The sequence below is a fragment of the Haemaphysalis longicornis genome, unplaced genomic scaffold (genome assembly GCF_048455015.1).
Source record: "Haemaphysalis longicornis isolate Haplotype H1 unplaced genomic scaffold, Haemaphysalis longicornis Haplotype H1 scaffold_2, whole genome shotgun sequence".
Lineage (NCBI taxonomy): Eukaryota > Metazoa > Arthropoda > Arachnida > Ixodida > Ixodidae > Haemaphysalis > Haemaphysalis longicornis.
Window position 1 is genome coordinate 52,604,838 of NW_027526295.1, and position 60,948 is coordinate 52,665,785.

Genomic DNA, 60,948 nt, shown 5'->3' on the forward strand with positions numbered 1-60,948 from the left:
GTGCAGTGGTCTATTGTGCGGTGGTGAATGAGGGCATCATTTACGAAGGCTTGACGTTGGGATACATGGATGCACATTACTGGCACTAAAAAAAGAGCGCAAAGACGAGGACGGAAGTGACAAGCTAGCAGAGGTCGTGTAGATTGAATGCCTATTGTCTCTTATTAGGTTTTGAAGAATTTGAAGGGGACACCTTCCGCTATAATTTCGCTTCTTCGAGCAAGAACTGCAGGCTGTGAATAAACGCAGCCTGATAGTGTTAAATTCTCATAGGCATGCACATATTTTGTTTTTATGTCTGTCACAGATGTTTTTCATAAAGTTGTGGGCGACAACCCCAGTGATGTGCCACCATCAAAGCGGGTGGCCCTGGGCGAAAGGCCATCCAGGACCTGTTTGCTGATACTGCCCGCACCAGCCGTGCAAAGGCTCCAGCAATGCATCCAGCGATGTAGATGCACATCATGTTAGTTGCCGTAGATCTGGTCAGCGTGCAGTAAACATTTCATGCTGAACTTCTTTCTAGACGTGCATGTGAAATTTTTCCCTAGTGGCTGGCCCTGCTGCCACTGCTTAGAGGGGCACACTGGCCTAGCTGGGCCGATCGGCCTGGCGAGGCCAGTGCCTTGGGGCTAGTGTCCCTAGTGAGGCCACTTTCTCTAGTCTCTCTAGTGAGCCTAGTGTCAATAGTGATTCAATATTCAATAGTGTCAATAGTCAATAGTGTCAATAGTGATAGCGACGTAGCTTTAAATATTAACATCCCGATATCAAAGCGGTTTTTAACCATGCGTGGAAACAGTACAAGGCGACAGGCCCCGTAACTAGCAAACGTGTTCTGACAACTTGAGGGGAGTTTGTGAGTCTCGTAGTGCATTTTATCAATTTAAGAGCACTCTACACGTTGTACAGGTCGCCCAGCATACGCAATGACTGAGGAAGACCCAGACTAGGCGCTGTCGCTGCATATGGGGCACGGGCCAGCGGCAAATGCCGAGCACTCTCTGTCCAGGTATGTCAGTGTTTCTGTTATGGCATATGCTAAGATGGTGTCAGTGATGAACTTAGTTTGATTCATAGGCTTGGTTTCATTTCGTTGGTTTCAAGCTCTTTGTTGGATTCTTCTTACCCATGAAACTTGCGATAACACAGCTCACTGTGTCTGCGTGATGGAAAACAAATACGGGAGGACACAGTGGGGTTTCTCATCACCGTTTCGCGCAAGTAATACAATGCGAGTACCCTCGCCAGTTTCCTCCTGCGTCATTTTTTGCTACGCTTTATGGCTGGTTCGTATTTCCCCTCTTGAAAATTTTTTTTCTTTGTCTCCCTAGAGCCAATGACCAATCTGACACCTTGATTTAGGGGTCATCGAAGAGGTTTCTCATTCTTTTTTCAGGCTTCTTGGTAGAAATTCGCTAGTAATTAGGTATGGCAGTATGCAGCCAAAATGTGTGTTTATAGGTGCAACAGGCCGCTGCAAAGGTCGAAAAAAAGCAAGGCCCCCAACAGCCTGTAAGTGACAAGCACACATGCCTGCAGATGCTGTTATGAGCCACCACAACCATGCCAGGGAGAGTGCTACCCCTACTGACGAAGACATGCCAGTGCTGCACCAAGAGGGATGTGTGTTGCTGAGGGCCAGGGAGCACAAAGGCAGCAAGAGTGCAGTGCTGTCGGTATGTTTTCCGTGGCCCCACTTGTTAGGTCTACTATGAGTTAGCTTAATGTAAATCATTGCTACCAGGTCTATACACCAGTGAACATTACGTCATGAATTCAAAATTTAGGGCTTTTTCAGAGAAAGCCCGCTTCGGACAAACAACCGACCTCACAATGCTGGATATCAAACTATTTGAAGAAGAGAACTGCCGCCTCCTTGTGGACACAAAAAACAAGCTGAGCACGCATATGCTGATCGAGGACTCTTTGAAAGAGAGAACAGGCACAGTCCAATTTTATACAGGACTGCCCAGATTTACTATCTTGACTGCACTCTACACTCTTTTGGAAGTAAGCATGTCTCACACTAAATGCCCTCACAAAGTTTCACGAGATGATCATCTTCCTGATTTGCCTCCGGCTCAACAACGTGCCCCTCCAAGACTTAGCCTACAGGTGCTTGATCTGTAAACTTGTTTGTTATGGTGTGCTAAAACTGTTACTTGCAGGTTTCACATCTCCGAGGCCATGGTATCAAGAGCGGTCAACAAGTGGCTGGTTGTTGCCTTTGTGCAGCTGCGATGAGCCAAGTGGCCAGAGCGACACACCTCCAGTCGATCATGCCAATGGCCTTCCACAGAGCTTTTGGGATCCAGGTGGCTGTTATACTAAACTGTTTTCTTTATAAAGCGCCCTTCTTCTATGCTACCATGTTCGCAGACTTGGTCCAAATACAAAAATCATAACACCGTTAAGTTCCACATTGCCATTGCACCCCAGGGGGTTACGATGTTTATTCCTGTGGGTGGTGTGGCCACACAAGTGATAAAGTCAGAACTTCAACCACGCAACGCCCAACCTATCAAAATTATTGATGCGGTGAATTCGAAACTTGCTGCACTGGAAGAAATCGAAACTGATACCTTGAAAGCCACTGTGCGGCACTCTTGACGTGGTGAATATTGTTTTTGCGTGTGGCTGCTTCCAAATCTTGACACCAGGGGCCTCCGAGGTACCTCTTGAAAGATGGCAGCCGCCAGCAATGTGCACGGTGGAATACCGTGCCAATCTTTCTACTCCAGAAAAGGTAAGCTATTGTTTATGGACTGCAGTGGGTGTATCCATGTTTTTCTCTGTACGTTTGCGGATCTCCCGACACAATTTTCTGTGATGCAGAGCAGTTTCCTCCAGCATGACGCCATGTGGAATTTATGGGTATCATATGTGACACAGTGCGCGTTCCTTTAGCCTTGTTTTTACTTTGGGATTCACGCCATTGTGATGTGTGTGCTTTGAGTGCACAAACTTTCTCGTGCTGTGTTTCCATTGAGAAGGCGTCTTGTTTATGTGACGCATTCTACCCATTCAAGACAATCTTTTTTTCTTTTTAGATGGCCCTATCAGAGGCGCCCTCAAGCGTGTCGCACCTGGGGACGATGTGAGTGACTTCAGCGACCTCTCTAGCAACGATGACAAGGAGTGGACCGCAACTAATCACTATGCCCCTGGTCACTCAAGTGACGCCGATGAGGCGGAGAACTTCAATGGCTCTGTTGCCGCGTCATCTTCCCCTCCTGGATGAAACTGGTGAAAAGGCCTTGTTCGAGTTTGCTCATCCGGACTTTTCGGGGACGTTTACCGATCCAGATGACCTTGAAACTCCAATGATGCTTCCCAAACGTCTTCTTACACATGATATTGTCACGAAGCCAAAGACGATGCAGTTGTCTTCAAGGAAAACACGTGTACTGGAGCTAACTTGTGCTCCCCTAACAACTCAAAGAATACACAGGCAGCGAAGCAGCAGTCAACGAAGTGACGTGCGTAGGCAAGTGTCAGCGACTCGAGTGCCACTGCATCTGCTCTGCGGTTATTTATCTCTCTGCGCTAGGGCTTCTCAAACAGTCGAATTGCATCCAGAACACTGTAAATCATACAAGATCATTTTAGGCTGGTGACATTAGTTCGCGACACACTCTCTATCAAAGGAGATAACGCGTGCAGCATAAGGAATAGAACATGCGGTTCACTTTGCGCACGGATAACAGATATAGCATAGCCCAGTGCAGCTGGTCAGCATTAACAACACATAAACAAACAAACCCAAAACATAGTTTGTGGCAATATAGTCATAAGGGTTCAAAACTTGTGAACCGCTGGCGCTTGTCATACATCTCCCCGTTGTTAAGCGTAAAGAAAACTGTAGGTACATTTGCGGCAAAATATACGTAATACACCTGTTGCAAAAAGGCGTCGACCCTGTGCGCCGCTGACAACACTGCGCACCGCAGCCATAGTGGAAGAAAGTCCTTCCTCTCTCTCACGGTCGCTCTGCGTTGCTCTGCATGAGTTAGCAGCATGGCAAGTGCGAGCAAAGCGATTGTTTTTGCCATCACCGGCTGGGAAAACAATTTATCTTGCGTATCTCCACTGAGGGCGGACAAGCTCAGAGAGTTTTACGCAAGCAGATCGATGACAGAATGCTGCCTCGAAAGGAGCTATAACTTCAGCGTCGAGCCGTACGTGCTCCCCTCAACGTTGAAGACGAACAACTCCCAACGAAGGTACGACTTTTTTTCTTTGCCTTTGCGACTTTCTTTTGGCCGCTGGTGCATAAGTGCACATGAAAGTTTGTACAACATCATTGTTTAACACATCCCGGGCAAGTGTGGTAGAACGAAGGGTCCCCGTCCAGCCACCTTTTTGCTCGTCCCGTGTTTGTAGCACGACTACTTCAGCTTTCCTAGGCGCGCCGTAGAAAACTTTGTAAACCATGAGCAGCTGGTCGACAGAAGGAAAAGACGCGAGACTTACTCGCGCTTCTACACCAGCGGCGAGGTCAATTCTCGAGGGTGCTTGCACTGTGCAAAGCTGAGTACGTACATACCTACGTGAGCAGGACAGTCATGCAGTACCGAAACAGTTGCTTCCCGCATTTAGCAAGGATGTTTTACCAAAACCACTTGCTGAGTCTCCCGTTTCGTGTGCGCCAGCCTTGATACGAGGTGAAAGCACTCGGCTCGCTCATTCCAGTGCGAAAGCATCAGCTGTAGAGCCAACAGAACTACTGTCTTTGATCAGCTCCGCGGAAATGGTTATTGGTGGGGGATCGTAGCAGTTGGGCAGGAGAATAAGAATGCGAAGGCAGAGAGGTGGGGGAGGGGGCAAATCAGAGGTAGAAAATTGGCGGGTGCAGCATTAAAAACACACCTCCATTAATAAATGATGTATGGGTGGTGGTGGTGAGTGTTGCAGCGTCTGTGTTTGTACTGGTTGTATTATTTGCAGCATATAAAAGTTGCTACAAGTCACCACATTCTGAACACTTCTTTTCAGCAATGAACTTGTGTTCGTTCGAGCACAGTGCCATCGGAGCAAGAAGAAGAACACTTCGCCATATACTATTCTAGCGGCAATTGGCCAGCACGGCGAAGTTGTTGATGGCAACTGTGAATGCCCTGATGGGAAGGTTGCCTGCCACCATTTAATAGGCATGCTGTGGACGGTCGCCCTTTTGCTATCGACGGGCTTCAGAGAAGCGCCCCTGCACATGGCTTGCACCAATTTGCTACAGCAGTGGAGAGAGCCACGTGGCAGTGCCGTAACGGGGAGCTCCATCCAAGGGATTGACTGGCGGAGCCTGAGGGAAGGCGGCCTGAGTGTTCCCAAGCTCGAGGCCTGAGTGTTCCCCATTTTGGTTAAGTGGCCTAAGGAGAAGGCATGGGACGTTTACCCTGTCAGGGCACGCGTCGACGCAAGCGTGGGCCTGCAACTTTTGTCAGATAAAACGGCCATTAAGACTTGGCGGGGAAGGAAAGTGATGGTCATTTGGAAAGAAGGTTAACCGGCGGCAGAAGCGCAGCTCCTGGGCTTTGGTAAGTGTCAAACATAATGTCAATGTGTTCGTTTTGTCGGTCATGTTTTGGAGCCCTGTTTTCTAATTATCTTTTAATGTGTAGGCTCAGTGCGCCAAATGGAGCGTCTTCGGACGAAAACTGGAACGCATACCGACATGTCGGAGACAGCGACGGTGAATCAGACGACGAGCCGGACGGCAACGGGGCCGACATGCTGGAGGAAAAGCGCAAGGTATAGATCGTGGGATTCCAACAGTAAAGCGTCGGGTTGAAAAATGGCCTACACGGGCTTGATTAAACTTACACTCGTACCAGGAAGTCGGAAGATTCCTACCCGTTATGACATTATTCATAATATTTTATATCGGTTAGTACTAGAATTAGTAACCTGTACACTAAATGCCGGTTTTCCTGTTCCACGACTGAAACAGTACTGTCTGCGAAAGAAATGCACGGTCCAGGCGTAAGTTTTCTCGGCTAACACTTGCAGGCACAGGGCTAAAAAATACCGCACTATGCGGGCATTTGTATCCGTAAACATTGCACTTGTCATTACCAATACCAGTGCTCGAAATTTTATTGCACGTGCACTAAAATATTCTTATAGGTTTTAACTTTACTGGTCTCCTGTGCCTAGATAATAACTATTTTGTGTGACTTGGAAGAATATGCGGAAGCCTGTTGCATCTGATTGTGAAGTCATTGCCATTCAACTGTTTTTTTTTCTCTGATGTACAGTGTGCGCCAGGATTGCCGAGGGCAAGCAAGTGCACGGGTTCGGAGCGTGCTGGTGGCATCTGGTGATAGCTGCTGGGTTGGAATAGCTTGCCATTGCACATGCGTAGATCTCAGACAGCGTCAGGCTGGTCGTCGCTTCGCATGTGCTGCTCTAATTTGCTGATGCCACCACCCTCGAGGGGTTTTTGTCTTCTACAGAGATAGAGCCGTGAGCATTGACAAGCCAGACAGATGCGTTGTTTCTTCTAAGTCTCACATTTAGCAAATGAAAAGCACGCAACAAGAATTGACTGCACCAGTTTCCGCTGAACCTTTGGTGCGATTACGTCACGGCTGCGCTGATAATGAATCACTTCAAATTACGCACTTACACACGTGTCACCGCCTACAGAACAGAAGCGCCCCTTGCAGGGGTGGCATTTGTAAGTTCGAGTGGCCCATGCTAAGAGACGACCGGCGCAGGACTGTCTGAGATTCACGCACACACCATGACAAGCTATCTACATCCCAGCTGCTATCTGCAGATGTCGCCACCATGCTCCGAAGCCGCGCGCTTGCTTTCCCTAGACAAGCCTGGCGCGACTGTACTGAACCCTAGGCAATCAGCACAGTTTTGTTAAACCAGAATCAAGCGATCTAGCAAAAATCTGCAGGCCTTAGTGACAACCTTTTTTTGTCGCAGTTACCGTATGTTGCTAGCAAAACCCAACTGGCACGTTTGCACCTTAACGCTGTGAATCGTTAAAAAAATAAAAAATGTATCAATGCAGGGTGTTTGCAGCTGTGGAACAGCACAAAAACTTGCCATGCTCGAAGAAAAGATCCAGAGCCTAGAAAGGGACCTAGAAGAGGCACAACACAACAGCACTAAGGAGCTTTGTTTCAGCTCGTTGCATCATTGTCTTTGCAACATCCATAGTAATGTGGTGTTGCATGGGCAAATATGTTTTGCTGCTGCACATAGTGGTTTGGTGGCTCAGAAGACTGCTAAGCACAAAAACATCGCGCCCATATTGTGCCAGTTCGAACTCGGAAAGCATGTTGAGATTCACACAGACGCTTGCGACTACGGCATTGGCGCCATCCTCATCCAGAAGGAGGACAAACAAGAGCGTGTCATCACATACGCAAGTCGCCAACTCAACAAGGCCGACCTTAACTACAGCACCACTGAGAAAGAATGCCTGGCTGTCGTGTATGCCTGCGCACAATTCCGACTGTATGTGTTTGGGAGCCCATTCACGGTTGTCATGGATCAGGCAACCTTGGCGTGGCTGATGGGGGGTGTAAAATGCAAATGGGCCATGAGGTGGTCACTGCTACTTCAGGAATTCGACATTGCGCTTTGCACCGACCCGGCCTGAAAAATGGGAATGCCGACAACTTTCCCGCTGCCTTATGAGCCGGCACGTGCCAGTGAAGAACCTTTTTACCGCTGCTCGTGCTGGATCGTGTAAACGTCGGGAAAATGCAGAGAGGACGCTTAGATGAATGAAATGATAGAGCACCTTGAACAGCCGAGTCCATCAGCTGCCAGGAAACTAAAGAGGTCTGCACGCTGTTTTCGGCTAAACAACGGGATGCTCTTTAGGAGGGCCAAGGGATTCGAAGAGGAGCGGGCAGCAGTCGTCATTTCCAGGTGTTTTAGGCGCGAGGTTCTAAGGCACTGTCACGACGTAACGGCGGGCCACCTCGGTGTCAGGCGCACATGGAAAAAAGTACACAACCACTACTTTTGGCCAAAAACGTTTTCGCGAGTGTCGAAGTACGCCCTCTCGTGCCCTGACTATCAAACCTGAAAGTCAATGCCTGGAAAGCCAGCGGGATTTCTGCAGCCCATTCCACCGGCTGGACAACCGTTCCAACGGATTGGCATGGACTACTTGGGCCCATTCACCAAGAGTAGAAGCAGAAACCGCTATGTGCCGGTGATGACCGACTACCATACCAAATGGGTCGAAGCGGTAGCTTGCCCAGCTGCTTCCACCGCGAAAGCCGCCAAGGGGTTTGTCGAACAGGTTGTATTACATTACGGGATGCCGGAAACCATCATCAGTGATCGAGGACAGCACTGCGTCGGCAAGCTCGCTGAGGAAACCTTCCGTCTCATGGGCATGAATGATGTCACCACCACAGCTTACCACCCACAAGCGAACGGGCTGTGCGAACGTTTCAACCATACGTTGGCCGACACACTCAGCATGTACGTGTCATTGCACCATCGTGACTGGGACGAATTTCTCTTCTACGCACTCTTCGCCTACAATTCCTCGCAGCATGAGATGACGGGGTTCACACCTTTTTTCCTCCTCAATGGACACGAGCCCATGCTGCTGATCAACGCGACCTTGCGAGCACAAGACGGAGACCGCAACACGCTGGTCACCTACAAAATCGCTTGCCATCTCCGACAGGCGTGCTGGCTTGTGTCCAAACGAGAAAGAAATCAGCAACAGCGGAACAAGGAAAGGTACAACGCAACTCGACGAAGTGCAGACTTCCACCCCCCCGGGACTTGGTGTATGTTTAGACGCCCTCGAGGTCGAGGGGATAGACTCCAACACTGCTGCTTCGCTACCATGGCCCTACCAACTCGTCCGGCAGACCGGAGATAACTGGGAAATCGTCAACCGCACCGGCCACAAGCATGGCATCGTTAACGTTGTGCGTTTGAAAATGTGCCACAACCTCTTACTCTCAGAATATAACGCGGACGACGAGGCAGCAGTGAGTGATTGCGAGCGTCATACGCGTGCTCCCCAGTGTGTTTCCCCTGCAGCCCCAGAGTGCCCCAGTGTTCCTGCAGCGAGAATTGCCGGAACTGATATTCAAGCCACAAGGCAGAACTTTGATATGTCAGACACTGAAGACGTGCAGTGATCAACAACTCGTGACCTATGACAGTGACACTGAAGTGTATTACAGTGAGTGCAAAGGAGACGATACAGTGAACTAGCAGTGCGGCAGGGGTTGTGCGATTCTGTGTTGTGACATGTCTGGTTAACAGTTTGCCCTTTTAATCCCCTAATTTGTTCCTCATTGCCTCATTTTATTTTGCATACCGGGTTGTCCTCATTCAATGCGTTTCTGACCCAAGACATGTTTACCTTTTTATTTTGTGGGGCTTTCACGCGGACTATTGGGGTTGTACGTATGTGTATTGGTCAGTGTATTGGGGTTGTACTACTGCATATTCTTACCAGGCATTTACTCAAGGGCGGTCTCATGAAGCTATTTTGTATTCCATTTTACTTTACTTTCCAGGTATGCAAGTGGTTTTACTATTCTGCGATTTGTTTTGCAATTACTTTGCGTGCGTGATTAGGTCCCTCTGTGTGGGTCTCGTTCACAGGTGTTTGTGTTTAGTTACTTTTATCTGTTATTTCAAAGCCTCTGGAGTTTGTGGTTCGTAAGAGTTGGGGCACTCTTTTTTCTGGAGAAGAAGGTGTCGCGAAGCCCCGTTCAGTTTGCTTTTTCTATTTTGTAGCCTCCGTCGCCAAGCCCTGTTTTTTTCTAAGAAAGGCATGCGGCATGCGGGCGGACCGACTGGAAGACGCGGCTGTTAAAGGGGACCATCGGCCCAACTTGGGTTTCGGTACGGCCACAGCGTTCCATTCCCCCACGGCGTGTGCGCTGATCACTTTCGGGCTACGGGTCCTCAGTGTAGTTCAGAGGAACTTTCTGTCTTTTACACTGTTTACGTTAGTGTGTTTTGTCTGAATTACTTTCTCTATGTCAATATTTCTCCACGCACCTGTTTTCGGGTTCAAAACTTGCGTCTATGTTTGATTGGTTCTTTTCCCTTTGGCGGGAACATGGCTGATTGGTGTTTACAAGCGTCTCCCCGATTGGCTGCAGAAAGTGGGGCCAGAATGTGCTGTTTTTCCCACAAGTCCGCATGAACCAAATATAAACCCCCTCCGCCGGGTTCACGGCGCAAGGCCTGTGCCAGGACTCACTTCAGAAACTCTGCTGCCTGTAGTCGTGCCCTTTTGTTGCGAGACCGCTAACCAGTCAGCCATGTCCCGTTAAGTACTCCTGTTCTCCTGACTGTTTTTCTCATTCGATGTAATAAGTGTATTCGTTCAAATTTGTAAGTGTTAAAGATCAGTAAATGTCACCAGTAACGTAAATCAGTTAACCTTAAACTTTTTTTGACGTTTCGACTTCTTCACTGTGATCACCATGCTACCGTAGTGGCAGTTACATTGGGCGAATTTCGCAGTTACAGTATTGTGCCCGGCGATACTTTAGCATTTCAATCCATTCTAATCCGGGATGCCCACACTGTGATCATCCATTTGCGGATACTTTCCACATGGTGTGGGCATGCCCATCTGACCTGGCAGTCCCCCCCCCAATCACGTCCCCTCCCCCCCTATCCGTGAGAGCTGGAAGGCTGCCGTGCTCGGCTGCTCAGCCTTGGCGGTCCAAAGAGCGTTCGTGGCCAGGGCGTGCACCGCCGCGGAAGCCGCAGGTGTCCCGGACTAGGGACTCGTCCTAGAGTTTGTACAGGGTCGGCCCTTAAGGGAGCCATGAAGACAAAACACAAGTTTGGTTCATTCAAAAGATGGCCTCGGAATCATACTGACACCAGTTTCAACGTTCATCATCATCATCATCATCATCAGCCTATCTACGCCCACTGCAGGGCAAAGGCCTCTCCCATTATTCTCCAATTACCTCGGTCCTGTGCCAACTGTGAACAATTTATCCCCGCAAACTTCTTAATCTCATCTGCCCATCTAACTTTCTGCCGCCCCCTGCAATGCTTGCCTTCTCTAGGGATCCACTCTGTTACCCTTAATGACCAGCGGTTATCTTGCCTTCGCATGACATGCCCTGCCCACGTCCATTTCTTCTTCTTAATCTCTACTAATATGTCCTTAACACGTGTTTGTTCCCTGACCCACTCCACTCTCTTCTTGTCCCTTAATGTTACACTTATCATTTTACGCTCCATTGCCCGCTGAGTCGTTCTCAATTTAAGTTGAACCCTCTTAGTGAGCCTCCAAGTTTCTGCCCCATAGGTGAGTATCGGTAAGATGCAGCTGTCATACACTTTCTTCTTCAGCGACAATGGTAGGCTGCTATTCATTATCTGAGAATGCCTGCCATATGCACCCCACCCCATTCTGATCTTTTTAATTATCTCTGCCTCATGGTTGGGATCTGCGGTCACAACTTGGCCTAAGTGGATATATTCACTTACCACTTCCACGGCCTTGCCACCTATCTCAAACTGCTGTGCTGTCTCGGGGTTATTGATCATTACTGTAGTTTTCTGCATATTAATTTTCAGGCCCACGGTTCTACTCTATTCGTCCAGTGCGGAAAGCATGCTTTGCAATTCGTCCCCCGAGTTACTTAGCAAGGCAATGTCATCAGCAAATCTGAGGTTACTGAGGTATTCTCCATTAACCCTTACTGCCACCTGTTCCCAATCTAACGTTCTGAATACTTCTTGTAAACATGCTGTGAATAACATTGGAGAGATTGTGTCTCCTTGTCTGACACCCTTCCCGATAGGTATTTTACTGCTCTCCTTATGGAGGATGATGGTAGCTGTGGACCCATTGTAGATATCCTCTAGTATTCTTACATAATGCTCATCTACCCCCTGGTTCCTTAATGCCTGAATGACTGCTAGGGTTTCGATCGAGTCAAATGCTTTTTCATAATCTATGAATGCTATATATAGGGGTTCAGTATACTCCGCGCACTTCTCTATCACCTGATTGATCGTGTGAATATGGTCCATTGTTGAATAGCCTTTACGGAACCCTGCATGTTCTTTAGGTTGACTGAAATTTAAGGTTACAGAAATTCTGTTAGCGATTACCTTGGTAAGTACCTTGTAGACGACTGACAGTAAGCTGATCGGCCTGTAATTTTTCAAGTGCTTCATGTCACCTTTCTTATGGATTAGGATGATGTTAATTGGTGTATTCATGGGAGGTTGTGGCCGTTACTACACCAGGGTGGCCAATCCTGCTCTGGTGAGGGAGTGCATTACTGGCAATGGTCGCCGGGGTCAGGCCGCACCCCAAGCCCCTTTGTGCAATTCCATCAATACGCGGATTTTTTTTTTAATCCGGTGGGAATTGTCCGGCTCCGGGATTCGAACCACGGTCCTTCTGCACGCGAGGCAGATGCTCTACCTCTACGCCATTGCTGCACCAGTCTTCCTCAGTCTTCGCCAAATGCCTACTTTTCTTCCAGGACAACTCGGGCAGCACCCGGTCAACGGTATGCTGTCGGTGCGGGTTGGCGAGTGAGTACGGCAATTTAACGAAGCCTGATTTCCTTGTCGAGCTTTCCGAGTACAGCACACATACGGCGACGCCCGTCTTCGGGTCGCGAGACGGGCGGTAGCGACAGTGACAGCCGGTGTCATGAGCAGAGTAGCTGCGAGGCGCACTGCACGGAATTAACGGAGTCTCGGTAGGGGGGCCGATTTCTCGACGCCTGCGTGGCGCCAGCCGAATATGATAATACGGACATTGAGCTGCGCTTAAGCTCAATCTATTTGTTCACGTTTTGCTACAGCGCGACACGAAACGTACACTTGAAAGCAACAAAACAAGTAGAACCGACCACAGAGATAAATTTGCAATTACCTGCCAGCAGCAGCACCTGCGCCGGGTATAGCCCCGTGTTTTCTGGCACTTCTTCGTCTTTCCAGAAAGTAGAATATACTTTGCCTCCGTCAAAATCGTTTTCGTCGGCAGGGTGGAAGTCCTTGATATCATCGACCGGAACTACATACGGCTATTTTGCGTATTCGTTAAGAAAACGAACGAGCGCAAACATCATTGTCGTCGTGAAGCACGTCTTCAAATGAGTCACCATGCTCTGCGCAATGGCTGCAGCGCCAACTTGGATTGGATTGAACATGCCAGTTGGAATTAAAAATTACCAAAAAACAGTGGTACTAAATAAATTATTTTAATTTGCCATAATTTCAGTCGAGCGCTGAAACGTTAAAGTTACATTTATAAAGTTTAGGCACGATTGCGTACTATCAAAATTTATTATCATCAACGTTTGCGACGTCAGCATTGTCATAATGGCGCGTGCAAGTGTACTATTGTGTGGTCGCAGTTGACAACAGGGATATTGGTAGACTTCAGTCTGCTTCAGTGTTCAATTGCTGTAAGTTGGAAATGAAAAGATTGTTTTTACTTTTGTCGTGGTAGCTACCGTTGTCTTTGCAAGTGAAACAAGCCATTGGTTACAAGCGCGGCGCACAATGAACACAGACAGACACAAAACGCGTAAGCGCTATCTGGAACCCGACGCTTGTGATGAGCCCCTGCCAAGGTCAGCGTTATTTGAACTAAAGAAGACAGTAGCGGCTCGTGCAAGCATAACCCATCAAGCTTCAAATGCCATTGCCAGCCCGGCGGCTAAAAGTCGCGGTGCGCCAGCGCCCGAAAATGGGAGCGACGAAGGTGCCGTACCGGCCGGCCATTCAGAATCAGCACCTCACTGCAATTTGCCTTCCTTACTAGAGGATGATGAATGGCCTGGCGATGATCTCAATGCCGAAAATGATTCTGAGACCGCCGTGGGTGATCACAATGAGCAGCAATCCTCGACGGCCACTGACGCATTCAACTGCTCTCCCTTTCAGTTAGAATTTGTGAAGCCTGTTGGAAATGGAACCTCCTTGTCGGTGGGAGACGTGCTTGTTCTTGCAATGGACCTCGCCATAAAGCATGGCTTGACCTGGGAAGCTATTGAAGACCTTTTAAAGTTCAGTAATGTGCTTTTGGGAAAACGTGTGCTACCGGAGAGCAAATATCTGTTCAGAAAGTTTTGTGGTGCTTCACCAGATGAGATGGAGTTCTATTTCTATTGCCCAGTCTGTGAAAGGCTGCTCGCAAAGAGTGGAGGAAGCTTGTCTTAGCATAACAAGGTGTCAGGCACATGTGGCCAGCAGCACAATGGCCGCCGGTTGATGGCAAATGGGAATTTTTTTGTTAGTCTCCCTCTGAAAAAGCAGCTGGCCAATCTCCTTGAAGACAGTACTGTGAGTGAGCAGCTCTTCAGGTCACTGAACGCTTCACAGCCACCCAGCAACACTGGCGTATCTGACATCATGGGTGGTGCATTTTACAAGCACCAACGTGAAAAGCTGAACTGCGAGAAACAGGACTTCACAGTGACTGTGAATACAGACGGAAGCCCTATGTTCAAGTCGTCTAGCTACTCGATCTGGCCTGTACATTTGATGCTGAACGAGTTGCCACCGCACTTGCGCTGGAGCAACATCGTTTGTGCCCTACTTTGGTATGGCAGCAAGCACCCAAATATGACCCTACTGCTTCAGGCCTTTGCTGACAAAATGAAGGAGCTGTCAACAGAAGGAATATCGTGGTCTGCCAGTGGAAAACTGCTACATTCAAAGGTACGTCTGCACTGAACTATTACTTACGAGAATTCATTTATAGTAAGGAATTGCAGGAAAATAATTGCATTTGTTACTTCGAATTGGACTGTTAAAACTTTATGAAGGCATGCATGTAGTTAGAGTTCATCGTGATTGTAATGCGCATGAGGAAAGAAATCAAACCGAGCTGTTTGCAATTTTGCGGTAACAGTTTTTGTATCTGCTGCCAAAAAAAGTTTACCATGACCTTTAATACATTATTTCAAGTTGATATGCTATATTCTTTTTGTAGGTCTACTGCATAACCAGTGTGGCAGATGCTCCAGCGAGGGCCTTCAGGCAAATTGTCATGCAATATAATGGATAATATGGCTGTTCGTGGTGTCTGCACCCCGGAAAATACGTTGAAGGTACAGTCAGCACTGTCTTAAAATCATTGCAATGGATTGCTAAAGAAAGCACTTTTGTGCAGCTTGTGTCAAGTATCCAGTGGGAGAAGTGTTCGACGACAAAACAGAGGATGGTATGCTGGATGACATGAGGACTGCAGCATCTCTAAATCGCACTATCAGTGGTGTAAAAGGACCATCACCCCTGATTAACGTTGCTGGCTTCGACATAGTGCGGAGTTTCCGACCAGATTACATGCATAGCGTGCTTCTGGGTGTGTCTCGTCAGCTCACCGACATGTGGTTTTCGGATACTAGGACTGACTATTATATCGGGACCGCACTAGCAGAAGTGGACAGTCGCCTCCTCGGACAAAGGCCACATGCAAGCTTCACCCGAACTCCAAGATCGCTGAAGCTTCGTAAATTCTGGAAGGCATCGGAGTGGGAGTCATGGTTGCTCTATTACTGCCTTCCATGCTTGGAAGACATCTTGCCCGTGCAGTTTTTCAGTCACTTTGCACTTTTGGTGTCAGCTGTATACTGCCTGCTGAAGAGCCACGTTTCTATGGAGGACAGCGACCAAAGCACAAAGGACATCGCAGAATTTGTCAATATGATGCAATATCATTATGGGGAGCCAGAAATGACATCAAATGTGCACACATTGCTGCACATGCCAAAGAGTGTGCTCTTGCATGGGCCACTATGGGCAATTTCGTGCTATGAGTTTGAGAACAACATGGGGAACTTGCTAAAGCTAGTTTCTTCGTCAAATGGGGTCCCCTTTCAAATTATTTCGCGCATCCTCATGATGAACAACTTTCAGAAGTTGCTGAGTAGAGCTTCAGAAGAAGTGAGAGAGTTGTGCCTCAACAGGGAGCCCCAGCACGTGGGAACCAAACTTCTTGGAAATCCTCAGCCACCTTCTCAGGACCTCGTGAACTATGTTGAGGAAAATGTTGCAGGTGTGGAGCTAGTTCAAGAGTATGATCGGTTGTGTGTGGAAGGGTGTGTTGTGCACAGTGAACAATACAAGCCTGGTTTAAAGCGCGACTCGACTGCAGTGAAGGTGGGAGACAGTTATGCAAAAGTTGAGCATATTGTCAATGTTCTAAAGGTTGATGGGAGTTCAGAGGTGTTCATAGTTGAACCCACTCGTTCATTTCCCCCAACAGAACCTATGACGTCATACCAGCCTGCTCTGAGATTGGCGGAGGCCGACAAAAGCAAACGCAAATTAGGCTGAGCTTATAAACTTGCAGAACGAGCTATTTGTGCTTAAATTCAGGGCTCACTTTTTTTAAAGCAATAAGAATGGTGGGACAAACGGACAAACAGTGGAAGTTACGAAAGCACATGTACACGTAGAAGTACTGATGCATACTGCCGTTGGTACTGAGCACACTATGCTTGATTTACTGCACAGCACTGCGGGGCTTTGGGGTTGTCTCAGATGACACTGGCCGATTGACACAAGCACCGGTGTCTTACATGACAATATTTGTGGAGCGAGCACGAGGTTTCACGCAACAAGCCAGCTTTAAATATGGTAAAAAAAACCAAAGGCAGAAAACAGCTTGCCACGTTATGGTGGCGCCATCTAGGTTCAGTAACGTAAACAAAAGGGTGAATACCTCAATGCCAAAGCCGCCGTACAGGGTGGAGACACCCTTTGAACGGCCCCGTACCACTGCAATTGGGTCAACATGCTCAACGCGTTGTTCTTTTCGTTTTCCATGAGACCCAGCAACGCGAAACAGGTAAGATGATTCAAACTTTGCCACTAAACCGCGTTGCGGCGACAATTTCAGTGCGGTTTTGATACAATGGCTTGCTTCGGTAGCGAGCGAGCAAAAATGGCGGCGCCAGCGTATACATCCCCACTGTACGGCATGCGCGTGAATTAAGGGACCTTAGGCTGCAGAGCGGTTGGTTCCTGTGATGACATTGCAGACCACGAAAACATAATTTAGTGGGAAAATCAAAATTTTAACTTAAATTGATTAATTTCTCAGCGAATAAAGCATCATTTGTATCTGGACAAGCGCTGGGGGCACTATAAAACATGAAATCTTGCGAGTAAAAGAAACGTATTTTGTTTTTATGGCTCCTTTAAGGCCACCCCATCTCTCGTTTGTACATAGTCCTAATGTCTTTCACCACCACCATGGTGACTAGCGCGAAATGATACGGGCGCTGATACGCGAAGAAATGCATGGACCAGTTTACCGAGATTTTCTGATAAGCAGCGCGAGACAGCCGTTCCCAGCCTCCCAGAAATGATTAGAGAAGAAATGGCATCTACCACGCCTGCCGTGTCACCTCAATGTGACCCTAATGTGGGACCCGCGGATGCAGATGTTTGCATGCTGCCTCGACAGGTTGTTGCTCTCGCTGTTCCACACGTGCCAATGCGAACACCCTCCAGAAAGTGCACATCACACAGCAGGGGCGTAGCCAGGGGGGACACACCGGGCCCATGCCCCCCCGAAATTTTTCATGTCAGCTTGGTGTGCAGCTGGCTGAAGTCGCCCTAAGAACCTCCTGAAGTCGCCCGCAGGCGCGAAACCAGTTTTAAAAACATGCTCGTTCATGCACAGACCAAAACAAAGCCAACATCTGATCCGCGTGGCCGCTCCTTATCCTGCATATGTAAACAAATAGGCGTGTCGCCCGGCTCCGAAAAGGTCCTATTGCATTTCGCCCCAAATGCGCCGAACCGGGCAACCACCACGCTCCGACCGAGGAGTGCTGTTTCACCGTTTCCCGACAGTGAACACAGCGCATTCTTCGCTCAGTGCGCATCGCATCTACAGTTTTTATTCAAATGACTCAGATATCTCAAGCACATGGTCACGTACAACTCGTATTTCGCGTTTCCGTCACAGAGGCGCGTATAACTCTTTCAGCTTAAAGGGATTAAATTCTCTTTTGTTTTTGCCAGCCCTACGGATCAAGAGGAATTCTATTTGTGGAAAATTAGAGCTATTGTATTGCACACTCCACCACATCCAGAAATAGCGTCTACAAACACAGAGAAAATTGTGTCGCCGCTGTTCTCTTCACTCCGTGGTCTCACATTTGGATCTAAAAATCAGTAAGTAAAAGAGAAGGTTGCCGGCGCCCGCAGTGCCGCCGTGTTGTCATGTTAGCTTCTTGAGAAGGGGGGAAGCGGGGGCGGCTCTCCGGGGGGGGGGGTTGGCACGTACCAGCAGCCTTACATTAATCTTTAGCACTGCGAGATGTTTCCCGCTACTGCAGTCCGACCAAGTCCCCAAGTCCTCCATCTGTTTGAGGAAGGCATCCCTCTGGCGCCACAGAACTTCCATACGAAGTGGTCCATCTGCATCGTCTCGAACAGCAGCGTCGAGTCGAGCTCGCACTGCACTCCCTGGTCAACGCGCTGCACAGGCGGTGGAGTTGGCTCGGGGCTCGCGTCGGCGATGATGTGGCGCACGACCGCGGTCGCATCGACGTTCTCGTTGACGCCACTACCGTCGCTGACTGGTTTGGCGCTTTGCTGCGCCAACGGCTCTGCTGCGCGCACGGCGCGACTTGAAGGCGTGGCGACCGTCCAGCAGTTGGTCCAGCGTCGCGGTCACCTCCGAGCCTTCGGCAAGTACGTCCCAGAAGTTCTCGAGGTCCTTGGGGGAGATTTTCTTGCGTACTTCCGACAACAGTGCCCTGGCCATGGCCCGCCACATGAGCCAGTGTCCGCAGCTGCGGCCGCGTCCGCTTTGGTCGATCTTCTTCACGATGGGAACCTTAGCAATTTTGCAGACTCTGCACTAGTAGAGCGAACAAGCGTTCTCACACAACTGCGCACATTCCCTATTTCTCCTCGAAAGCGATTGGGTGACGGGTTTTCTTTTTTTTCCCATTTTATTCTACATGGGGACGATGTCGGTGGTAGTTTAAGCTAGTTGAAACCGCTGAGCAATGCTAGTATGTTTATACAGCGCGTAATCAGTCTTTGCACTTGTACAGAAGTGGTTTTGTGCTGGTAAATCGCTTGCCTGTCGCCCTAGCAAAATGTTTTGATTTCATTGAATCACCGCCTTTGTGTTCTTATAACGTTAGAACAACAGGATAGCGACCATTCTTTAGCACTTTGCAGTTTCTATCGCGTTCCGACAATAGAACAGCGGTGATTCCTTTTCTCAATCTGAATTCGTCCCAAGCCAAACGCGATGCCACGGGACCTCGTGGTGCTCGCGGGGAGGAACACCACGACAGAAGGGTAGCTTATTATTTTTTTACACGGCACTGAACACACCGCAGCAGTGGCGTAGCAACATAGTATAGTTATTACTGTAAACACTGCTGCGTTTCAGGATCTGGTATTCATCGACCTGCAACGAGCAAATTTGACATCGGTCTGCACAACTGCACCAAGGTTAACGACGTGACAAGATACCAGCTGCTGACCTCTCTATGGCGCCCTTCGCCAGACTCTCCATTCATACCTCCACGAGACTGAAAGACGCGGAAATTTCATCTGACGTGGCTCGACCGCTATCGGTGGCTTAGTTATTGCACTTTTAAAGAGGTGGCATATTGCCGTATTTGCGTGCTTTTCTGTGGAATGGAAATTGGTAAAGAGCAACATCTTCAGACTGCAGCTGTTGTGGCAAGACCGTTCTCGGACTGGAAACACGCGCTGGAGACGTTCAACGCCCACAAGAATACAAAATATCATCGTGACTGTCAAGTGGCAGCTGATGATTTTTTTAAGACATTTTCAGGCAGCATTCCTTCAATCACTGACTAGCTAGACTAAGCAAGACAATCACAAATCAATGAAAACAGGAGGAGGCTAGTGCCCAATGTCGAAACCGTTTTGTTTTGCGGGCGCCAAGGTTTGCCGCTTCGTAGCCATAAGGAGTGGGCTGTTGGACTTTAGCGCCGTTCCCTATATGAACGAGGGAAATTTCAGGGCACTTTTGCGCATGCAAGTTGACTGCAGTGACATAGCGCTTAAGAACCACCTTATGACGTGTCCCGCCAACGCCTCTTATATCAGCCCCACCATTCAAATTTCTGCAGATCCTATAACGGAGAGCCTTGCCTCTCATTTCAATGCTTCAGGCTGTTTTGCGGTATTGGCGGATGAAACAACTGACATTTCTGGCATCGAACAATTGACTATTTGCGCTAGATATCTAAACAAGGAACACCACTGTATTAAGGAGGCTTTCCTAAGTCTTGTTCCAGTGCAAGACCAAACTGGCAGAGGCCTCGCTGAAGAAATAAAATTCCTCACTGAAACCGGTATCGACATGAAAAACCTCCATGGACAAGGATGCGATGGTGCCAGTTCAATGGCTGGGAGAATGAATGATGTACAAGCTGCCATGCATGAGAAGTACCCATTATAGCCTGTATGCACGACCTGCATTGACAGCAGCATGCAGGCAAGCTTCGCTGTGCATTCTGGGTAATCCGCCATTTCGAAGCAATAACTTGCAAGGGAAGCAGCGTAGCAGCCTGTTCAGCAGGTCAATAGTTGCAACGGTTTACTGCGCAGTTGTAGGCTGCAAAAGCTGTACCTACACTAAAGCCGAGAAGGAGAAGGCAAAACCGAACAACCAGCACCTCAGCAACGCGCGATTTCTTAAAATTCCTAAGGTGCGCATTCATGAATGCGGCAAGACGAAACAGCTGTCAGAACGCCGGCACCGCGAGTGGATCGCCCCCCTCAGCAGGAATGGTGTCTCCGAAAACCCGGACAAGTACAAAGTGTGTTGCCGACACTTTTTATCAGATATGCAAGTCTCGCACCTGTGTTACTATTTTAAAACGGTGCCCGTTACAGACATTGTAAAAGTGTTTTGGGCATCTCGGATGCCGGCCTTGCTTTCGGCAGAGTTTGAATGTTGTACCCTGTCTCGCAGGGCCACAGTCCGTTTCAACGAAAGGAGCATGCGGTGAATTGTATGCTTTAAAACCTGTTTCAGGTCATCTGTCAAGCCTATTTGACTGCAATCCAGACCGGGCACCACCAAAGCATTTAGACTACGATGACACGCACACAAATGAAGAGCGCTACAGCTTCGCAACGTCCGCTTTTCACCGCTGGTAAGGGCCAAACCCCCAAACCATCCGCTATTTATTTGGATTGTTCAGCACGTCTGAAAATGCCTAGTCTGTGCCATGTTTCTTTAAAGCAGTGACCAGTGCTGCTCCTCTTGTAGCAGCGACTAGCCCTGCTACCCCCGTGGCTGCAACCAATGCTGCTCTTGTTGCAGTGACTAGTGCGGCACCATCAGTGGCAGCTAGTCCTCGTCCTGAGGTTTAACGGTGCAATAATTAGTGTAAAAAATGTGCCCTTCCAGAGATATGGTTACATGTGCATTTAAAAGGGATTTAGTTTTCTTTTTAACAGTGAGTGTTTTTAGTGACATTTTAGGGAAACAACTCCCATCGCTTCCCTCCTCTAATCTGTTGTTCTCTTCTGTTATAGATGCTGTCTGCCAGACGAAAATGTCCAAAGAGGACATAAATGAACTTGAGGAGACCATTGCACAACTCCGGTTGCAGCTCAGCACATGTCAGAGTGCTGTTCATTCAGCAACATTCACGAAAGACAGCCTGCAGGATGATGATAGAAAGGTAGCCTTTTATACTGGCCTTCCAACATACTTGACGTTACTTTCTCTGTTTGAACTGTTGAAAGGTCGCATTTCTCATTCAGCGAAGCATTCCCTCACGCAGTTCCAAGAGATGATTCTCTTTTTGACGAGATTAAGGCTGGGATGTCAATTAAAAGACCTTGCTTACCGTTCCTGTGTGTCGCAGCCAACAGCATCACGCATTTGTGAAAGGTGGCTGATGGTGTTTTTCAACCGCATTGGCCCATTAGTACGCTGGCCAGACAAAGAGCAAGTGATGAAGACAATGCCAGTAGCTTTTGTTGACAACTTTGGTTTGAAGGTTCGGGTGATTCCTGACTGTTTTGAGATAAGCATAGACAGGCCGAACTCCTACCTTCCTCGAGCAGAGACATGGTCTCAGTATAAACACCATAATACCGTGAAATTTTTGCTGGGGATTAGTCCCCAGGGGGCAGAGATACGTGCAAGAATTTTGCCTTTGTCGATGGCGAAAAAGCCCTCTCCTACTTCAGCACACTCCTCATAACCACAACCATATTCATCAGATCGCCGTCAACTTTGCAGATACGGGTCAAGCTTAAAAGGGGCCTTGTTTAAACAGGTCCGGCCATTGCCCGATAATGTTCCATAATCCTGTTTAATAGGACCTGTTCGAGTATTTTTTTTTATATAGAAGCACGTGAAAAAACAGCTACCTTGTGTCAAGAGGATATTACCAGGGATGCATGCATCATCAGGATTTTGACGTGGACGTCAGAGGGTGCATGGTTGCACTGAAGCTGCTCCTCAGCAGTGCCTCAAAATTCAAGGCAACAATGAAACAATGCCAGACAATGTAAAAAAACACCCCAAGACCAACGGCAAAAGTTTAAAGAACCAATAACCAAAAGCCAATCTTCTAGAGACCCTGTGACCGAGAACCCATGATCACTGTGAAACCCAAAATGTACTGTGGAGTGCCTGCGAGGGTTGGACCCAGACAGGTGAGCCGTTCACTCTCAGCCATGAAAGGAAGCTTTCTGGTGGGGAACTCTGCATTGTGAACTCAAGCAAAGACACATTGTTTTTGTACGCGTGCGAATAATACAGTTTTCCATTACATTGTCCCTTACTCTCATCTCGACCTCATTGCTTTAGTTCAGTTTTGAAATAGATAACATAAAGGTGCGGAAACCTGGAAGCAAAGACTGAAGTTGATGTTTGTAAGGGTCAAGATTAGAGATCAAAAAAAGCGGCGGAGAAACAAAGTAAAGCGACACACTCGACAACAACAGAATGCCGTCATCATCAACGAGGCGGTGTCTTTGCAATGTGGTGGTTCAGAACAGCTAAGTGCTCTTTTACAGCAAATGGAAATCAACAATGCCTTCCATTGAAACATCAACAAAGTGATCGAAGACGTCCAGCCGGAGGGCGCCTTCAAGCAAGAGTACGATGAAACCATCCAGGACGATGACAGGTCTAACCAATCCGCTGGCCTTTTCAAGGAGAAGACGGTGGCAGTTCAGACGAGTGCCATTACTTCAGTCAGGGTTAAGTCATCCCATCCTCAGCCACCCGCCAAGCCTTGAAGACAGCGAGTGAAGCTACCCAAGCTGCGCTTGGAACGCTGCAACGGGGCGCTTTAGGTATGGCAAGCTTTCAGGAATGCTACCGAAAAGCAGTGCAAGGCAACAAAGGGCTCTCCAAGACAGAAAAGTTCCAGTATTTAAGATCCCTCTATAACAGCAATAAAAGGGTTGTAGTGCAGACACTGGAGGAATGTCATGAAGATGCTGCAAGCAAAGATTTGGCGATAAGGAAAGAATTCAACAAGAGCATATGGCCAAACCGAGAGCTGTTCCCAGCATATCTTCGCAGGAAGACATATGTGGGCAATGCCACTTGTACTATCATGTGCAGACCTACACTGGTACTATCGGCATCAAATGAAACGCGAACACGAAAATATAAACCAGAACAAGCAAAATTGAAAAATACTGTTCATAGAGTTCATATAATGGCATGCTATTCGTACATTTGGAAATCCACTTTTCTCATTTTTGTTTTTATAACTAAGAAACGCGTCATTTTGGCTTGCATGGAAAGAAATCGTGCTATTTGTGCGTTCAGGTTCATATTTTATGTTCGCGTTTCATTTGACGCCAATAGTACACTTGAAGGACTCAAAATTAGCAAGTCATCACATCTGACAATGCTAAGAGACGTAATACTTTCGGAGCTGCCAAAATAAATGGCCGTGGACTTCCACAAAGGACTAAGGCAGCTCGACAGATTAATAGAAGGAAATGCGTGTGGACGATTTGCTGAATGACTGATGAATTCAATGATTTACAACCCATGCCTCTGAGGTAAACTCAGTTTTTTTTTTCCAGGTTGTGATCAGATACACCACCCCAGGATTGTGGCTGCTTTCGCGTGTCCAGGCAGCCAGACAGTATCTGACAGTAGAACCTCAGCATTCGCTTGCGATTACGACATGCCTTGTTTCTCTAAACTGGTGGTGAGTGGTTCACCGTTCTTCACGGCGGTATGTGTCTCACAACTGTACACACCTGCCTAAAGATTTTGAAAAAAAAAAAAAAAAAACACTTTAACAGCCTTTGCAGCTCAACAGAGCCACTAATCAACTGATGAAGACTTCAACAAACAATCCCAAGAATAGATAGTTTTGCACATTAGTTCCTGAAGACCGTTCACTCACGCTCCCAAGAGACCCCGCAGAAACCACAGGAAAAAGTAAGTGCACTGACCTTACATGTGGCATCAACAGAATCACGTCACACTTCATGTCGACACCACATCAACAGCTTGTTGGGTTCTGCGGTGTGGCTACCAGCCATGGACGTGCTGACGCTGTCTTCTATTATGTGGCTGTGCGTCCTTCCCAAAAGGTGGAACTCCTGCAGATGAAATGCAGATTGAAGCACAGGCACACATGGCAGGCTGCTCTTGAAGAGGATCTCGTTCAAACGAATCAACTGTCCACAATGCAGAACAGGTCAGATCTTCTTATTTGGAACACAGAAGTCCAAGAGGAATGGAATGCTGACCCAGCAACAATGCTCGCTTCAGTGCGCTTGAACACTGCACGAGCTCAGCAGGTGTCTCATCGATCTAAGTGCTCGGCTGACTGCTGTTTGCACAGAATATGGTGCCAAACATACATTAACGTCTTCCTCACCCCTACAATATAAAACCCACCCTCTGTCCTATCTAACCATTACTAGCAGGACGGTTAAGTGCACTAAAAACAGCACAAATGCAACTGCACTGACAGAGTTTTGAGGGCACAAAGACCTTTCTGTTGTCCCACACAACCCTTTTATAAAGCTCCCAAGGAGAAATTGGAGCTCCTTCTTAACTAAAACTGATGCAGTAGTGATTATCAAGAGCATGTGTCCTGGCAAATGGCCGATGTAGTGTTTTCACATTATGAAGAATGTGTCCTTCAAGTGTCCTGGCAAATTCACGACGCAGTTTCAACGGGCGGAATGAGGTGTTCCAACTCCATGTCTAGAGCTCGGCCTTCCCTTACAAGATTTTCGATGAAATCGATGCCTTTTGGCTTCGCTGTCGCTGAGACACAATTCAACGCCAGGGCTAGCATGGCGGAAGCCCGCCAGCTCAAGCACAAAGCTTCACCATGAGCTCCGTGGTGTGGCCTGGCAAATCCCAGCCGACGTTCTTGTCACAGGGTTGAGTGTGGGGCAGAATCGCGGGGCACTGCTCTTGACGATAATGCGGCCACACAGGAACCACGAGCGCATACTGCGGGCCCACTTGTGTGTGCTCTGCTCCGGCCCCAAGACCGCCACTACGGCGGAAAACACCGGGCCCCATAAACGCTGCCGTCTGCCGTGTTCACTGAAGGCAAAAAGGCTTCAGGAAACCCATGGCTGCAATGTTGAGTTGGCTGGGACGACCCTGGCATGAGCAAGGTGCAGCAGTTTGTAGTCCGCGATCTGTGAAAGCGGTAGGGTGAGCTGTGAAATAGTTCCGACTGCGTCCTTGGATGTTTTCGTTGATGCTCCTTGGCGTTTGTGCTACGAACGAAGTTCAACGCAGAGTTTTCGCGGCAAGGCTGTCAGCCCCTGCGGCACAGGAGCTTAGTAAGCCGCCAGCTTCTTCAAAGCCGCTCCGAGAGCGGCGACGGACTCGCCTGGGAGTTGAAAACGGCAGGGCGGTGGAGCGACATGTTCGCGGAGCAGGGAGATGCAGCCTTTCGAAAAAGCATCGCTGGGAGTTTTCGCTGCGGCAGGGGCATTGACGGCCTCGTATGCACACGTGGGTGTCAGTCTCCCTGTCGTTGTTCGTTTCCAAGTGGGAGTGCTGCCGTTCTGATGCATAACGCCCAGCCGGTGATAAAAATCCAGAAATCTCGTCAAGCGCGCCGCGACCGAGACGCCGTGGAGCTTGCAGTAGAGAGGAGTTACACAACGTGAGGAAAAACTCGCTGTCACCGTTGAAACGCGTAGAGAAACGAAGGCTTTCGAAGGCAACTTTAACCGCAATGCATGAGATTCCGCACGCTGCTTTGTTTTGCGCACCACAACCACGAGGATAACGAAGCCTAGCCAGTCACATTACTAGCCCTATCTGCAGCCGTAGCCAAGTCGCAAAACCGAAACCCAACCGAGACGACACGGTACCGAGACGTAGCCTGCGCTCAAATCCGCACTGGCGGCAAAGTCAAAGTGCAATTTCACGTATGCTAGGCGCATGCTCCCTTGTTTTGCCCCATAATCACTGTGCGCATGATCGAAATGGCACAAATATTGCAGCGAAGTTGCTAATGGCATCTCGGCCGGAATATTACACCATAATCACTGTGCGCATGATCGAAATGGCGCAAATATTGCAGCGAAGTTGCTAATGGCATCTCGGCCGGAATATTACACCATAATCACTGTGCGCATGATCGAAATGGCGCAAATATTGCAGCGAAGTTGCTAATGGCATCTCGGCCGGAATATTACACCATAATCACTGTGCGCATGATCGAAATGGCGCAAATATTGCAGCGAAGTTGCTAATGGCATCTCGGCCGGAATATTTCGTGTACGCGCAGCCGGACGTGTGAGCGAAGAAACTTTGCGCGGCGATCATGTCGCCACGCGGGTCGAAATGCGGCCGCTCACTGAAGGGCATTCCTCGGGATACCCATTCTGCTGCTACGCCCCGCACCTTTGAAAACCGCTCAGCGTCGGCTTGGCGAGGCCCTCGTGAGGGCTGAGGCGGGCTTTGCGCCGCCTAAGGTGGGAAGTCCGTCGGTAATACGTGAACTGCGCTCGGCTCCCACAGTCAACCCCAAGCACAGGGCGCTGCCCCGAATTTTCTCACTCCCCCCAATGTTTACGCCATAACTTACACATACCCAACAACACAGTATTCAATTCATTTATACAACGAAAAGCGGCTGGTACGAGCCATTTAGCCGCGGCCTATCTCACAAACTGTGTCCGTATTTCACCTTTCTACAAGGGACTTATCAAGCATTCCCACATTCAAGACCGCACACGGACCGAACTTCCCTTGCCGTCCTCTACTGGCCTTTCTTCTCATTAAAGCTTGCCACCACCACCCCTGCAACCACGACCCTTTCCAAAGGTGCTATATTTCAAGTGTGCAAAGTGTTGGTGAAGGACAACCATTTTCTAATCGTTTCCACTGGTGACACTGCTGGCTTTTCCCTTGCGAGGTCACATTCTTGCCAATGACGACCTCATAACGTGGCAGCTACAACGTAAAAATTGAAGTGCACACCACCTAATACAAATACGGAGCAGCCAAGCGAAACACCCCTGCCAATGCATCTACGAGTGGGGACTGTGACTCGCTCAAAAAGGAGAGGAGGGGTGCCGTTTGCGAGATGACCCATCACGGCCTTCCACAATTTGCAAGCCAGGGGCTGGTTACGTGGAATTGCCCCTAGAAGGGTTCTAATCCTCTGCCTAAAAGTAAAGACTGAACGGCACTCACGCGATGACCCCTTGCCGGCTCTAATTTGCAAGTGCGCTACCTACCAGTGGTGGAATGAGGTCGGCAAGGAGTAGGCAATGGTGGTCTCTGAATGTACAATTTTCCTACTGCATGAATACCTGCGACCCTGCAGTCCATCTGCACTTTACGGGTTTGGCAACAAGAAGGGTCGAGCTGGTGCCGATGTTGCTGCTGGTGCAGATGGAGTGCCAGTTGTACTGCAACTTGGCAGATGCAGTGACAGCCTTGTCATCGTACTCTACCATACAGTTCAACTCAATTTCCATTTCTGCATCTGACAAATGCACCTGTGGTCTATGTACGTTACAAGGAGCTCGATGAGAACCACTCACGAGAACACAAGTTTCAGCCTGCCAAAACGACAGTGTGCTTGTCTGGCAGAACCTGGCAGATAACTGCAAGCGACCATAAAGAAAGGAAGAGACAAAAAGACCCATAACGCAGCTTCGATGTACCCGATAAGCTTAGTGGAAAGCATTCAGCATTTATTTTGTACCTCGTAGAGAGCATGATGATGTAGCCCACAGGTGGAATGAGCGGCTGATGTGATGGTTTACTGGACAATGCCTGGACGTGCCCTTTGAAGCATCAGCTGTTATCAGCACATCACTATGGGGCCAGTGTTGCTGGTAAAGTAGGAGTGCTCCATTTCGATTGGTTCACCACAAGAACTGCCCTAGTCACCAGCGCCTCTCCTTAAAATTCGTTTTCCCCCACTCTTGCACTGCCTCCAGGAAAAGTTCTGACAGCCGATTCGATCATTAGTAGTTCTGGCATTATTCAAAGCAGCAGCCTAACCATTGAAATAAAATCAAATCTTTTACACTGTAAAGTTTAGAAAACCATTACTTGTTATAAATCAGTCCAGCCCACTAATAACAAACACATCGGGAAACAAAAATCACTTCGTTGTGTTCGTTTTTCGCTATATCTGAACATAAAATATAAGAGTACAAACGGCATCGCGAAACGAAGATTTGTTCTTTACAGCGAAGATTTCGTTAAAACCAGGTTCATTGTAGGTGGGCAACAATGAATGTCAAAAATATTTTGGTAGCACTCGTGAGTTAAAGGGACCCAGAAAAGCTTTGTGAAGGTGGCAATCAAATGCATTCAGGTGGTAGAACACATAACTGGGGATCTTTGAGCCAAGTGTGAGCCCCATACGTTGTACGGATAATTTGTAAAAAATTTTTGAAGATAGCCTTTCCCAGCCGATGAGTGCGACGCCGCAGCGAGCCGATCGCTGCTGACGCAACGGCGAGCCGCCCCCCGATTCGCCCAATCGCCGGTGAGGTCGGCCGCCGGCAACGTCACTGCCAATGGCTTCCGTCTGCTCTTCCTCCTTCCTGTACGATCCTGAGGCAAAGGTAACGAAAGGCGGGTCCGCAGCGATTGACGCGTGCCTAGGGGCAGGAATGTAGCTAGCGCAGAACGGAAGTCAAGCGTCGCGATGTCACATGACTATTCCTGGTGTTTCCAGCTGCTTTGAAAGCAGCAGAGAGGGAGGAGGAATCAACCGGCAAGGGAGGAGAGGTGCATTTAATTGCTTCTGGCGCAGCTAATACTGAATGTAGATCAGTATTTCCAACGGCATCGCATCGCTATAATGGTGCTACGCGACAATAAAGGCCTTTTGTTACTTTTACAAAAGGCTCTTCTGTGTCCCTTTAAGCTTGTACCCTAATTATACCTAGCCTGGGAACATCTAAGGAATTCATCGTACTAGCGAACATTAAGACAGGCACAAAGCTAACGAAAAAACGAACCACACGCCAGAACTTGAACTGAGTTTATGGAGTTTATGCCACATAAACAGAAAAACACCAATAAGTGCATGCTATTTGAAGGGGTTATCATAAAAACGCAGTGAAAACACAATCGCTCGTATCACAGGCCATTACAGCGCCGGCCCATATCACATGGCAGAAATTAAACACACACGTGCGGACAGCCTTCATCCATCGCCCGTGCTCAACCACCTTCTCCTCTCCAAAAAATTGAATTCCTTAGAGGATAGCGCCAAGGATGGAACTTTTAACCAGAACTGTACTCACTGAAATAACAGTAAAACTTGTCACACAGCTGTGTTGCCCCACAGTAAAGGACTAAGGATATTCAAGCCCTTTCATAATGCCACCAATTCTTAAAAATATAAGAAAATAAGAATGAAAAAAAAGAGAAAGAGGGTGAATTGGATGCAGGAGCAGTACAGAGCGAATTTATTGTACATCTCTCAGAATCACAGCACACCACAACAATTGAGCTGATTGCACAGTGCGCAGCGCAGCCGTCGTCCTCTACTGCCCAAACAGCAGCAGCAGTTCACAGTGCCGAGTCCGTGGGAACATGTCCACTGTTGGACAGGCAAAGAGGAGGCGGAACGGCCCTCCCACTTTCCCTGCCTGAGGAAAGGATGGCTGCACGACCTGCATGACACACACGAATGCATTGTATAACAAGCTGTCACAAAATTCCTCGGGCATTGAAGTCTGCTTACGCATTTCGAAGGTGAGAGCCTGGTGATACTTACTAACAACTCTTCCTTTACTGCTAGTACATCGTATTTGGGTCTCTTTGTTTGCTGTCATTTCCTTGTCTTTTGGCGAAAATCGCAACTTCAACCAGGTTCTTTTCTCCTACCCACAAAACTTCACACTCAGGTATCATGCGGCAAACACTGCTGTATATTCATGCATATAACCCGCCCCTGCATATAATCCACACCCCCACTTTCAGCCCGCCGGAAAAAAAAACCTTCACGTATTGCCAGCACATTTGATTGAGGAAACGCTGCACCAAGGCTACTGCTCAAGCAACACATGACATACTATGTAGACAGAAAAAGCGTATACTATTTACCAAGCAGAATACACTGACCGCAAGGCGAAAGTCACAATTCACTCATTGCCACAGCGCTCGCTAGAGCTATCGTTCGAGCCGCAGTCCTCACTGCTGTACACAAGGTCATCTTCAGTTCCATTCGTGTTGTTTGTGGTGCAGCATTCTTTGAAGCTACGGAGGAGCTTCATGCACAACGCACGTTGCCATGAAGCTGCACTAAAGGAAAAACCCCGTGTATTATCCGCACCCCTACTTTGCCACTGAAATATTTGCATTTTTGGTGCAGCTTATACACACGAAAATACGGCATTATGCAGCTTTGCAGTTTTGATTCAGAGTTTTATGGAACAGGCACGTGATCTCCCCAAAGCTCTCGATTCCTCGCCAATAGCCCAAGTGAGACGAAGAAAGGACATGGAAGAACGACGACAACTTTTGTTCTACGGCTGACAACACGTGGTGATAGCAAAGCGGTAACACATGGGGCAGCTACTGCAGGGGCCAGCATTTAAATACCATCACACAACGTAGGTGTTTCTTTTATTTATTTATTCTTTACAGCGGCGGCCATTTTCTGGACCGGACAACAACGACAGAACGGCACGATTAAAGGCCAACTGCACTCAAAACTTCAACCGCTTGAAAATGTTACTTCGTATAGCCTGCCTAAAAATATTGCAGGATACAAAATATGACAGCTGAAATACGCGTATCCACGGCGCAAATGACCATCGAAAATTGGAGATTTTGAAACCGAAATCGCGAAGAGTGCAGCCATTACAGCCAGGCCTCCAGCTGGCCCAGGCGGCGAGCAAGAAGCTGCACGCGGCCGGCCAGCCGGAGCGAGCCTGTGTGCAATGCTTCACTCTCCCTGCAGTCCTAGGGGAAGCACGCCCAGCGGAGCTCAACCGGTACTCTTGGCTGGCCGGAGGAAAAAGCACCCGGCCGGCCGCAATGTCCCTTCTGCTTCACGGCTGTTTGCGCGATCTGCCGGCAGGTGCAACGTCGCCTGCGACAGAGCTGTTCTAAATGCTTCGAATTAATTAACCACGCATTTAACGCCGTGTTACGATCGGCGTATTGACATTACGACGCTCGTCTGCAATGCTATCGGGTTCAGTCACCCAACGCTTCTGTCGGCCCATTATCGCAAGTTTTCCTATCCCCTACCCTCATCGATGGGGGGGCGACCCGGCTTGTATACGATGACGCGGCGGAGAGGGACGCTTCTGCTGAAAAAGGCGCTTTCCGCGGCTACCCGCCGGCGAGGCAGGGAGGCAGGGAGGGATTTACAAAGACGTGCAGCATTGCTTTTCCAGCGGCAATCGTCAGCGGGGGACTGCTCTGTTGTGGTCCGAGACGCTGCTATTCAACGAGTACTCCACGCCGGATTATCGACGGGGTCAGGGCGTCTTCCCGGAGCTTCAACCATTGCATCATCAGGAGTCAACTGAACATTAACCTGTGCAAAGTGCCGTCTCTTTGTGAGTGTGTGGACGTCAGCCGGGGCGCCCCTGATTGGACCATACTGACGTCAGTCGAGGAAAGGGGGAAACGGGGTGGACCCAACCTGGTTATTTAAGCTCCTGCGCGCAGGAGCGAAAAAGCCTGTTCACTCAGTCAAACGCCATGTAGATATCTGTACATAAAGTTTCTTTTGTCGCCCTACAAGCCCCAATGTTCGCCCCAACTCCGGATCAACAAACGCCACCACCGGTCACGCTACCAGATCCGCAACAGCGGCTACCAGTCATGTTCCAGTTGGTTTGGTGGTACGTACTGTGCGTTCAAAGTAAATTTGGCCCAGATGAAATTTGAGTGCAGTTGGCCTTTAAAACTCTTTCGTTACCGCGAAAAATTGACCGATTTTTAGGGGTCTAAGATGACATTTTTTCTGCGCTAAACATATTGGGTAGGCACATATTGCAGTGACATAAAATGCAGATGATTCAAGGTCCTTTCTAACGACACAAGTTTTAATAATTGTTTCATAAATGATGATTGTGAAAAAAATTATCAAATTCGAAATTTTCGTCCAGCCGTCGAAGAAAATACGCAAAAGGAAGTTGTATGTAGCAAACCACCAGTACTAGGAAAAATTTAGAATATAAATTTTGTAGGTAAACATTCGAAAAACCCATCCTAGAAAAAAAATTGATTTGCTCGCAACAATTTGCCGGATACCAAAGAAAATACTAGCACGCGTGGTGCCCGTGCCGTGCGGTGAAGCCCAACCTCTATTTCAAATTTCACAATTTCAGATGCTTTTCTGGAAGAAATCTGGTGGTTTGACATTCTTAAAGACACCATGTAGTCCCCACATGACGTAAAAACACCTTGTCAATGATTGTGGCCAGAAGAAGATTCGAGGCAAGCAAGTGATGCGAGAAAATCCACTTGGAGTCGAAAACGAAACACGGTGGCGGATGCTTGTTGACGCTCTGATCGTCACTTGTCTGTCAGAACTTTAATCTGCAGTTTAATATCACCTACTGACTCCCTATGGTAGCCCTGCTTGCAGGAATAAGGTGCGATGCGCTGGAATCATGCCCAGCAAGCTTCTACCAAGTAGCTGTTGCGCTATGAAGACTTCAGCACTATGAGCCTCCTGATGGCAGCACCACCTAACATTTTTGAAAAGAAACAATATCAAGCCTGTTGGAGACTTTGTGGAAATAGGCAGTTCTACTAAGCAGCAAAACTAGACCCCCAAAAATACCCTCGTATGGAAAGGAAACTGGGCGGTGAACAGCTGGCGGTGTTCAAGGCCAATTGGAAGCACTCTCCTCGTCTGAACTGATATCCGACGTTTTAGTGTTATCTTTTGGCTTTCAGCTGAAGGGAAGGCGTGGGTGAAATGCAACCACAAGCGGCGTGCATTTTTCAAGAAACAGTAGTGGGCAACGGAGGCGCCATGGCAAATCGGCAGGAAGTTGTGTAAATATGAATTTTGCAATGCAAAAGCAAAACCGAAACTGCTGGAAACTGGCTGAAAATGCCAGATCCGCTTGTTAGACACGCAAGAGACCTTTAGAAATAAGCTGTGGCAGAATAAAGATATCGTTTCTCCGAGCCAAAGATCACTAGTGAATAGCTCATGACATTTTCAGGGAATGGGAGAGCCCTCTCCGATTCCCTGTTTTCGCCCCCAACCTACATATCGTCACGCAGTGATCACCAATAAGTGTAGACCATTTATAACGTAACCGCTTATAGTGCGGGACCGGATATACCGCGGGTTTTTGCGACCACCGGTTTGCCTCCCATAGAACTCAATGCATAAGCATACCGCTTAAGATGCGGTTGGCCGAAGCACAATACCGTTTATAGTGCGGTTTTTCGGCGGGTCTGGTGATCGACCGGCGCAGCTGTGGCATCGTTTTAGGGTAGCAAAAGAAAAAAAAGAAGGTATGAAATCGGCCATCTGACGCAGCGTGCACCCCTTGCCCTCCTCTAACGTAGACACCCAAAGAAAAAAAATAGGCACCCTTTAGTTCATGCGTACCTGATAACCACAACTGACCTTGCTTGATGCATCTCGGAAGATAGCGACAGTCTCCCCATCCACGCGCGGCAAGTTGATTTTATTAATCGGGAACCGCATGGCCCGTTTTCGCGCACGAATCGTGCACATCAGCGTTACGCTTTTTTTTTTTTTTTTTTCGTGCTCGTGTCGACGATTCCGCGCTCGCGGTGGCTTCTTCGCGTGGCAGTGGGAGGAGCCTGACGACTTGCACCAATGGGGAGACGCGGTCCGAGCCGGCTAGCCGCGCCAGAGATGTTTAGGCTTACCACCGCGGTATTTTTTGATGGGCGCTGCCACAAGCAGCGTGGATGGCAGTTTATATTCCACTTTTCGCCCACATTATTAGCTCCTTTCTTGCATGAGCATCTTCACTTGCGCCCCGTGCGGCATTTCAGCGAACGGTTAGAAGCGGTCACTGGAACTTACTGGAACTGCCTGCACCGCTTCACGGCCAGTGCCGACGCCATGTTGCCGCCTTTTACCGCCCTGCTCACACCACGCCCGTTGTATCCGCGCTGGCGTGCACTGCACGTTTTCGCAATACCAAATCTACCACGCGGTTCACGCTTTAGAACGTTGTTGCTGATAAGCCACCGCTCTTTCCCTTTCCGAACATTCGAGCCGCGCGAAGCCGAAGATTTCCACCACCAGTACGTTGCGCTGATAAGCAGCCGCCTTTGGCATCGTGAACGCAAGGTGGGGTAAAAAAAAAAAAATCCCGCTGGCGTTCTTATCACGTCATGCGGCATCTGTTCATAGATGCCAAAAACGCAGCCATGGTCTCAAAACAAACACAACGGAAGTTAAAGCCGCGCTCGCCGTTTGTGAGACTGCGCTTTTGCCCTGCAGCAGCGGCTGATGTTAAAAATAACACGAAATATAGACCGTGCCTCCGTTTTTAAGTGCTGTGCGTTTGAGTGATGATAAATATAGGTTGACTTGAGAGATAGGTGGCGATGTGGTTGAATTCGCGCGTGTTTTGGTTATAGTGCGGTACCGCTTATAGTGCGGATTTTTGCGGCTCCCGCGACATACGTTATAAGCGGTCTACACTGTACAAATAAATAAAAATGTGCATGGCCTGAGTCTGCCTATACTGTCCATGCTAATATGTAGATTCAGAGAAGACCTGGGCCATCAAACCAAGACAATAGAAACAAAAGCACAGTGGCTTTAGAAGAGAGAACAAAAAAAAAAAAAAAGAAAAACCTCGGCTAGTTGGTGTAATGGCATAGCTCTTAAACTAAATACAGCTGGAAATGAGAGAGACGCAACTTTCACCCGTGTTCCATGCCGTTTGTTTAGTGCCACAGTTGTGAGCTATACAGTTTCGGTGGGATAGGACTGGATGAACAATTCGATGCCCAACATCACTACCCTTCAGGTAAAGGACTGACGGAACACAGTACTTTGCAATGATCTGATGGAGAGGACTGCTACCCAAGTACTACACCATGTTAGTACCAGTGCAAGGCTGGGATAGCCCTGGAAAGGATGAATCTTAGGGAATGCTGCAAGTGCAGGTCAGCCTCAGAGTGCTCCCATAAAGTCTAGTATTCCAAGCTGATTCTTCATTAGGTGGTGGCTTCTTCTGAACAACTGGCCAAAATTAGTGCAACTTTACACTCATCTCTAGGACTTCATCACCTGTACTGAACAACTGCTTGCCAGTTCCTCTCGCAACACAACCACTTTGGATTTCATGACGTTTCTGCTACTAAGCTTCCCCCTGATGCTTCATGAAAAAACACTGCAGGGGTATTCGCAGGATATTTTCTATGTGTACACGAGTTCCTGTGTGCCTACAACTGCATCTTGAAAGGAGCAGGATACATATAGAACAGTCCATAAGATAAGTAAGATTGTGATCTAGTGTCTTATTTTGCTATTGATGCTAGTGAGGAGTGGGAACATGATTCTGCGTCGCAAGTATAGCAATATGCTCTACAAGGGGCTCCTTGTACCTTTCCCACGTGCACTGACCTTGCCTCTGCTTCCTTGCTTCTTGTCAAGAATCAGCGAGATGAACTGCACTCCCTTTTTTCTGTTCTTTTTTTGCAGGCTATCTGCAGATTCTCTCGGCAAGAGACTGTCACCAGCGAACGCATGTTTACTCTTGGAGAGTGGGAAAAAAAAGTGTGAACAAAACTTTAACAGGACACAGTGCAGTGCCCTGCTTATGTCTTGTCAAATTTTTTTTGTGCTGTTCGGAGGATTATTGACTTTAATTATTTATTATTCTTTAATTATTTACACCTTTCTTCTTTTTTGCAACACGCACACTCCTGGGCCCATTAAAAAAAAGAAGCAGGCCAAGGGCCGACAACGTCAGGAGCCGCCACAGCATTGCTTGCAATTCTGCCACTGAGAAGGCTTTGTGGTGAAGCGTGCCTGAACGTGGAAATAGAAGATACTATGGCACAGCTAGAGCCACCAAATAAGGTTTATTCCGTCGCTATAGGCACAGCTGTTTGCCAGCTGAGAAGCTGCACAACACGCGGTGCAAACTGGAGGCAGATGTCAACACTGGGCACTTAATATAGACACCGGTGAGCCACGCCTGGCTGCAAAGCCTCCCACGTCTAGCTCAACAAGTCAGCGATGCCTCCCCATAAACGTCAGAAGGCTGGAGCCACCCTGAGGTGCCATAAAACACGCAGCAATAAAGTGATGACGGTGGCGAGAACATTTGATATTCCCGAAGTATGCTCCACCAAGCCGTCCCCCCCACTGTCCATAAGTAACAAACATGGTTCTCATTCACCATGACAGCTTAGCACCCCTACTCAAATCTTGGGGCCATCACAGGTTCCTCGGTCCTTTCTTCGTTTCAGCCACAATGACCCCCATCCCCATCCACTGTCTAATCCACGATCACGAAGCAACAACATTTCAGAGGAACCAGCCCAGCATTTTCAAGCAACTCGATAATGTGAGCCGTGTTTGAAGTGGTAGCACGCTGGCAACCCCCCGTGGCTGTATTGTGATGGAGGTGAACAACCTGCATCACACACCCTACTTTGTCAGCCACCGTCGGGGCATAGTGGGGCATGCTTTATCCGTACAATGCTTCCTGATCACACACACATGCCCACACCAATGGCACTTCCCCCTCCCAAGTGTGTTCTTGCTCTGTCACCATGACAGGTGCCCTCTTTCCCTCAGTGTGGCACTTCACATGTTTCTGAACTCATTCAAGTCTGCTTCCTAGGTGCCTTCTGAGGCACCTAGACGCTTTTTTGCTCCATCAGCACACATTGGCAGCACGCATTCATTGTAGGCCTTGCTTGTCAGCGACAAGGACGGGCTCCACCCCACTCACAATCATCAGCACAAAAGGAAGAAGGGAAGGCACTATCAGTGGCCCTTGCCCAGCACTAAAAACACAAATGTCATGCAGTTTTCATCTCTCATTCACAAAGTGAGCCAGGAAGATCATATAACTCCCTAATCCGTGCTGCAGCGGCAGGCTTTTTGAAAGCATCCAACTCTGACGAATGGTGTGCAAGGAAACGTCAGGGCTTGTGGATTTTTGTCAAGCACAAGTAAGAAAAGAAGGGTGTGCATCTCCACATGACTGCAGCACCCACCTTCGCTGGCAAGCCGCAACGATGCAACGCTGTTACAGCTAATGCTCACAAGACCAGCCATGAAACACCTAATGTCAAGTTCTGAGGAAATTCTTACACCTGCTTATAAGGAGCTATCTAATTATTCAAGAGCTGTTTTCCAAAGGCTTTGCACAAGGCTTTGCGGAAGGCTCTGTCAGATATTGAAATACGAGCCATGTGGGGATACACTCACTCAGGCCCGCCTGGCCCGGGTTCACGATGACGCAGAGGTCGTTGGCAAGGAACTAGCCGCGCAACTTGGGAAGCAGCATCTCTGTCCGGCCAACCTGGTAGCGTGCGTTGCTGATGCCTGCGAAATACAGATGACACACATCAACACAAAACTGCAGAAACCACTGTTCTCCTCCAAGTGCAGGCACACATAAAAATTGAGTGCTTCTTGCGGTGCTCTTGACTGGCAGCATTTCTAACCTCCCTCATGGAAATGTCCGCCCAACAAGGGCACAAACTGCTATCAAGGTGGTGAGGAGTGGAGCTTTGTTGGTACTTGGTGTCAGTTAGGCGGGACAGGCACACCAGGCCAAACGCATCTTTCTTCCACGCACAAACAGCACTGAGTGCGACATTACACACTCAGTTGCAGGCTTGGCTGATTTGCATAAATCAGCAGTGCGCAAGCACAGCAGTGACCCACAACCAAATAAATCACTTGAAAAGAACAGGAAAAGATGCACTCCTCCAAGCACTGTCCACGTCTTCCTTTAGGTTCCCAAAATAGCCTGCCTTTTGTTTTCCTTAGAGACACCATGCTTTGCAGCAATCTTGGCAGCCTCCCTCAGTGATGGCTGCTCATGTCATGCACGTCGACATGATACCCGACAAGATGTGGACATGATTTTCAGAAGCTGTTGGACACAACTTTCGCATGTGGGAGCTTTGAAAATTTTGTTTGACAGCCCAGGAAATGACAAATGCAAGTAAGGATAAGGCCGGATTGGCCTGTGATTCCTTTTACACCTCAAGCATCGATCCCCGACAGACAGTGCGAACAGATGTTCCTGTGAACATAATCCCAGAGGGATAACATATCTGACCTGCCCATGGATATGCAATTCTGCTGCACACAAAGCAGGGCCACACTGATGCACCATGGCGCAATCCTCACTGCCATTTGTCAGAGTCACAATAATGGCCACATAAACTGCAATAAGGACATCGCTGTAGGTGTGACTGGCGCCTTGGGCTTTTGTGTGCTTAAGCCTAACAGAAAAGACAACAACCCATTGAGGGTTGGCCTGCTTGTGCGCTGGTAGCATGCGCTGGAAACCTTCTGCCCACCCCAGAAGGGGCAGAACACACATGCCCAGTAGAGCAAAGGCAGTCACTTGTGGGCCCGATTACCAAAAAAAACTGTTGTACCAAGTCTGACTCCCTCGTAATCGAGGCGTGGCACTAAAATGTGCAGCGAAAGTCTATGCGTACGCTTGAAGGCACAGATTATGACAATAAAAATTAACTCCAAACATGACCCGAAAAGAATTTGGGCAATTTCACAATTTACAAATAAATGCACCGCAAATCTAAGATTGTTGCATGGCTGGGGACGCAGGAGCGTGCGGGAGCACGAGTGGCCCGAGCCTGCAGGAAGAGACGATGTGCACGCCCGCTTGCCGAGCCGAGAAAGAACCCCATCCTTTATTGGGTGCAGAATGTACACACAAAGATGCAAGATAACAAGTGGCAGCCTAACAAATGGGCTGGAAGGTGGCGACCTCTTGATTAAAAAAAGCTGGGAAAAAGTTGCACCACAGCTATTTCACTTGCCTAATTACAGACAGCCGCTCCTCGTGCAAAAAGCTCTCCCATAGCTTCTGTTATATGAACCCCTTTAACACGGCCCAATGCCGATAACTCCACACACAGTACGTGTACTTCGCTGCAAATTTTCAGCACATTCTGATGCATGGCAGAGCTCATGATATATGTAGTAAGTCCTTTTGGTTCTGACATGCTCACACTGTGTAACTGAGTGTTCACTGCCAAGCACCGTAGTGGCTTCTGCAAAGGCTCATTTAGTGGAAACAATGCGATGTGTGCCCAGCCATGATGCTGATCAAGTCCTGGTGTGTGCAAGGCCAGGCGAAAAGTGGACATGAATGGGAGGACGGGCTGGCTTACTACACACAACGATGACAAAAATGTGCAACTTCTCCTGAAAAAGGGGGAAGTTCTTAATCATGAAAGCAAACACTGTGCTAACACTGCTTGCTGTCAAGACTGCAGGGTAGACAGAAGTAGGTGCAGTAGGCAGAAAGTGCAAGCAAACTACGATGTTGCAGCCACCATACATTAAAATGGAAAGCCTCACATGAGACTTTGCAGGCTGCTAATCTGAAGAGAGAAAAAAAAAAGAACTCGTTTTATAGAGGAAATAGAGGAAAAAAAATGGTGTTGTCACAAACTGAATTTTTTTCTGACCTGTGGTCTCTAGAAGTTGGTGTGATAACCTGGACTGACTCCTTGGATAAACGTAGCACCCATCTCTTCACGAAACCTACGAACTATATCTTCACGGAACCATTGACTTCAAAATGCCACCCACCATTTCAGGTGGTTGAACCATGAACAGTGCCATCTTTTCGACTATACCCTCCCTCCCTCCCCACAAGGGCATTCACACCCCCTCTGACAGTAAGGCTATTCCTCCTCCTTCTCCTCCACCCCTAAATTGCAGCGCTAATCTTGTGCAAAGGGTCAACTGCAGTGGCGTTAACTAAACTAGACCTCAGATCTGTGCTGTCAAATATCTTCAAAAACGCTGCCTGCAACTGAATGTTGTCGTTAATGTTGCGCACTATATCAGCCCTCGATGTTGGCTAGTCCTGGCCAATAACTACTACTCACCACTGAGCTGTGCATTGTGTGTGGCGGCCTCAATGGCCTGGGCAGACACGTCCACGCCCAGTACCGTGTGCAGCTACCGTGCCAGCATCAGCCCAATGGTGCCTGCAACAATGCAGGGCAGCACCTTTACCCACACAGACACAACAGATCGGCACCAGGGGGAGAGGGGGGCAAAGACACTCCTTGTAAGCAGCCACAGCAGTCAAGTGGATGCCACTGCATGGATCCCCCAAGCATGCCACATCTCTGCACTGCTGTGGATGACCACCGACTTGGCAGAACCAATCAAGAGGTGTTTGAAATGGGCATTCAAAATGGTTCCTAGCCACTGGTGCCACCACAGTTTAATGAGCTGTACGGTTAGTTCCAAGTGGTGCATAAAAAAACCGATTGCCTCACTGCATTCACCAGGGTTCCTAGCATTGGAAAATATAAAGATTACAGCTTTATGTCTGGCACATTGACTGGCTCAAGAAATAACGGCATATTCCTGTTCCACACGTTTCCTCCACTTTTGTTCTCTTTGCGCAGTCAGCCACTTTAGGAGCTGCTTAGCTGCCACAGACACCAACTTGGCCAGATGCCAGCTTTTCCGCTCACTTAGCCGTTCAACGCATTTGCGATAAATGCCTCCCTGCACTGGCATTCCACGGGCTTGAGTCACGACCCACTTTATGGACAACGACCTGCCCATGCTCGGGGATCCCTCTGCGCCACATGTGCCCTCACTTATTCACCTTTTTCAGTTGTCTAGGACACTCCCACACCAGCTGGCCATGCATTTCATCCTCACTTGTCAAGCTGAGTGTCTTTTTGGCTTGCTATGCTTTAGCACCGTCTGCCTCCACTGTCATTTCATTCTGTTTCTTGAGTCCCTGCAGTCCGTCTACGCCAGTTCCTCGTACAGAGAATGCACGCACACTGTTGGCTGGACTGTGTGTTTACAGGGGCCATTCAGACAAAATACAAGTTTGTTTGATACGAAAGATTTGGTGTTTTAGAGTGCCCCCAGCCCTTGTCCGGCAGCAAACGGTGCTGTATTCACCGAGAAATAAATCAATTTAGATTAAAATTGTGGCCATCCCGACAAATCGTGTGTTTTCGTGGCGTCTGCCCTGATGTCATGAGGGCAAGCATCCACACAAACTTCCAGTGAGTGATTACGCTCTGCAGCCTTGCTTGCTGTCGGTTCTCCCTCATGGCGCTACATACTCGGCCACAGACCGTTGTCCGCCGTTGCTTTGTTTTTGACCGTGTTTGCACCTGGATTGTTTTTGTTACAGCAGAAAGTAATAGTTTCATGAAACATGGGGTATGCTCGACAAACAGGGTCACGTAAGACAACGTCGCTTACGCCAATCGGCCAGTGTCGTGTAAGACAACTCCACAGCGGCAGACTGCTGTGCAACTAAAACAAGCATAGTGCGCCCAGTACCAACAGCAGTGTGCTTCGGCACTTCTTTGTTTACGTGTATTTTCGTACCTTTCATGCTTTACCCCACCATTCTTACTGCTGTAAAATGAATATGCATTGCATTTAGGCTCAAATAGCTCCTTCGTCAAGCTTATAAGTTCTGCCTAATTTGCATTTGCTTTTACCGGCCTCAGCCAATCGCATGGCTGGCCCATACGACATCATAGGTTCTGTTGCAGGAAATGAGTGATTGGGTCGCATGGCCATTCCCTTTTTTTCCTGATTATGTAGCTTACTTGAGCGAGGTGTCCGTTAAAAGTGGTGTCAGTATGATTCTAACGAGGCACTCTTTCGGATGAACCAAACTTTTGTTTTGGTTGCATGGCCCCTTTAAAGGGGACATGAAGACAAAAACAAGTTTGGGTAAATAAAGAGACTGCCTTGTCCCGATAACAATGACGCCAATTCTGTTCCAACCTTCAAAGAAATAACCGAGATACAATTAGAGAAGCGAGATGAACCAGATGAAGTGGCAGCTCCTCAGCCCCTTCCCGGCAATTTCCCTAAGATGTCACCAAATCTAGTTTGTACAATTGCCGGGAACAACCTAAGCAACGCCAAGGAATGCCACTGGGGGATTGTAGTGGGGACTCTATACAGTCGTTTGATCACGTCCCTTGAATGCTAGTGTGCACTTATTCACATAGCACTGATGAGCGCTTGCAGTGCTGGTCCATATGACGTCCCTGTAGAGCAAGATTTGATAGTTTCTCAATATTTCTTGCGTCTACCATCAAAAAAGAAAAAAACATCTGTCATAGCTGGAGTGCAGCTGAGGGAGTTGCCAAAGGCTAGTTTTTTCAAGCTGAACGTACCGTATTCGCACGAATGTAACGCGATTTTTTTTTTTTTCAAACGATTTTTGCCTCCAAAACGCCCCTCACGTTATATTCGGACTCGAACATAGCGCGAGCTTTTTTTCTCGGCATTCTTTCTTCAACTACCTTCATCCTTTGCACTCGCCTCTCACTATCATGTCTGGAACGGCAGGTGCGAACCCCCTGCTCTACCCTCGAGTTGTTGCTGCCGAGAGCTCACTGCTCTCGGCGTCAACTTTGGTGCTGGCTTCTCCCGATAATGTCGTTGGCTACGTTGCTAGTGGTTACATGACCAGGCGGTCTGGTCCGGAGGCGAGAGCTGACACGCACACGGCGCAGCATTGGCTCCTCAGTGTTTTTCCGTGGTTGCTTCTGCTTTCTGAGCAGCTGCAATGAACTGGCGAAATCAGTACGCCGCTGAATTTAAGACACCGGCGATGCTGCCGTCCTGAGCAGGGAAATTCAAGCGCGGCGCAGCATCTCGGATTAAGAAAGTCCACATTCAACTTTGGAGGAAGTGTCATGATCGCATAATTCAAGCAGCACCGACTTGTAAAGCATTTCATGGACCCAGGAGTCGTAAACTCGAGAATGACCGTAAACTTGAGAATGACCTGGCAGAATTCGTCCGCCAGTATTGCCTGTAAACGCTGAGCTTGTGCAACTCAAAGACAGAGAGCTTGCACTTTGTGCCGGGGGCCCTCGTAGCAACTTCTCATCAGTTTGCGTTATAGTAATTTTAATATACATTTTTCTCGTTTTTGGACAAACCAAAAGTGCTCCCCTCGCGTTATACACGAGGTCGTGTTATTTACGTGCAAATACGGTAGTTTTATCTTGCTTCATGGCCCCCTTAATTAACAAAGTTGTATTTTTTTGCGACACAGTATCCATGAGCACATTACTGTACGCAATGGGTATGGCTGTGTACCACTGTGCAAGACCAGCAGTTGGCTGGCAAAGGGAATTTCTTTTCACGCGTTACCCGTCACTTCAGTACGTGGGCAGCGCTGTGACACCCCACTTTGCCATTTGTGCAGCTTGCAGCCGCCTAAAAAAGCTATTACTAGTGTGGCCCACCTACCTCTGAAAGTGTCACAGCCATTACAGAAGTTCACATTTCTGATGCCACCTTCGCTGCCGAAAAACCCTCTGCCTTCATGCAAAAATGACGGGGCTCTGTGCCCACAAAATGGCCCAGTTGGAGCTGCTTGAAAACAAATTCCCAAGGCCCTTCTTGACAAACTTCACAGGTGGACCGACGGAGTTTCACGCAAAACGAAAATTTGTAAACATGAAGCCAAAGATGAGAAAGATTCCGAAAGATTTAACGAACGGAAATTCTCAGAAATAAAATATGCCAGTTAAGCAGACGGATATACTACCGGCGCAGTTTATTTGCAAGCATTTGGGTTTGTATGGCTATGCACCGGAACTGAACTGACCAGTACGTTTTAGGTGCCGTACCAATCGGTGCTGAATGGCACGATTTCTACGTTTCGTGCTAACAGTCATAGCTTGCACTTTGGGCAAAGCACAGCTGGTAATTGTTAGGTTTAAATTCCCCGCCCCTTGATGGCACAAGTGTCCCCAACCACGGACTTCTCGGCATACTGCCTCCTGCAGGAGCTGGCTGCATGAGCAGGTCGTTATCCACAAGGGTGATCGTTGCTTTAATAGAGAAACAAAGGCTCCGTTCCAATTTCCCCTTTAGACCATTCGTTGCCGTCTTTGCGGACAGCCCACCATGTTAATCACCATTTCAATTCGAGCGAAGCAGTCAACGAAAACTGCTTCGAGGAGACGGCATCAAAGTCAGCAACGATGCAGGCTACCTTTCTGTCTAAACTGAGAAGTGCCGCCAGAGCCACCTTTTTGCGTAATAATGTTGGAACAAGAGCACTTGTTCCTTTGTTTAAATATCTGGTATAATTTGCTAGGGGTGAAGATGACTTTGTCTATTTTTTAAATTGTGGAACGTTTGTAATAACAACGGTAATAATACAGTAGAATCTCGATGATACGATTCTGGGTGATACGAATTTCGGGATGATACGAATTTCTGAAAAGTCCCGGCAAAATTGCATTGTTTGCCATGGGAAAAATTTCGGCTGTTACGAACGGACCTGCGCGGCCCGGCGGATGATACGAACGAGCCAGCGATGCCAGCGAGGCGCCCGACTGCCGAACAAGCAAGTGACGGCTCTCTCTCTCCATTTGTCACTCTTTTTTCTCCAGAAACGGCCGGGCTGTTGTTTTCTGCTCTCGAAAACGCGCCCCGCCCGCCCCATGCGCGACGCGAAACCTCTCGCACGCTGCGCGTGCCGCGGCCGGCGGCGGCAACATGGCGGCGGCTTCGGCCGCGAAGTGGCACGGCCGCTTGAGCGACTGCTTCTAGCCGCTCTTTAAAATGCCGCTCAAGGCAGACACGAAGTTTCTTGTGCAGCAAAGGAGCTGATAACGTTGGCGAAAACGGTACTATAAAACACCATCCGCGCCGCTAGTGAAAGCGCCCATAAAATATCTGCCGGAGTGCTAAGCCTAAACATCTCGGGCGGATCCAGCGGGTTGTCTTGAGCGTTTCGCAAGTCGTCGGCGTCTTTTTCTGACCGAGGTAGAAGATACCGCGGGCGCGAAATCGTCAATGCGGCCGTGAAAATACAGCGCGCGCAAAGCCGAGGCATGCGAATCGCGTGCAAAAACGCACGCGTGCAAAAACGCACGCGTGCAAACTCGCGTGCAAAAACGCAAAAACGCTTGACTGTTGCGGCGTGTAGCGAGCTTGGACACCGGGAGTGAGGAGACAAGCGCGAATCTAGGCGAAGCGTTACGCGCTCCAGAAAGGACTGCTTTGTGACGTGGGGGTTTAAAAAAAGCAGAAAAAATCACGGATTTGTTCACGCGAAAGTAAGAAAAGAAATAAACGAAAACTTTTTTCAGCGCTCAATTTTTTGGTCTGTGTTGGTTCATACGAATTTCGGATGATACGAATATTTTTCGAGGTCCCGCGAGATTCGTATCATCGAGATTCTACTGTATTTACAAAACTTGAGGCTTGCGGAGCTCAATATGTCTGCTACGAGGCTGCCGTCTGCGTTGGCGTTGCATTTGGGTCCGCGGCGCCGTTCCAATTTTATTCCTTCAGACGTTTAGGTAGACTGCTTCGTAGGCTGTCTACCAAGCTGTCCACGAATTGGAACACAGCCAAAGCTTGATAAGAGGCATTGTTGCCAACTATGCAAACAAAATGCAAAGATACGGTCAAGCAACGGGTGAAAAACGGTGTTGCTGTTCGGTGTAAGGCTGGGGAAAAATATTGGTCATATGGTATAGCTTCCGTATAATCGGCTATTTTGAATAATTGACTGAGCGCATTTCTATTTCTTCAAGTGTAAGAACTTGAAACAGGGTTGGCCATGTATTATGTCAGGTATTTGAATGAGCACCCCTCTACTTAGCATTTGCTTCAATTCATGTATTCAAACATCAGATATTTCACACTAGCTCATCCAGTTCCTACTTCTTGTGTTTCTCGAACTGTAAAATTAGAACTTTTACAGTTCAAAGTCACTGATTTGTGCAAATAGGATTACAAAATTAAAAATAATATTATGCAGCTTTACTTCGCTTCATTCCCGTCATGGTAGCGACGTCGTGGTGGCTTTGTTGCACAACATCGCAGCTATGCAGAGAAGCCAATTATGGGGAAAAAAAAAAAGTTTTGCCTCCTACGTGGCGTGCGCCTGCGAAGCCCACTGAACTGACAGGAACAGGAGCTGCGGAGTGTGTACAATTGCTCCCGAGGAGGCCAGAATAATGCTCTGCCGTCGGAGCGAGATGTCGCAATGTCGGAACCTCATCGTGCTCTTCATCTTGCCGTGAAGTAGACAGTTGCACATTGGCTGCGGGTTTATTGTCATAGGGTCAGTTGCAATGAGCACCCCAGCCGCTGGCTGCCAGCTACGTTACAACGTGGTCACAAGAACCCTCTATTTCTAACGTACCGGCAGAAGTACTACACTACGAATTCCATCGACTGCACCAGTGCAGCCAGGACATGCATAAAGCATGGATCAGCATACAGTTCCCACTGCCAGGTCGGCAGCTGTTGATATCACACATGCTTGTACGAGCACAAAACCCTCACTGCCCAACCCAAATGCACAACTACAGCACAAATGCAAACAGCCAAGTGACGTAACCGCCACCCTCGAGAATAGTGAAGGAAAGCCAGGAAAGCTGCTTTCTCTTCGAAAATGAGGTTTTATTCAATGCTCATGGGCAGAGCGATTGCAGACTGTTAACTTTTTGCTGTAATGTACACTTTCGTTATCCCAACGAGCTTCATTCTGAATGCGTAATCGTTGTTTCTGAGTTAATGAGCCTGATTTTATGATACACTTTTGCTCCGCCCTTTTTCATGCCACCTTTTTGTAGCCACTGTAGCAACGGCTGATGCAGCAGACAATCTCCCACTCCCTCCAGCCTTTTTGGAAAGGAGTGGAGGGCCAACTCTCCCATGCTGCAGGCAGCGGTGAAAGAGGCCCCGACTTTCGATGAAATGGCTGATGAAGTTATCATAAGCATGGATCATCGGTCTGCGAACCAGACTGCTGGGGGCCTGTTAGTTTGAAGCCTTAGCGCATTCTTATTCAGAGTCTCATCCACTGTCTTTTGTGTTTTTGGAAAGCGTTTAGTAGCAGCCTGAGTAAGCTTCGACCCCAAAATAGTCTGCCCACAAGATCAGACTGCACCTGTTGGTCTTATTGGGCTTTAAGCAAGCAAACCCTGGTCTTTGATATTGGCAGCCTCTGTGCACTGGCCAAAATCTCGTGCGATGCGACAAATTTTTCCAACACTAGTGCAGCAGTGTGGAATGTCAAAGCAACAGTGTTGGAATGTTGTTGTTATTTTATTACTTTGGTTCGTTTCGTTTTTTCATCTAGTTCTTTCAAATAAAGGAATTGTCACTGACAAATGGTTCGTTGTGGCGAGGACTTTGTTGCATTAACTTCTATGGCTAGCTGACGGGGAACAGGAAATATTTCGTTCAAGCGGAAATTTTGTTAAAGCTGAGTTCGTTGTAGCGGGGTTCGACTGTTCCAGTTTCAGTATCAGTTTATTGTTTCAGTAGAAATGGTACCGTGCATAAATAACTCTAGGAGGTCCCATAGTCATAGACTGGGGAAGGACCTCCTACCAACAAGTACGAACGAAAAGTACACCTAACGCGGGTAACAGCAGTAACAATCCTAAAAAAACACGAAGAACATGATTACACAATCAAGCCAAATATTGTTACTAAAAATCAGAAGTATTATACAAAAAGGTAATTAAAGGGGGGTATTTATCTACATACCACATATACAAGTACATAATAACAATCGTTAGGCCAAAATGATCCGACGAAGCTGCCTCTTAAAAGAATGAATTGAAGGAGATGATTTGGGGGTATTGAATTCCAGAATGAGGTCGCCAAAAAGTTCGCAGTTAGTTTGCCGTAGTTAGTCCTACATTTTGGTAAGAGATAACTGCTGTGGTGTGAGAATCAAGTGCCATCAAAATGCGGGTTTCGATCTTTAGATATGAACGAAATGGGCAAGTTTCCTTGACAAAATTTATAAGTTAGGACGCAAAGAGAATATTTATTTAAATCACCAATTGACAAAATATTAAATCTGCGGAGTAATGTTGACGCATCACATGAACAATGGCTGTAAGTGATTATTCTTAAAGCTTGGTTTTGTGTGTGCTGTAAAGGTGCCAAGTGAGTTTGATATGTGTTCCCCCAGGAAGAAATGCAATATGAGATATGGCTGTGAAGGAATGCATAGTAAAGCGAGACTAATACGCGTTCATTGAAATAGGGACGGACTCTAATTACTATTCGCAGGCCATAGGCCGTTTTACGGGTTAATAAAGATGTGTGACTGGTGATTTTCAAATGCCTGTCCAGTTCAACGCCGAGAAATGTGGCATGGTCCGTAGCATGAAGCAAATTTGGCCCAAGGCTTATGGAAGGCTTTCCCGGAACAGTTTTAAGCAAGGATGAAAAAATCACGAAGTGTGATTTAGTGCCATTAATATTTAGCACATTATCATTGCACCATTTAACGAATTCAGTGGCATCAGCATTGAGATGAGAAATTAGGGAATCCAAACTTGTGTTAGAAGAATAACTTGTCGTGTCATCAGCGTACAAAATACAACTAGACTGTAATAGCGATATCCCAAGCGGCACCCGCACCTGTCACTTCACCACATGTCGACCACACCGCGTTGAAAAAGCCGCCCTTCCACCCACTTCCACCTGCTACGACATAAAACCACGTGACTGCAGTGAGCACGTGTTTCCAGGCTCCGTGCCGCCCTATGTGCCACAATCAGGCTCCATTCCCCGCGGAGGGCCACCGCCGTCGGGCGAACACATGCGGAAGCATCTTCTTTCTCAGAGCATCCACAGGCGGTCCCCACCGAGGGGCGAAGCCTAAAACCGGTCACGTGAGAAGCTCTGGCGGGCCAGAAGGACAGGGTTTCTCCATCGTGTGAATCCCGCTTAAGCGGCACGTATGACGTTTTAAGAGGGGAAATTTCACCTGCATTATCAGCTTTTTTTGCCGCATGAACAACTTTGTTTGCCCCTTCGTGTTGCGTTTCAGGTTATAAGTGGTCCCTGGAGTTACCTAGCGTGCCTGTGGCTTGCAAGGCGCGATTTCGCGTGCTGAAAACACTCCACGCGGTTCACGCTGATGCCCGCGTAAACGATTAAGCTCTGACAGAAACAGAAACAGTGTGTCAGCCATGTATGCGCACCACGTTTTCGTTTGTAGGAAGCGCTTCACGCGGGTAACACTTCATTTTAACTGCAAATTTTATTGCAGCGAAATTTTGATGCAACGTAGACAATTACGAATTTTGCCGTTACATCGAGGTTTGACTGCAGTAGATATTCGATTTGCGGAGGTACTATTGGACTTGCATTCAAATATTCAAGTATTTGCACACCCCTACAGAGAAATCATGCAACCGGCATTTTTACGTCTGTGGATCCATGTTCCTGGTGTAATTCCAGTGCGAGTGTGTGCGTGTGTACACATGCGTACTGTGCATGAGTGTGTGTTGCCACAAGCACACTAAAGCACTCTATGTTAACAAGTAATAGAAGAAGCCACCCACCCTGGCGACTTGGTTGTGGCTCTTAGTAGCAGACCACAACGTGCTCGGGGCTCACGCACACCACACGGTCCAAATCTGCAAGTGCACATTTTCATGTCCATTAAAAGCTGCACTATGCTCCCTTCCTCGCAAAGCCCAGGCTGAGACAACTTTTTCGGCACACTGCTTTCCATTACGTTTAGGCCTGCCTAAAGAGGACTCACCTGATCTCGTTCCTACAGGACTTACCAATTCATGACCCCAGGCTTTAAAAAGTTTTGTATACTAATACGAAAAGTTCTAAGGATCCATGAAAATGTTCCTAGCAGCCTAGTTTGCTTATTCTACAAATAGAGCACATCTTTTCTGAAATAAAAAATAAACAAGAAATGCCTCTCAGTTGCTCTAGTTTTCATTAGATGGCACTCAGTGTCTACCATGCGAGAGTTCTATATCTTAACATCAGTACAGAAGTGATACACTTATAAAATAATTAAACTAGGCTGTTGTGCCCATTTATACGCATTTGTAAATTCTTTCATATTGGTGCACGATCGTTTTTCAGCCGATGGATCATGAAGCTGTACATCACATAGGAATGTTAACAGGTGGGTCCCCCTTAATTAAAGGGGCCATGAAGGCAAAATACACCTTTCTTCAATTTGAAAGAGCCAGCTTTTGGTAACTCACTCAGTGCAATTACAACCATGCAAGACGCTTTCTAAATAACTGAAAAAAGAAAAATATTGAAAAGCTTTGGAACTTTATGCGCAGCGATATAATATACGCAGGCGTGACGTAATATGGGCCCATGCTAAAAACGTAGTTATCATTCGGTGTGTACACTGCCTGCAAGCATCCAGGTTATACGGTCAGACGAACTGGAGACCCCACTGCAATCGCCCATTCACAAATCTTCCTGGTGGCTTTGCTGTGGGCGGCCCCCAGTCGCACAAACAGGATTCCGTGACATCGCAGGGAAATCACCCACAAGCTGCTAGGGAGTCGCCACTGCTTTGTGTGTATTCCTTAGCACGTAAATTACTTGTCTGAAGTTTGCAGTAAAAACTGGTACTGCTGTTATCGATGCGAGGCAGTCTTTTGAACGAGCCAAACTTGCATTTTTGTTTTCATGGCCCCTCTATATACATAGATGTGGCTCCATTGCAGAGGGCACCACTCACCAGCAGGGCTTCCCACCAGCAAGCCAACAGCCTTGGGCTCCCCATGCGGCCCCTGGCCGACAGAGAACTCGTCATTGTTGCGGTACCCTGACAACATGGGCTGCACAGAGCGGTCATCATCATTTGTGAGAGTGTAGACAACCAACCGTTACTGCTAGGAAAAAAAGCATGCCAGACACTTCTCAAAGCACATTTAGTTCAGGCCTCGCAATTTGAAGCCTTGACGCATGCGTACAGACGCGGCTCAAGGTGGTGACAGAAGCAAACCACGGGAGTTCCTTGCTATCAGTCGACACTACTGACTGTCCTCGGCATCTTGAAAGGAGATGTCTTGGGAAAATGGTCCAAAAAATATCACACTTTCCCGTCAGGTAAAGCTGTGTCTAGAAAGGCAGCACACAAGACTCAGCCACAAGCACCTAAGCTTCCAAGGCGAATAAAAATGTGACCAAAATGTCGGCATGCACGATGCGTGCCTGCAGTTTGAGGCGACTGCAAAGCACAGAGAGAAGAAATGGGCGCTGGCCTAGTTCCCAGCACCTTGGTCAGCCCTTCTTGTGGAATGAGGAAAGAGTGCAGCTACACGAGGGATGCTGGACACTTCATTAAAAGACGCTGCATCCAAGGCAATTGCAGAGGCAAATACACCAACCAAGGGCGCTTATTCAAAGCGGTCCCAACGTTTCGGAGCCAACTCGGCTCCTTCAACAGGGGTGACTGTGTACGACAAAAGCACCAGGTGTATAAGGTGTCTTCTTCTTTTTCTTTTTTTCTTACTGGTCCTTCATCAGGGGAAGGAACCTGATCTTTCATCAGGTTCTCTCCCCTCTCGTCGGCAAAACGTCCCCCCACGTCAAGAACGCCGGCCACTTCGTCGAACTTGTCTCCGAAGTGTGGACAAACCGTGGGGACAAACTCGTCGCTTTTGACGTCGTGTCGCTTTTCACAAGCAACCCTGCTTCCCTGGCCGTCGCAACCGCCACAAGTGCCCTCGAGAACGACGACAGCCTGCGCTCCAGGACCTGCCTCAGCATTGGCGAGATAACGCAACTTCTGCAGTTCTGCCTGCAAAGCATATATTTCTGCTACAAGCAGGAATATTTCAGGAAAGTAAGTGGAACTGCGATGGCGGCTGCTATTTCCGTGACCACAGCGAATTTTGTAATGGAAAAAATTGAAAGGACCGCTCTGGAAAATTTCCCCGAAAAGCCCAAGGTGTTTCTCCGGTACGTGGACGACTGCTTTTGTGTCATCAAAGAAACAACAGCAGACAACTTCCTGTCGCAGCTAAATTCGATTGAACCAGCCATCCAATTCACCATGGAAAAAGAAACGAACAGCACCTTACCATTCCTTGACGTTTCGATAAAAAGACAGCCAGACGGACTAAATTTCACAGTGTACAGGAAACCCACCCACACCGGCCGCTACCTGCAATTCGATTCCTGCCACCCAAATTCCCACAAATCATCTGTGGTCTCAGCTCTCTTACTTAGAGCCCAGAACTATATGCTCAACAGAAGGGGACCGGAAGAAGAAAAAGCCGTAATCGCTGACCTAAAGAAAAATGGATACACGAGCAACTTCATACGACGCGTCAAACGCCGTCTCCCTCAGCCGGGCTGCAACCAAGGAAATTCCTCTGTACTGACGTCGCCAGTCAACAACCCCTCTCCTGTCTCCGCCGTCTGCCCCCCCACCCTCTCCGCACGCCGACCCACTTATATTTCCCTCCCCTATGTTAAAGGAAAGAGTGAAACATTATCCCACATTCTTTGCAAGGAAGGCATTGTCATCTCGCACAAACCAGTGTCAACTCTTGGAGGGCTCATACCTCGACCTGAAGAGCAGCCACCAAAAGAAAAAGCCCAAAGGGTCGTCTACAAAATTGCTTGCGCACAATGCTCCGTTAGTTACGTTGGGAAGACCAGGAACTACCCGGAATGCCTCTTTTGTCTTCTGTGCTTTTGTCGTACACAGTCACCCCTGTTGAAAGAGCCAAGTTGGCTCCGAAACGTTGGGACCGCTTTGAATAAGCGCCCTTGGTTGGCGTATTTGCCTCTTCAAGTTTAACCCAACCAGACAGTGTTCTGTCGAAGATGTTCACATCCAAGGCAATTTTAAGGAGCTTCCAGGGATGCCTGCCTTTGCCCCTATCACACACACTGGACTGACTCGAAATGACCGGTAGACTTTCCCGCGGAATAACAATGAAACACACTGAGGAATAACACCAATGAATCCCACTGAAACACGTGATCGATCGATCAATCAATCATTTTTGTTTGACAACTGCAATTCATACAGGTGATGCACTCGAATGCAGCAGAAACACACCTGCATACCAGGATTCTATTCATGCTCATGTTAGACTGCAGTGACTGTTTAAGCACGACGAAGAAAACACAGCGACATACACAAGACAAGCGAAACACTATCGACTGATTTATTCGCACAAAACACTAATGACCATAAGAAGGTGGAGGTGGGAGTGAGGAAACAACATCTAAATAAATTTTTGTTCCCACGTATCATTTGTTATGCCATGTTGTTTTCAACATGGTTTGTCTCTCCCTGGAACAATCCAATAGCGGGTGCACTGATGTAGTTATCAGCTTCACTGCAAACGTGCTAAGCTTTGGTAATCCCTCTCTTTATGTTCCCTGTACACTCTGCCAACATGTACCCATTGTCGAACCAAACGACCCACTTGCACTATCTGCAGTGCTCCACAAGCACTCCATGGGCTTGTGATTGCTTGCACGCATTGCAGTGATCTCTTAGTCTTCCATTTTACCACACGTGCTAGCCCTGATCTTAGCACTGCTGAACAGGTTTCCGTGCCAGAGCAGTGGTGAAGCTACTGGCCCAAGTGCACAAATCCGCACCCCTAAGTACTCTACTGACTTCAGGGAGCACCTCAAGCGCATACGCGCTCACAGTAAAGGAATTCTGGGGAGCTGACACCCTGTCTTCTAAACAACTGAGGCCAAAGGATTGGCTGTTCCCCCGAACACTTTCCAGCTGGAGTCACCCGGGGGATCGAGGGGAGCACTCACCGAGGGCAGCACCGGTCACAGGGGCAGGGCAGCGCCTGGGGGTCAAAGGGTGAAGGTCGCATTGGGCAGTGGGCTGGTGCAGCCGCTTGCCAGGGCCTCTGCAGGCACCTGTGCAGGTCCTCGTATTTGAACTGCACACACATTCATGGCTTCACATTCACGATGACTTCACGAGGACTTCACATTCTGGACATTCGTGAGAAGTCCTCGCCAACATCCCCATTCCCCGGCAATAACGAGCGGGAACTTGGTGGGCAATTTCGCTGCGTGCCGTCACACCAAAATGGCAGTAAATAAACCCTTCCTCACGGGCTGCTACGAAAGTGAAAACCAATGAGAACAGGCCTTCAGGAAAACACCACAGATCGAGTAATTACCAGACTCGGCCGACTCTGGCCGCTTTGTGACGGGCTCGGAAATGTCCCGGAAAAATAGAAGGGAATGGCAGAGAGAAATGCCAGCTCTGATTACTTCTTTCTCAGCAAACAAGGCATCGTGATCTTTCACAGTTGAAGCCAAAACTGTTAATCTGCCTTTAGTGACTCCTTAAGGTTTGCCGTACGCACGACACCCTTCAGTTGACTTTGTCCACACGGCAGCACAGCTGTGCAGGAAGGCTACCACTCATGAGCCTCACACAGACCACGCACGTGCTCAACTCTGGTATGCATTATTACCTAAGGTACACAACGTGGAATTTGTGACAAAAAATAAACTAAAGAAGAAAGTGTATTTTAATGTGTAGCACGAGTGAGGTACCATGAGTCAGTGCCTGTGCACTGTGCCTGCAATAAGATGCCAGCTGCCCCAATGCTCAGCAAGTGGCCTCCTTTTTTACAACATCCGCACAGTTTTTTATTCCGCCGCTTTGCAATCTTGTCACAAAGTTCTTTTCCTGAATCACAATTTCCACTTTGGTGAAACCAGTATGGCCAAATTCGACGCCCAGTACTGACATCTTTAAAAAGCCTTTTATTTTTCGATCCTGTCTTAGAATGCATCCACACGTGACCGCAATCAGGGCACTGCCAAAGTCATCCACATCTAAAAGGAAAAAATTGTCCCTGAGACCTCACAACCGCAACATATGACACCCAAGAAGGGCCACTCACCAAAAGCTGCTCATTGCAAGGGTTTCCAGAGTGGTGTCACCACCACGGCCAACCTGCAACAACGTGGACGCAACAATGTCAGGGCACACAACACACTGATCGGCGCAACTTCCCAGGCCGTCCGCACAATGGCTGGGCAGCATGACGGTGTCGCCCCAACCGAGTTGTCACTCATTGTTTAAGATGGACATTTGGATAAGATAGGCAAGCCAGTGTCTTATTGAAGGACTGTCAAGGCATACTCGGGGCTGCACAGGAATCCCCGCATGCCTCCCGTCACTGCACCACACAGCATGCACTAAAAGTGACACACTCAATTGTTTGCACGTCAGAGTTGTGCTGTGATAGTACGTACAATCCTGATCATTCGGAGGCATAAGCAGGAGTGCCCCAAGGGTCACCTTTCTGGTTTATATCAGTGATACCCCGTGCCGAACCCAATCACCATTTGGATGTGCCACATGACTGTGTCGCGTCTATAATCTTGAATGAGCGCTGCAATGCTATAAGTTATTATTCATGTGCAGTACCATGCATGGTGTGAGAGACTCAAAGCATCTAAAACCAAGTGCATCATATCTACTCGAAAGAAACACGTACTGAGTTTTACACAAACTTCAGTAAAGATAAACTTGCAGAACACTACCATCCAGCTAAAGTACCGTGCTGCCAAACCTTCACCTAACCCAAATTTCACTTAGTTAGATGGAAAGCCCTCTAGAAATTATAGCAAAGTTCTTTTTGAGACAGCACTGATATCAGCCTTCTGTTTACAGCCATTTCTTATTGAAATAAATTGCTGGGCAATGTTGTCCATTCAAAAAACTTGCTTCTCTGTAAACTGTTCCCAAAAACTGTTTTCTTAGAAAATGCACTCATGTAAAGAAGTTTGCTGCAGGGTACGTGCATGTATTCTTGTTTGTTTGCTTATTAGTCAGAAGGTTCATTTTTACTCACCATGCACTTGACTCCTTTCTCAGGAACATGCCAACTGAACCTTTTTCAAATTGTGTTAAGTATGCTGCCCACGTTTATTCATGTAAGCACACCTGTAGGCACCCATGAAGGGCCCCAGTATGCACAAATAAAATAAAATAAAATTTATAACTGAATGCAAGCCTCACAGAAGCAAACTTGACTCCCTGAATTTCTACAGAAAAAAAGAAAAGAACTGGCCTTTTTCTGGGGCACGAACCCATGGCCAAAAGTGAGCTGCCAGGAGGGCTGGTCAGTGGCAGTGGAAGAGTTTAGCACATTATGCAGCAACTGTGTTTTTCCTGTTCTGTACTTTGCAAACTTCAAGCTGCAGCTTGATCCACCATGCAAGGTTACCAAGCCCGCTTCCAATCTCTACTCGTGAGCAGTGAAGGTTGTGGTTGCACCCTAGACCGAGACCATTGGTATGGTAACTTTCAATGATGCCGGCTTCAACCACTGTGCAGGATGACAGACGAGCAGCTCTTACAGTCCCATAAAACATTTCATAGGGCCAGAGTTCTCAACCATATTGGCACCAAGGAACCACTGACGCCACCCATAAGCTGCCAAGGAATCTGCAAGGGGCTGCAAAGTCGCTCAATAACAATATCACTCAATAAACTTGCTCACCCACGAGTACATTGAAAGGCTTGCATAAAAGAAGGAAAAGAATCCTTTGCTTGCAGCAGTGCACTACGGAGGGCTTTACTCAGTCATAGGAACGTTACCAGTAAAAAGTAACAGTGTTACAGTTACACTTACCGAAGCCAAAAAAATAACTCTGATACAGTCGCTGTTACAGAATTTTTAAAAGCAACATGGTACGGTTACAGTTACTATGAAAAAGTAACTTCATTACTTTTCTGTTACTGTATAAAAATAAATAAATATATCACAAACAAAATGGTAGAGTTTATTTGGTTAAATGTACGAAGGCACGCGCATAGTCAAAATTGCACTTGATAAAACCCTAGAAAAGGAAACCTAAGTTGGGTACACCCAAGCAGAGCACAAACAATCATTGTGTACGCCTCATTTTGTTGATGCACCCTTGGTGTCGGGGAATTTATTTGCAAAACTCATTGTAACTTAGGGTCCATTCGTTTCACCTGCACCACGAGTTGAGGAGGTCCAGCACTTCGCCACTCATCTCAGCGGTGCACTTTGCGGCCCCTGAACTGCACCAGTCGATTCACCAGTGGTGCCGACGGGTGCCGGACGAGTTCATGGCTTTGCCTGCACTCCCTGCAGAGGAGGTGCAGAAGCAAACGAGAAAAGTGCAGGTCTGGTTCCGCCGATTATGCACGATGGCCGAACCGGCCTTGCACTGCTGTGAACTGGTTCAGGAGGTGCAGGGTGAATCGGACGGACCGTTGGGGTGAGTTGTTGCTCAAAGTTGGCTTACCCGAGAGATTCCCTCTTCTCGGAGTTCTAATTTCTAGTTTCTTTTTGTTAGTTTTTTTTTTCTTGTCTCTGTCCGCTCAAGATGACAGAATAGTTTAAGACACCATCTCCAAGAACAACCTCCGACCTCATCCTCTAAGCGACCTCCTCTCCTAAACTGCGAGGGGAAGCCATGTTGTGGAAAGGTAAATGGTGTAGAGAAAGAAGTCTGGAACAGCAGAAAGCACAAACTGTATACAGGCCTTCACGATTGTTGCCATTAGATAGTTTTTTATAAGAAAGGAAGTAACTGTAACGGTATTTCCTGTTACAGTCACTCTGTAAAAAAGTAACAGTGTTACAGTTACAAGTGCCTCTAATTTAAAAGTGCCCAGTTACAGCTACATTCTACTAAAGAAGTAACTAGTTGCCGGTAACACGTTACTAGTAACTAGTTACTACCCAAGACTGGCTTTGCTTTGCTTTAGGCCACTGTCACATATGTTACTGCATCCAACGCAATGAGTTCTCCCTGTTAGAAGCACAGCACTCTCCTCTAACGTGATGAGAAACCTGCTCAAGAACAGTGCAACTGGAGAGCGGGGTGCATTGACAAAGGTGTCCAGGGATACAGGAGTGGCCTGAGGAGCCCCTGTTCCTAGAAACCCTTGAAAACAGCCCCTGTGGTAGGCCAAGTGGGAACAGAGAAGCGATCTGGCTCACTTTTCATGCGTTCATCATTTTTAAGTTATTAGAGATGGCCTGGAAGCATCACAGCAGCATGTCAAAACCCTCCGGTATGTGGCCGACACCCAGAGCATTATTCTGCCTGTCACGAGCTTCTCCCGAAAACATTTTATGGTTTCGACTCTGCTGTTGACGGTACTTAACGTTTGTCCCCCAGAAATGAGGTTGCACTGAAATTTGATCACACCCCTGATAAAACCAATCTTTGGAGTGTTAAAGAGCGCACCTGGGCCTCGGCGATCAGGGATGGGGGGCGCCACACACTAGTCACAGTGTCTCACTTGTCGTATTTGCTGTCGTCATCGGCGCGGTACTTCTCGCGCAGCTTCAGACGGCGGGCCTCGGCCTCCTCTCGCTCGTCGTCGGCTGTTCGGGGCGGCTGGCCCTGCTTAGCCGGCGGTTCGCGGGGAGGCACCGACGCGGCAGGGACGGCGGCGTCCTCGGTCACAGGAACTACCCTGCAGCAACAAGGAAAAAGCCCCTCAGCGCGTGCGAGCGCATCGTAGCACTCGCGCTCACCTTCGAGGTGCTGCGCGTAGCAAGCGCGCGAGTCGTCCGCGCGTGCGTCCGTATACGAACGAACAGTGCGCAGATTTGAACATGGCCAGCTCGTGCAAGGCGCTCATCTCACGAAGTGGTGTTCTCACCAAGTGGTGTTCCACGGACGACAACAGCAACGCTGTACCAAGCACAGAACAGGGAGATTTTGTATCAAGCACAGCTGCAGAACATCCGAAAAACCGCGGAAAGAAAAACACAGGCAACAAGCAACACAGGCACTGCTGGTTGATGATGATAATTAAATAAATTGTGGTCGGCTATACCTCTGCCGCCTGTGCAATAGCACGTTTAAACAAAAAGTAGTAGTAGTAGTCTCTACAGTTTGCCACCTGGAGAGTTCGCGGACGCCCGAAGGATTCTATCCAGCGCTAAAATACTTCTAGTAAATGTTTGTAGAAATAACATTCCTTCACCGCACGTAAGCAAAGTTTTTTTTTTTGTCCACTAACGTTAACCTATAGAATTTTTTTTTTGAACCACCTCGACCATCTGCTATGAAATCGCTGAGGCGCTGCAAGTCGGCGCGTGTGTCGTCTGCTCAAGAGCTGCAGCGGAGCAGACGACGAGCGTTCAAAACACCTACTTGACAAGAAGCCGTTGTGAGAAGGAGATGCCTTGCATTGCGTTTCGTTTGTTCACGATACTTCCGTTTATAAGTACCTATGATATCCTGCTGCTCGTAGATGCGCTTTAATACTTCCTCACGATTAAAGAAAAAAATAAAAGAAACAATAACAGAGACATTCCATCCTGCGTTCGTTCCATGCAGCTTACTCTTAACGTGATGTAGAGCTCTTTGATGTAAGTAACCGTGAGCGTGATGGGTAAAATAAATCCTCGCCGGTTTCGCAAAAAGGGTCACTGAACTTGACATGACTGTCGTGCATGCCGATCGAGTGCTCTATTGATATTGCTTCCTCTTAATTTTCCCTCTGTATCCCTTTCTCAACAAGATATTTCCAAAGGCCACACCTTACGGCGTATACTAGTAATCGCCCTGTCCCGGCTGCGAACGTATAAAGGCGTCTAGATTTTTTTTAATATTAAAGGTTTTGTCGAATGGCGACAATAACTCCCTGCAAACTAACACAAAAGTAGTCCTGGAAAATCACTACAACTTGAAAGTTACGCTAAATACCAAAGCCACACTACGCAGTGGAGACCTGTTATTGGAAGAACCGCCGACATCGTCGCACGGTGGAGGGCACGGCACATTCACTTTGAGCCCCCGGGCACCGAATCTCAACAAGGCAAGAACATACCGCCGGCAGGTTCTCCGATGTCAACCTCGGCGGTAAACTCCCCGTCTGTAGACCTCGCAGGACTTCAACAGGCCGGATCCGCTCCCAGTTCCTCACCTTCTCTCTTGGACCACCATGTGCTCTGCTATGCATGCCATGGCACGTCGAAACCTCCCCTTCCGCACCTCGTCTGGTCTTGCCCGGGCCTTGCCATGCTTCGCGCCCAACACCGCCCGGCGTGGGTTAACTCATACGAAGAGTGGATTCGGCCCTCTTGGCGCGTCAAGGACACCTTGACAGCACTCTGGAGCTTCGTCTGTGCAGCCTCGATGGCTGGACATTACTAGCGTCCTTCCTGCCCTCCCCATTCCCCAACGGCTTCGGGCCATCCTTTCTTAATAAAGTTTTCTTCCTACCTGTTATTTATTTATTTATTTATTTATTTATTTATTTATTTATTTATCAACATATCTGCTCTATGAAACATCTGCGAGACGACCGGTGGTCTCCCAGATCCGCCAGAGGCGGTAGTCGGGAAGTTCGTTGTAGCTGCAGGTTCCCAGCGCAAAACGATCGAGACCAGGGAAGTGTACGGCAGAACTTCAAGGGTTTATCATGTAGAACATATTTACATGGTTTCATTACGATATTGCCACGCAGTAAAGAAAGGTAAATGGACGTTAATTGTAGCGAACTTGTGCCCCGCAATGAACTTCAGCAAGACACAAG

The 60,948-nt window shown here is 48.0% G+C and overlaps 2 protein-coding genes and 1 pseudogene across 5 annotated transcripts; 2 read left to right on the forward strand and 1 right to left on the reverse strand.

Annotated features, from left to right (window-relative positions):
- Positions 1 to 12,916: 12,916 nt before the first annotated feature.
- On the forward strand, positions 12,917 to 14,685 carry LOC144168892 (uncharacterized; annotated as a pseudogene).
- Positions 14,686 to 15,160: 475 nt separating this feature from the next.
- Positions 15,161 to 16,452, forward strand: LOC144168893 (uncharacterized). Its single transcript, XM_077697882.1, has one exon. The coding sequence runs from the start codon at positions 15,178 to 15,180 to the stop codon at positions 16,288 to 16,290; it is 1,113 nt and encodes a 370-aa protein (XP_077554008.1). The 5' UTR covers positions 15,161 to 15,177; the 3' UTR covers positions 16,291 to 16,452.
- A 13,048-nt stretch (positions 16,453 to 29,500) lies between these two features.
- On the reverse strand, positions 29,501 to 59,153 carry LOC144168894 (uncharacterized). 4 transcript variants are annotated; one of them, XM_077697884.1, is made up of 10 exons: positions 58,937 to 59,153; positions 58,699 to 58,875; positions 57,397 to 57,532; positions 55,310 to 55,362; positions 54,198 to 54,328; positions 51,139 to 51,238; positions 49,976 to 50,050; positions 40,508 to 40,609; positions 37,836 to 37,952; positions 29,501 to 30,090 (listed from the first exon to the last, which is right to left on the reverse strand). In XM_077697884.1, exons 1-3 carry the CDS (start codon positions 59,041 to 59,043, stop codon positions 57,439 to 57,441), a joined length of 378 nt encoding a protein of 125 aa, XP_077554010.1. In that variant the 5' UTR covers positions 59,044 to 59,153; the 3' UTR covers positions 29,501 to 30,090; positions 37,836 to 37,952; positions 40,508 to 40,609; positions 49,976 to 50,050; positions 51,139 to 51,238; positions 54,198 to 54,328; positions 55,310 to 55,362; positions 57,397 to 57,438. The 4 variants fall into 4 exon arrangements, with proteins under 4 accessions (XP_077554010.1, XP_077554012.1, XP_077554011.1 ...); XM_077697886.1 differs by lacking the exon at positions 57,397 to 57,532 and having other exon boundaries at positions 54,198 to 54,305; XM_077697885.1 differs by lacking the exon at positions 57,397 to 57,532.
- Positions 59,154 to 60,948: the final 1,795 nt, after the last annotated feature.

What these genes read in the sequence shown, in the direction of transcription:
- LOC144168893 (XM_077697882.1), top strand. Translation starts at nt 15,178, where the DNA reads ATGCTGGATGACATGAGGACTGCAGCATCTCTAAATCGCACTATCAGT.
- LOC144168894 (XM_077697883.1), bottom strand. Translation starts at nt 59,043, where the DNA reads ATGAGCGCCTTGCACGAGCTGGCCATGTTCAAATCTGCGCACTGTTCG. An exon ending in CTACGCGCAGCACCTCGAAG is followed by an intron (nt 58,876 to 58,936) that starts GTGAGCGCGAGT and finishes TTGTTGCTGCAG; the next exon opens with GGTAGTTCCTGTGACCGAGG. An exon ending in GACGACAGCAAATACGACAA is followed by an intron (nt 56,534 to 58,698) that starts GTGAGACACTGT and finishes GCCACTGACCAG; the next exon opens with CCCTCCTGGCAGCTCACTTT.